The sequence below is a fragment of the Trachurus japonicus genome, chromosome 18 (assembly GCF_045865225.1).
Source record: "Trachurus japonicus isolate A0001 chromosome 18, Traja_1.0".
In the NCBI taxonomy this organism is placed as follows: domain Eukaryota; kingdom Metazoa; phylum Chordata; class Actinopteri; order Carangiformes; family Carangidae; genus Trachurus; species Trachurus japonicus.
In genome coordinates, this window is record NC_140924.1 from 1,065,757 (window position 1) to 1,135,110 (window position 69,354).

General features: G+C 43.8%; 2 protein-coding genes across 2 annotated transcripts; one reads left to right on the forward strand and one right to left on the reverse strand.

The window, feature by feature from the left end:
• Positions 1-14,306: 14,306 nt before the first annotated feature.
• On the reverse strand, positions 14,307-22,855 carry trappc1 (trafficking protein particle complex subunit 1). Its single transcript, XM_085759935.1, has 5 exons — positions 22,707-22,855; positions 20,837-20,935; positions 19,811-19,881; positions 19,061-19,199; positions 14,307-14,574 (listed from the first exon to the last, which is right to left on the reverse strand). The coding sequence occupies exons 2-5, from the start codon at positions 20,933-20,935 to the stop codon at positions 14,446-14,448; spliced, it is 438 nt and encodes a 145-aa protein (XP_085616061.1). The 5' UTR covers positions 22,707-22,855; the 3' UTR covers positions 14,307-14,445.
• A 612-nt stretch (positions 22,856-23,467) lies between these two features.
• On the forward strand, positions 23,468-58,851 carry psmb6 (proteasome 20S subunit beta 6). The gene is made up of 7 exons (XM_085806296.1): positions 23,468-23,595; positions 25,095-25,162; positions 27,219-27,284; positions 35,885-35,950; positions 36,672-36,801; positions 55,107-55,251; positions 58,651-58,851. Exons 1-7 carry the CDS (start codon positions 23,497-23,499, stop codon positions 58,776-58,778), a joined length of 702 nt encoding a protein of 233 aa, XP_085662422.1. The 5' UTR covers positions 23,468-23,496; the 3' UTR covers positions 58,779-58,851.
• The last annotated feature ends 10,503 nt before the right edge of the window (positions 58,852-69,354 follow it).

Below are 69,354 nucleotides of genomic sequence, written 5' to 3' on the forward strand. Positions count from 1 at the left end.
TCGAATCGGGACCCATAAAATAATCGTTAAGAGAATCGAATCGGCACAAAAGCGTATCGGCCCAGCTCTAGTCGTTTTATTTAACCCAAACATAAAACTACATGAACACAGTCACATACAGAGCAACGCAAGACTGGAGCTCTGTAACAAGTTATATTAAACAACTAAAGAGTTTTAAAACAGCTCTAAAACAACATTACTTTAAAAAGAACTTCCATTAATAAGGATGTTGTTCGATTCCTCTTCTCTGACTGGAACTGTTATTCTTTTACTCTGATAAAGTGAATTGATCCGGTCTCGTCCATCACTCTGATCAGTTATCAGTTTCAGATCGATCGGTCCAGCTGTTAATTAACCAGACACACAGCTGACGGTCGTTTTATTTAACCAAACATAAAACCACATGAACACAGTCACATACAGAGAAATACAAGACTGGAGCTCTGTAACAAGTAGGGATGTCACGATAATAGATTTTTTTGGTACGATTATTGTCAGAGAAATAATCACGGTATTACGATTATCACGATTATTATGCATTAATTAATTTCACAACACTATTAATGTGTAAAATCAAATACTATAGTTGAAATACACATTACTAATTATAAAATATTTTAAATATCTATTAAAATATGAACAATTATTCATCCGCCAGGGGAAGTGTCATCGATACCAAATGTTTAAGTTAATTTTAATCTTTTTTTTTTAATTACAAATGACACTCTAGCATTTAAATTCCCACCAATTCAAAGTTACTTTTATAGGTAAATGGACCAGTATCTGAGCATTCACCTTTACTTTGGAGCAACATCTGCCGACACGGTTCATACATGATCTTTTTTTTTGGAAAGTGACGGTATTTAGGAATCTTTACGATCAATTAATTGTGGACGTTTAATACCACGATTAATTGTGAAAACAAGTAATCGTGACATCCCTAGTAACAAGTTATAAAAACAACTACATAGATTTAAAACAGCTCTAAAAGAACATTATGTTAAAAAGAACTTCCATTGATCAGGATGTTGTAGTTGATATGTAAGGACATGGGTTATAGTGTAGTTTATTATCATTACTTCAAACAAGCCGACATGTTTGTAAAACTAGATGTTAGAGCCATTTTGTAAATTACACATTAGGTGATAAATAATTTAGGTTTGTTGGATTTATTCTGATTTTGTATATTGAGGTTATAAGAAGAGTGCGTATTAGTTAATAACAGCTGCTCTCTTCTTATTGGCTGAGACGTGCGTAACGTCATGTGTGCGTACTTAGGTTCAGTTATGATTATGGAGGCGAGGAGAGCGCACTAGTTTCTGACCGTGCTAATCCGCTAATGATTATTGCCTGATTCTGGATTGCTACACAGTTTTTTATTCTTGTTGTAAAGAGAAGAAAGGTTTCAATAAATAAACCCTCGTGAGAAAGAAGTTTAGTTTAGTTTAGTTTGTTAATATAGGACAGTGTACAATACCATTAATCACTTTTAGAGCAGAGAAGAGATGGTTGTACCAGATTTAGCCACTAGGGCTAAAGAACTGTGGAGTTTTTATGGCCTAAGACAGGCGTCAACTACACGCTCACACTCCATAATTTTAGTGTGTGTTTAAAAAGTAAAAAGAGACAGAGCCACACTTACACTAGATCTAATTCAAAGTCTGGAGGAGTCGAGACCCAAGTTGACGCTCGGTGTGTTCAGGTGCAGTGGGAAGCTCCCGTTTGTGTCATAAACACAGCAAAAACTCTAAATCTTACCAAGAATATTTGTCTTATTTCTAGTCAAAACAATCTCATTCTACTTAAAATAAGACTCATCACATTAAAAAGCAGCTTGTTTTTAGACACTTTTTACTTCTTTCAAGCAGATTTTCACTTGAAATAAGTAGAAAAATCTGATAGTGGAGCAAGTTTTTCTTTCTTATTACAAACACAAAACACTCGCTTTCAGATTCTTGTACTTATTTTAAGTAAAAATGAGTTTGAAACAAGTGAAAATGATCTAAAAACAAGTTCATTTTAGGTGATGAGTCTCATTTTAAGTGGAAAGAGTTTAGTTTTGACTAGAAATGAGACATTTTGACAAGAAATATTCTTGGAAAAATGTTGAGGTTTTGCAGTGAACTCATCAACTCTGGACTTGCTTGAAGTAAATAAACTTCTGGTGCATGTTTGAGTCTCCATCTGACGCTGTCTGTGGCTTTGAGGGATGGAAACAGCCTAAGCAGCAGAACTTCAATCCGCTCCCATTCATCGTTGCCGTGGCGACGCGGGGACAGACACAACTACCACAAAACAGGAGACATTAAACTGAAAACCTTCAGATTCATTCTGTTAGACCTGAAATGTTAGGAACATACAGCCTGAGCTGAATTTGCCCGGGATTGTCCTTTAACTGTAGTTCCACCAGGTATCAGTCTCTGTTCTGGAGTCTCTTTTAACTCTTTTTTTTCTATCTCTATTCCTAAATAAAGATGTCTATGTCTATATGCTCTATATTGTCTATATGTACAGTATCTGTTTGTATTGTTTAATGTCTATGTCTGAATGTGTCCTATTCTTTTCCATAGGCTATAATATATTTTTGACCTCAGGAAGAAGAACAGATGCTAAAGTGGAACTGAACGGTCTCCACTGACCCGTTCTTAGCTCTTTAACGCATAAAAGAACCACATTAATGTGTTTATTACATCAAGGCCTTTTGGACGTTGTCAGGAACGTATGGTTACATTGTAACCTTGGTTCTCTGAGTGAAGAGACTATCTCTCCACTCAGTTACATATTCCATATGTACGGGATATGACCCCCGCTGCCTGTCAGGGCACGTGGATATTTCTTTAAGACACACCGGCTTGCCCGGCCACGCCCTATTGCGTAGCTATAAAGCGCCTGCGCTGGCGTGTAATCACTGATAGTTTGATCGAAACGTGTCTCCGAGCGGCCTAAGGACTGGAGAGATAGTCTCTTCACTCAGAGAACCAAGGTTACAATGTAACCATACGTTCTCTATCGTCTTGAGACTATCTCTCCACTCAGTTACATATTCCATATGTACGGGATAGATCTTTAAGACACCCCGTGAGGAGACGGTGCAGCCACAATCCCACACCACAACGTGCAACACACGAACTATGTACAAATATACAATATATACAATTCACAGGAGAAGGCCCCGCAAGGCGCTAGGGCCAACCCTGAGAGGGAAAGGGCTGCCATGGAAGCCCGCAAGACGCAGGACTAACCCAAGGAGACTGACAATGGCCCCGCAAGACGCAGGGGCCAGCCTGGCCACAGAGCAGCCGCACACTCAGCCCGCAAGACGCAAGGCTGAGGGGAGACACATAGATTACCGTCGGGCCACGCCCAGCACCCGCTCCCCGAAGGAGGGGCTGGTGGCCACATTCAAGCGGTAAAATCTGGTAAAAGTGGACTGGGACGACCATGTGGCGGCAGAGCATATGGAGGCAAGAGAGGCCCCCCGCCAAAGGGCCCACGAGGCGGCTACACCCCGAGTGGAGTGAGCCCGGACCCCTGGTGGAGCAGGCACCCCCGACTGCACATAGGCCTGCTGAATCGCGTCCACAACCCAGTGAGATAGCCTAGCCTTCGACAGAGGCCTACCTAGACGCCCTCTGTCATAACAGACGAACAGCTGGTCAGACCTCCGGACAGCCCGTGTCCGCCGCATGTATTCGGTCAAGGCCCTGACCGGGCACAGGGCAGACTGGCCCCGCTCTGGCTCCTCGCCAGAGACTGGAGAGGAGAGAGACCGGAGTTCGATCGACTGGGACAGGTGGAACTCGGTGAGGACCTTCGGCAGGAAGGCCGGGTTGGGGCGGAGAACCACAACCGAACCGGCCTGGGAGAACCGGCAACAGTCACTATGCACTGACAAGGCCTGGAGCTCACTCACCCTCCTGGCCGAGGTGACGGCGAGCAGGAAGGCGGTCTTCACAGAAAGCCACTTCAAATCAGTATCCCCAAGGGGTTCAAAGGGGGGACGTTGAAGGGCCCCAAGGACAATGTCCAAGTCCCAAGGAGGAACCGCAGGACCGGTGGAGCGCACAGTAAGCCTCTGGGCCCCCCGGAGAAACCGGGAAATGAGGCTGCAGTCCTCCGCACTCAGGGCAAATTCACGGATACGCACTGCTTTGATTGCTGCCACCAATCCTCGCAGTGTTACCGCAGCCTTCTGTGCCTCCAGCTGGGACTGCAGAAACTGCAGTATCTCCTGCGCTGAGGCCAAGTGGGGGTCTACCTGGCGAGACCCACACCACGTGGCAAACATCCGCCACCGGTAGGCATAGGCAGCCCTCGTGGACGGAGCCCGGGCATGCTGGATGGTTGCCACCACAGGTTCCGGCAACCCTAAGGCCAGGAGCCTGTCCCTCTCAGGGGCCAAGCCACCAGCCTGAGCCCTGCCGGGAAGGGGTGGAACAGGGCTCCGTTCGCCTGGGAGAGCAGGTCCCGCCGGTGCGGAAGCTCCCATGGCGCCCCGTCCAGCAGAGGTGGAATCGCCGAAAACCATGCCATGTGGGGCCACAGGGGGGCCACAAGTATAACCCGCACACGCTCCACCAGAACTCGTCGGAGAAGAGGCTGGAGAAGAGTGAAGGGAGGGAAAGCATAGAGCAGAACTCGGGGCCACGGATGAGCCAGAGCATCCCAACCCATCGGGGGCCTGTCGTTCCCCAGGGAGAAAAAGAGTGGGCAATGCGCCGACTCCCTGGACGCGAACAGGTCGACCTCTGCCCTGCCAAAGCGACGCCACAGCTCGGAGACCACCTCCGGATGAAGTCTCCACTCTCCCGGTCGGGGACCCCCCCTCGACATGATGTCTGCCGCGGAGTTCAACACTCCCGGCACATGCACGGCCCTGAGCGAGAGGAAGAGCGGGTGAGCCCACTGCCACAAAATGGTTGCCAGTTTGCACAGGGCGGGGGAGCCCAGCCCCCCCTGCCTGTTGATATAGGCGGCCGTCACTGTGCTGTCGGTCCGGACAATGACATGGTGACCTCTCAGCCTCGACGAGAAATGGCGCAGAGCGAGGAGAACCGCTCTTAGCTCCAGGATATTTATGTGTTGACCCAGCCAGCGGCCAGTCCAAACACCGTTGACCCCGTAGCCCTCGTGAACGGCGCCCCACCCTGACGTGGACGCGTCTGTGTACACCAGCTGGCGATAGATCACTGGACCCAGAGCCCAGCCCCTCATGATGTTCTCGGGGACCCTCCACCACTGGAGGGCTCTGTGAAGCCTCCGAGAGACCAACACTTTGGTCTTGTGAGACTTCTGAGGGCACAGCCCCAAACACAGCAGACACCTCTGCACAGGCCGCATGTGTAAGAGGGCGAGAGGGACCACCTGCACCATGGCTGCCATTAGGCCCATGAGGCGCAGACAGAGGCCCCAGTCGACCTGAGCGCGCAGCTGGAACAGGGCAAGGCAGGTCCTGAAAGCCTGCTGCCTCTCCGGAGTCAGAGCAGCTGTGCTGCTCATAGAGTCCAGGACCATGCCCAAAAAGGTCGTCACCTGGGACGGCTCGAGCCAGCTCTTTTTGTAATTCAGGCGCAGACCTAAGCCCTGAACATGGTCCAGCAGCAGGGACACATGGTGGCGGCACTGCTCCTGGGAGGCCGCGCAAATCAGCCAGTCGTCGATGTAGTTCAGGATCCTGATACCTCTCCGCCTCAGGGGGGAGAGAACAGCATCCATGCAACGAGTAAAAGTTCGCGGTGCCAGAGAAATACCGAACGGCAGCACCTGAAACTCGTACACCACACCTGCGAAGCCGAACCGCAGGAACCGCCAGTGACCTCTCCAGATGGGTATCTGGAAATACGCATCTTTGAGATCTATGGTGGCAAACCAGTCTCCTGCAGTGATTGCCTGCCTCACCCTGGGGACTGTCAGCATCCGACATCGCAGGGGACGGAGATACTGGTTGAGCCCCCTGAGGTCCAGAATTGGACGAAGCCCCCCGTCTCTTTTTGGGGTCAGGAAGTAGCGGGAGAAAAACCCGGCCTGGCAATCTCCAAGGGCCACCTCCCTTATTGCTCCCTTCTCCAGCAGAGTAGACAGCTCCGCCTGCAGAACTGTTCTCTGGTGAGGATCGGCCACTGTTGTAAAGGTAGGTATCCGTGTTACTGGTGGCCGGCGCAAAAACTGAATACGGTATCCCTGGATCATGGTAGAGACCACCCATGGGTCGGCCTCCAGGGCCAACCAGGCCGTCTTGCGAGAGGCAGACGGGGAAAGCTGGTTGGCCAGGGCCTGATAACCGTCAGGAGGGCCGAGGGCGCTTAGAGGACCCCCTAGCCGGTGGTCCTCTCCCCCTGGTCTGACGGCGGTGTCTACGCTGCCGGGAGGCGTCCAACTGGAGTCTGAGGTCCCCGCGACCCCATGTCGGGGCCTCAGGATTCGGTGCCTGATGAGACCGAGACGGGCCAGACCTTCTTGGGCCTGTAGCGCGCCTGGCAAGGCCCACCGAAACCTCCTTAGCGCAGCGACGGCTCTCCTGTGCCTGCTGCAACAAAGCAGTGGCATGGGGCCCGAACATAGCGATAGGTTCCATCGGTACTTTAAGCAGACAGTCTCTATCCCCTTGCTGCAGCTGGGATTGAGAGAGCCACAAGTGGCGCCTAACCACCCAGAAGGAAGCCAAAGCACAGCCCGCTGCCTCAGCCTGCTCCTTCATCACGGAGGAGAGGCATGAGGAGGCCGTCTGTAGCTCCTCCCCCACACTGGTGTCATCCTGAGCCTGCCGAGACAAGTCCCGGAGGTAAAGGGACAAAATAGCCCCCGTGTTGGCCAACCGGGTCTGCACCGCCATAGCTTTATGTAGCTTAGCGAGCAAGCTATCCATGACCCTGCAGTTCTTGCTGGAGCAGGTGGCGTTGCCAAGGATGGAGCTGGAGGGGGAAACCAGTGGGGTGAGGGCTCGGTCCACTGGGGGAAGCGTCCCACAAGCAACCTGGTCCTTGTCGTGCATGTTAGAAAACCTGCGACATGCTGCAGACCACTTGTGGGTAGAAGCTGGAGAATGGAACTGCTGACACAGCAGTTCCTTAAAATCAGGTAGGAGGGGCACCTGGGTTGATGCAGGGCGCACCTCCGCATCCTCCTCAAACCTAGAGGATGAGGTAGGGTTTACAGGGAGGGAAACACCCAGAGCCCTGGAGGCCCTGTTCATTATCGCCTCAAAGCGGTAGGCTAACTCCCCCCTCGTGGCTTCGCCCACTGTTTGTTGTGCACAAGAGAGGTCGTTATCGTCGGAGGAGGCAACTGTTTCTATGTCCACGTCCTCCTCCGCCTCTCCCTCCCTGTCCAACCCCGAAGACGGGGGCAGGAAAGAACTGAGTGGAGGCCGGATCACCATGGGTTGAAGGGGAAGCAACGGAGTCTGCCAGACACCTGAAGACTCCCCCCTTCCCTCCGAGGCTGAAGCCGTTCTGCCAGTTTTCTGCCGGGGCCCCTCAGAAACCTGAGAGCCTGGCCGTTTCGGGGCAAAAAACCGACACCGAGCCTCCCTCGTACGTGCAGGCAAAATAAAGCAGTCCATGCATGACTGAGGCTTTTCCCTTGAAACCAGAGCATGCTCATGTCCTAAACACAGCACGCAATTATCATGCCCATCCTCTAGGGGCATTGCCACCCCACAACCCACACAACAATGACCCTCCTGGCGTGCCATATTACCAGGGACCGGAAACCGGAAGTACCACACTTCCTGTTTACAGGTAGCCTGTAGCACCGCAGCTAACTGGGATTTATTTTTGCTCTGTGAGTGTACTCTGCGTGCCGGCCGCTGTGGGAGCCGTACGCTTATGATGGGGAATGGTGAGAGTGCTTGAACTTTTGGAGAGAGGGGAGACAGACGTTCGCCGCCGGGCGCGTCAGCCCGCGAGCCGCGAGCAATACGCCGGTGAGGGAACACTGCCGAGACCGGGAGCGAAGAGCTCCGGCTCAGCCACACAGACGATGTTCGCCGTGAATCCACCCGGCGCGTCAGCCCGCGAGCCGCGAGCAATACGCCGATGGGAGACACTGCCGACCCAGTCAGTACTCAACCACCAAGCGCGTCAGCTCACGAACCGCGAGCAATACGCTGGGGAGAGAGCACAGTGCCGGACGCAGTCCGTGTGTATCCACCGAGCGCGTTAGCTCACGAGCCGCGAGCGATACGCCGGGAGAACACAGCCACCGCTGGGAGCCAGAGGACCTCCGGCCTGACCAGACAGGCTATGGTTTTCTTTCTTTCTTTTTTTTTGAAAAGGACAGACAGAAAGAGCTTCGGATACAGCAATCCAGGGAGGCTGCCAGTGACAGACGCCCCGACTCACACAGGTAAGCGGATTCACTGCTGTATCTGTTGCTTCTCTTTCAATAGTAATTTCTCGGATTGTGAGACACAGCACCCTGACGTACAACGTGGAGATCAAACAATCAGTGATTACACGCCAGCGCAGGCGCTTTATAGCTACGCAATAGGGCGTGGCCGGGCAAGCCGGTGTGTCTTAAAGAAATATCCACGTGCCCTGACAGGCAGCGGGGGTCATATCCCGTAGGGGAGACCGGGGTTGGTTGGCACACTTTTCACTCTTTGCCATAGCACTCTGGCATCATTTATGTGAGAATATTCAAACCAGCATTAAATGAAAGGTTAAGGTGTCAGCTTTAACTAAACACATTTCCATGTCCACAGTTATATTCTAAAATCAATTTATTTATGAATAAAATCATACTGCGCACTTGTGCCAACCAGCCCCGACACGGGGTTGGATGGCACACTTCATGGGGTTGGTTGGCACAATGTAAAAATGAATGGATGAAGCAACCAATATAATAATAAATTGGAAATTTAATTATAATATATTCAAATTTAAGAAGATAGCATGTATATGCATGCATATATTTGCATGTATAACACTAAAACATTTAGGCGTTTAAGCATTTAAGGCGACGAACAAGATAACACATACACAGAACATCAAACAGTAAATGATTTGAGCTTTTTTTTTTTTTTAAAGAGAAAATATTCAATGAACATAGAATTTATTCTTAAATATAGCATATCACCTCTTTGTATTTTTATTTATTTATATCTCACTGTGTTTTAGATTTGCTGTGTGGGGTGGATGCAGATTATTTACATTAAGGCCTATATAGAATCACTGGAATTACAGTATTGGCATATACAGGCTTTGTGGCCCATTTCACTGCATAAGTCATGTGCCCATTTCTTGCACTCAGTGCCCTGAATTGTATGAAATTATGTTTAATCACATTTAATATATGTATACTGCATGTTGGAGTTGGTTTGTGTGTGCCAACCAACCCCGACATGAGTGTGCCAACCAACCCCGACCAAAACAAACCCACTTTTGTGAATATATGATGTTGCCCAGGTAACATCACTCATCAAAGCCTTTCAAGTTTCATATCAAATTGAAGCTGACTCCTATCTCTACAAACTGGAAGTAACACATTTCCAATATCTTTATCCAAAGCAATTTTATGACACTTTAAGTGCGGGAGGCAATTTTTTACTTTTGGTACTAAAAAACAGATATTTTGCCCTCAGCAAAAAAGTGAGTCATTTTCAGATGTTTTAACAAACTAGATAAATGCAGCTCAAAAAGATGATCATTTTGATGTCACATTTGTGAGTCTGTGACCAACAGGAGGCCAGAAAACAGGGGTGTGCCAACCAACCCCTGTAGCCAACCAACCCCGGTCTCCCCTACATATGGAATATGTAACTGAGTGGAGAGATAGTCTCAAGACGATAGAGAACCTCTGTTTAAACTAAATAAAACAGAAATATTTGTTTTTACAGACTTCTAAAACGCTCTGGTCGAAATCATGACATTTGTGTTGTTAGGTAAGAACGATGAGTTAACACTGAAATCCTAAGTTCTAAACCAACCATTTCATGGATAAGGAGCCCAATACGTAACCAAGAGATGATAAATAATAGTTTTTAGTGTTTTCGAGGTGATTTAAAGGGATAGTTCAACATTTTGTCAAACTGGCCCATTGCCATAATCCCTATAGTCATAGCAGTAGGTTCGTTGCCTTTAATTGTCGGTGCAAGCTATTTTTAGAACGGCGGAGCAGAGCCGTGAGCTGCTCAGAGCTACGCTACGGAGGCTCATTATGGGATTTCTTGGTTTCCCTCATCATCAAACTCATCAAATACACAATCCAACAACTCCACAACGCTCTGGTGGACAAGTTGTGAGCTGCACATTCACCACGCTATGAGATAATAACACAACGTTACCACACAGAGTTGTTTTAGAGGGAAATACAGAGACTGTTGATGAAAAACTGTCCCTGAAGGCAACGTGCATCAGTGGTTTTGCATGAATTTCCCTCTAAAACAACTCTGTTTGGTAACGTAGTGTTATTATCTCATAGCGTGGTGAATGTGCAGCTCACAACTTGTCCACCAGAGCGTTGTGGAGTTGTTGGATTGTGTATTTGATGAGTTTGATGAATTTGAAACCAAGAAATCCAATGGCAATGGGCCAGTTTGCCAAAATGTTGAACTATCCCTTTAAGACTCAGGTCAGAACCGACTCTAACACCAGAGATGAAGCAGAAAGATGAGACAACACGAAGGTTAATAAACATAAACTAAAGACAACACAGATGTGAGGAAGGTAGTGATGTCATTGTGAGGTCAGAGGTCAGAGGTCAGAGGAAGACTCTGCTGGTCATGTGACAGATGTTGGAGGCTCAGAGAGGAATTGTGGGTAAATGGAAACGTCTGCTGTTTGTCCTTTTCCTGTTTCTGACTAACTGTGTGTGTGTGTGTGTGTGTGTGTGTGTGTGTGTGTGTGTGTGTGTTGGCAGTGGGATTAGAGATTTAGAGCGACCACAGGGATTACACTGACTGAACACACACACACACACACGCTGCAGTTTTGTCTTTTTGTATATGGAGCACCGACCGACCTGAGTCTGGTTACATGTGTTCAGGTTTGAAACCTTCAGCTTCTGTATTGATATTATTACTTTACTCTGAGTGTTTAATGTCCTTTAGTTGTGTCTTTTTGTTGAGTTTTCCTCCTCATCTGCAGCTAAAACTCACTGGTTGTGTTGTTACGTAACCTGATGATCAACGTCTGTCTGTGACTTTACACCTCCTGCAGGGCCGGTGGCCCCTGGTATAAACCCTGTATGTGGTTGTTTAGGGCCACAGCCGTTAGGTGGGGGGCCACATGATCAGAAAGGTACCGGGGTTCATCAAGTCATTTAAACATCCTGAGGTCTGCACGTGCAGCTATGAGCTTTATATGTAATGTGAAGTCAATATTCAGCTTCTTTTATCTCACATTTGAGACATTTGGTGAAAATAGAACGGCAGAATGACAACATTTGTGCTCAAAAAACAATCTGACAAAATGTCATTTTAGACTTGTTTTCTACACGTATCTATTACTGTATTCATATCCTATTTCAAGCACCAAAACAGTTCATTCTCATGACTGAAGGAGTGTTTTCACAAGGGATTGGACATTTTTCAAAAAGCAGACCTCAGATTTCCAGCATTTGTCCTAAATTATTTCTTTCTACAGTGTTCTAGGACAAACTGGCCTCAGTGTGCTTACAGCGGAGGTTCTAATATTTAGACATAAAACACTTGAGTATTGTTACATCTGCAAGTATCTTAAAAAGATACATCTATCAGAGCATCTTTTTACATTATTTTTCCCCTTTTTTTGGTCATTTTTATTAATTAATATGACTCAAAGTGTATTAATGACTACTAATAGTTTTGTTTGGAATTTTTTTTTTGCCCCACCAGAATTTTTTTTAAATTATTATTATTAATTTTTTTTTTTTTTACACTTTATTATTTTATTTTACTGCAACTTTATTGCTATCATCATTGTTATTATTCTTCATTCAATTTTTGACATTTATTAATTTATCTTATTCTTTTATTCCTTTCTATCTTTATTTATTTTTATCTTGTTCTGTGTGCATCTGCTCTGGTTCTGTTCCCCTTTTTGTTTTTAATTTTAATTGTTGTCCTGTTTGTTAGTACTGTCTATCGTTTATCTATCACACTCCCTTGTGCCCTGTATTATTCACTATGTTTTTTATTTTTTTTCCTAATGTTTTGAGGAATTAAATCTAAACATGTCTGTATTCAGTTTTAACCAGTGATTTGGTGTTTGTGTTTAGAGTGCAGGGCCACAAACAAAAACCTTGTTTAGGGGGCCACCAACATCCTAGGGCCGGCCCTGACCTCGTGTCTTTCTCCCAACAGGAGAACTAAACTATAATGAACTTCACAGAGGAATAAAACACAGACAGAGCACTGATAAAATGTTACATGACTACAGATTGTGATTGACAGGAGGTCCCAGAGCCAATCAGATGAGTAGTTCTGATCGGCGAGTCCAATTAAACCCTGAACTAGAGCTGCAACTAATGACTATTCTTATTACCTGTTATTTAATAAAATGAAGTTGAAGCTATCACATGGTTTTTATTTCAGGTTTCTATCTGCTGCAGAGACTGAGAAATGCATTTTTTTTTATTAGCCGTTGCCAATTATTTTATTTATTTCAGAGGTTTATAGAATTCCCTAATTTTTCTTTATCACCATTAGGGCCAATGGATGTATTTATAGATGATAGCCAAGGGTGTAAGAGCTTTCAAATGGTTTTTATTTCATCTTTCTATCTGTTACAGACGCCATAGGTGTTTTTAATTTTTTATAACCAAATAGAAACTCCTCGTTGTCCCTTTAAACCATTAACTGATTAGTTGTTTGGTCGATAAAATGTCTAAAAACATCAGTCAGTGTTTCTCAAACCACCAGACGACATCGTCCTCTAATGTCTTGTTTTGTCCACAAAGACTCAGTTTATTGTCGTAAAGGAACAAAGAAACCAGAAATATTCACATTGAAGAAGCTGCAATCAGAGAAAACGACTCAAACTGATTATTAGATTATCAGAATAGTTGACCATTAATTTAATAATCGGTGAATTGTTGCAGCTCTACCCTGAAGGCCTGAGTGAACAACATCCACATGACTTCCATGTCGTTCCTCTTGTGTCTTCCAACCAGGACACGTCTGTCTTCCTGCGCTTAACGTACTTTACAGTCTAAAGCATCGCCACTACAGCACTTTATTCTTCCTTAAAAAGAGAAAAGAGACGATGTTGTTAAAGCAGAAGTAAGCGATCCGGTGGTTTTGGCTAATGCTGCGTTCCAGGCAGGCTTTTGAAACCGTAAATTACAGCTTCAAGTCACAACTTACGACTTTGTAGCGTTCCAGGCAACCCACTCGTGTTTCTCCGACCTGTTTTACCTGTGAAAGTCACTATAACGGCCACTCGTAACTTCTGACCCGTGAACTCGTACCAGATCGAACTGGTACCACTTCACAGGTCGGAAAAATACGAGTTTCCTTGAACGCACCATAACAGTCCTCGTCCCTACGTCGCCACATTCAGGCGCATCCCTTGGCTGCACACACAGAGAGGACTGCCCCTTTATGCCGTTCTCTCTCCTCATTGGATAAAGGTTGTAGGATACAAGGAAAGTTTTCTCCTGGGCTCAGAGCAGAGCAGAGTGACTGACAGACCCGTGTTTCAGACCAAACACTCTATGTAAGTGATTGCTGTCGGAAGATACAACTATTTAAGACTTAGATTAACACAAAAATATCACTTACTTCTGCTTTAATGTAGCTACATCGTCCTTTTTAAATAAATAAAATCATCATTGTGTTGTTGTTTCAACCTCATTGAGAAGTGTCTTTAATAAAGTATGAACCGACTTGAACACTGCATGTGCTGATTCACTCACTAGGTGGCAGCACAACACAACACTACACTAATACACTAACACACACACACACTAACAGACACACACCAGAACCAGAACCAACACCAAATTACAATGCACTATGGTAACAGCTGTTCATTTATGGAACAAATTGGAGAATGACTTAAAAACATGCAATACCATAATCTTATTTTAAAAAGTACTTAAAAACAGGATGGTTAATTTATATAAGATAGAGTAATGAGTGGTGACACGTGCTATGCTGCTGCTGTTTTTGTTCTGTTTTCTGTATGTTTGATTGTCTTTTTTTCCTCTTTTTTTTGAGGAGGAAGGAAGTAGGGGAGGAAGAAGGGAAAGGAAAAGAAGAAGGACGGGAAATCAAATCAAGCAGCTTCTCTCTTTTGTATTGACCGAAATAAACGAAACGAAACAAAACTAAACTAAACTAAACACACAGCTGTGATGTGACCACAGAGACTCAGAGAGACGAGTGACGGCTCCAAACACTTTAATGATGTCAGAGAGTACAAAACAATAAATACAACAACACTGTGCTACTGTGTGTGTGTATATGTGTTACTGTGTGTTAGTGTGTGTATATATGTGTGTATACGTGTATGTTAGTGTGTGTTAAGCGGCGCGGGGGCTGTAGAAGGGCAGAGCTCTGATGAAGGCGTCCAGGCGGCTGCTGAACAGTTCACTGTCCAGACTGTCCCCCAACACACACACCGGGTTCTTCACGATGTACTCCACGTACAGCTGACACACACAACAACACAACAGACACACACACAACACAACACAAACACACAACACAATACACACAGAGAGAGAGAGAGAGAGGTGAGCTTTCAATGATGGTATAAATACATATAAACATGTATACAGCGTTCCTACACATTTGAAATTTCTGAATTCCAGACTTTTTCCAGACCCTAATTTCTAGACTTCTCGGTAAAAAAAAATTCAAATTATTTGTGATATTTGCGTAAATAGATGTGCATAATATAAAAAAAGTATGCAATTTATCATTTGTTTTCATGTGTATGCCATTATGTAACCAAATCACTTCCTGGAGATTGTAGCTATAGGTATAATAGCACATACAAAATAATTAAAGCAGAAGTAAGTGGTCCGGTGGTTTTGGCTAATGCTGCGTTCCAGGCAGGCTTTTGAAATCGGAAATTACAGCTTCAAGTCACAACTTACGACTTAGTAGCGTTCCAGGCAACCCACTCGTGTTTCTCCGACCTGTTTTACCTGTGAAAGTCACTATAACGGCCACTCGTAACTTCTGACCCGTGAACTCGTACCAGATCGAACTGGTACCACTTCACAGGTCGGAAAAATACGAGTTTCCTTGAACGCACCATAACAGTCCTCGTCCCTACGTCGCCACATTCACGGCGTTCCTTGGCTGCACACACAGCCCTGCATGCCGTTCTCTCTCCTCATTGGATAAAGGTTGTAGGATACAAGGAAAGTTTTCTCCTGGGCTCAGAGCAGAGCAGAGTGACTGACAGACCCGTGTTTCAGACCAAACACTCTATAGAAGTGATTGCTGTCGGAAGATACAACTATTTAAGACTTAGATTAACACAAATATATCACTTACTTCTGCTTTAACCCAAATAACTTAAAGGGATAGTTCACCCTAGAATGATATTTCGCTCATTATCTACTCACCCTCATGTTGACTAAGGGCTGGGAGAAGTTTCAGAGTCCACCGTCCCTTCTCTGAGTTACAGGGGGTCTTGGCGTAGCAGTGCATGTCCATATAACGGTTGCAAAGGGACACCGGAGCTCTTCGTAAAAAAACACACACTCGCATGATTTGCGCCGGCGTCAGTGCGGTTACTGCGAATCACGCGAGATTTGGACGGACCAGGAAGAGAAGCTTCGAGAAGCTTCCGCTACAAACAAGCTTAAAATATAGACTTATTTAATTTTTTTCGGGACAATTACGCAATTTGGGGCTTCAGCACAAGACGGACATTACATACGAGCAGCATGGAGGTATTTGGATGTTTTTTTGTGTGTGTTTTTTTACGAAGAGCTCCGGTGTCGCTTTGCAACCGTTATATGGACATGCACTGCTACGCCGAGACCCCCTGTAACTCAGAGAAGGGACGGTGGACTCTGAAACTTCTTCCAGCCCTTAGTCAACATGAGGGGGAGGAGATAATGAGCGAAATATCATTCTAGGGTGAACTATCCCTTTAAGATGAGACCAAACCCAGATAAGTATTAAGATAAATATATTTCCATACAATAGTTTCCATTTTCCATTCATCTCCGGACCTGGAAATGTAGAAAATGTAATTCCATACTTTCCATACTTGCGTAGGAACCCTGTGTATATCAGAGTGGTCCAACATCTGGTGTGTTTCATTTACTGGGTTTAGTCAAATCAAAGTCCAGTTTCTGTTTCTATTGGAAGTTGTTTTGTGAATGAGCCGTAACTCTGGGAAAAAGTCTAGTCTCGCCATCGATATCCCATAATACTCATTATAATAATCATATATTATGTATTATATAGGCTAATACAGTATGTTTAGTCTCTTTTCAAAAGCCAGGACTTAGGGATGTCACAATTACTTGTTTTCACAATTAATCGCGGTATTAAACGTCACAATTAATTAATCGTAAAGATTCTTAAATACCGTCACTTTCCAAAACAAGATGATGTCTGAACCGTATTGGTAGATGTGGCGCCAAAATAAAGGTAAATGCTCAGATACTGGTCCATACGTATTATTGAATTGGTAGGAATTTAAATGCTAGAGTCAGTGTCATTTGTAATAATAATAAAAAGATTAAAATTAACTTAAAAATTTGGTATAGATGACAATTAATGACTTATATATTTCAAACACTTTAATAATTGGTCATATTTTAATATATACTTTGTGGAAATAATTATTAGTAATGTAATAATATTTTGACTATATTTGATTTCACACATTAATAGTGTTTGAAATGTATTAATGCATAATAATCGTGATTATCGTAACACCATGATTATTTCTCTGACAATAATCGTACCAAGAAAATCTATAATCGTGACATCACTAACCTGGACTGCATAAAAGAGGCAAAATAAAAGAGTCTAGAAGAAACCTTTCTGACAGAATGAGATCTAGACTGATGCATTTTAACATTTATCTGCACACAAACACTGCAGCAGCCTATAAATTAACATACTCCATTATAAAGTGAGTTTATGGAGGGAGGTTGAAGGGGAAGGGGTGGTGGTGGTGGTGGGGGGGGCAGACCGTTAAACCCTTTACAAAACCTGGACTCTCTGGATGTAAAAAAAAAAAAAAAAAGGCCAACAAATGCACATTGCACAATATTTATATATATAAAAAAAAGATTTTTGAAAAAATAAATTGATTTAAAAAAAATCGTCAAAAACAATATTGCAATACTTACAGCTCTGGAAAAAAAAAACTGATTTATAAACTCTTCCTGAGTTAAAATATTCTTGCTGTGTTGTTTAGGAATAAATATTATGAACATGTTTTCTTTGCATTATTATTATTATTCAAGGTCTGAAAAGACTTGATATTTCTGTTATTTAGACTAGTTTAGTCATTTTCAGCCAATAAAAGCTCTAAATGACAATATTTTTATTTCAGTTTTGGGAGAAATGTTGTCTGTTGTTAATGTTAATTTTACGTAATAAACAGTAAAAGCAGAGAAACTGATCATTCTGGGAGGGGTCTCTTAAGTTTTTCCAGAGCTGTATATATATTATAATGTTATATTTATATATCCACAAGTTTCCTAACGTTATCTATGGTAAAAAACCGTAAGGCGAAGTTTCGCATTTCCAGTGGAATTCTACATTTAGCCTACGTTTCCATGGTTTCAGTCGTTCAGTCGTTGTCATAGTTACGGTAAACGCATGGATCTATTAACGCTGGCTTTTAACACGGATGTCAATGTGTGTGATATCCATTGTTTCCTGGTTTTAGTCAAATCAAAGTCCAGTTTCTATTGGAAGTTGTTTTGTGAATGAGCCGTAACTCTGGGAAAAAGTCTATTCTCGCAATCGATATCCCATAATACTCATTATAATAATCATATATTATGTATAGGGATGTCACAATAGTAGATTTTCTTGGTACGATTATTATGCATTAATTAATTTCACACTACACTATAAATGTGTAAAATCACATAGTTAAAATATACATTAGCCTACTAATTATAAAATATTTTAAATAACTATTCAAATATGAACAATTATTAATCCTCCAGGGGAAGTGTTTGAAATATTCAAGTCATTAATTGTCATCAATACCAAATAGTTAATAAAAGTAAATTTTAATCCTTTTTTTTAAATTACAAAGACACTCTAGCATTTAAATTCCTACCAATTCAATGTTACATTAGTTAAATGGACCAGTATCTGAGCATTCACCTTTATTTTGGAGCACATCTGCCAATACGGTTCATACATGATCTTTTTTTGGAAAGTGACGGTATATAATAATCTTTACGATCAATTAATTGTGGCGTTTAATACCGAGATTAAGTATCTACTATTCATATATAACCAATTATTAATCCTCCAGGGGAAGTGTTTTAAATATTCAAATCATTAATTGTCATCTATACGAAATGTTTAAGTTTATTTTAATTGTTTGTTTTTTATCACAAATGAGACGCTAACATTTACATTTAAATTTCTACCATGTCACGTTAGGTAAATTGACCAATATTTCTTACATTTACCTTAACTTTTGTGCAAATCTGCCTCTGTGTTTCCAAAATAATCTTTTTTTTTCTTATTTCTAGTGAAAATGTAATTTCTAGTCAAAACAAATCTCATTATACTTAAAATAAGACTCATCACCTAAAAATTAACTTGTTTTTAGATCATTTTCACTTGCTCCACTGGCAGATTTTTCTACTTATTTCAAGTGAAAATTAGTTTGAAACAAGTGAAAATGATCTAAAAACAAGTTAATTTTTAGGTGATGAGTCTTATTTAAGTGGAAAGAGATTAGTTTTGACTAGAAATGAGACATTTTGACAAGAAATAAGACAAATATTCTTGGAAAGATGTAGAGTTTTTGCAGTGTATTTCAGACAGACAACTCATGCTGCACCAATCCTGATCAGCTGAAAGTGACGGTATTTAAGAATCTTTACGACAAGTAATTGTGGCATCCCTAGTGACTGTGTGGTGTTGTCCGATGTCCGACTGAAAACAGGCGTTGCCATGGCGACTCACGTTGCTGTAGATGTGCTGCAGCGTCTCCCGGGCGTTGGGGACAGACAGGTCGGTGTTGAGGACGAACTTCAGGCCGCTGGGCGTCTCGAAGTAGTGGAGGCGGTACTTACTGGTCTGGAAGGTCAGGAAGCCCTCCTTCCTGAGGACAGACGGGTCAAGGACCACAGACAGGTGGGTAGGTAGGTAGGTAGACAGGTAGAGAGACAGACAGGTAGGTAGAGAGAGAGACAGGTAGGTAGGTAGAGAGAGAGACAGGTAGGTAGGTAGAGAGAGAGACAGGTGGAGACAGGAAGGACAAGAAGCCCTCCTTCCTGAGGACACACGGGTCAAGGACCACAGACAGACAGGTAGAGAGAGACAGGTAGGTAGGTAGGTAGACAGAGAGAGACAGGTAGAGACAGACAGGTGGGTGGAGAGACAGGTAGACAGACAGACAGGTAGAGACAGACAGGTAGGTGGAGACAGACAGGTAGAGACAGACAGGTAGGTGGAGACAGACAGGTAGAGACAGACAGGTGGGTGGAGAGACAGGTAGACAGACAGACAGGTAGAGACAGACAGGTAGAGACAGACAGGTAGGTGGAGACAGACAGGTAGAGACAGGAAGGACAAGAAGCCGTCCTTCCTGAGGACACACGGGTCAAGGACCACAGACAGACAGGTAGGTAGGTAGAGAGACAGACAGGTAGAGAGAGACAGGTAGAGACAGACAGGTGAAGACAGGTCACATGATAACAACCAGAAGGATACATGTCCAGAGGAGACATCTTACTGACGAAGGAGCGGATGGAGAACAACATCCCATACATCAGCTTGAACTCCTGGAGAGACAGACAGGTCAGAGGTCAGAGGTCAGAGAGACAGACAGGTCAAAAAGAGGAGTAAAGCAATATATTAAGCGGTAATATATATATATATATATATTTAAGCATCAAAGATGTTCAACCAAACCCACATAGTTTGAAACAACGTTCACAACACACACAGCCAGTATCACAACTAAGCATTTAAAGTCCGCTAGCTTAATGCTAACGTATAATGTAAAAAGCCATAGACAGGCTAACAAAAAATTAGCATCGCTATCGCCATTTCGCGGCAACCGAGCCACAGCAGTAAAGCTGCTAAAAACTGTTTCAATTCTGGCTTTAGCGTTGGTAACAAGTCTTAAATAGTTGTATCTTCCGACAGCAATCACTTCTATAGAGTGTTTGGTCTGAAACACGGGTCTGTCAGTCACTCTGCTCTGCTCTGAGCCCAGGAGAAAACTTTCCTTGTATCCTACAACCTTTATCCAATGAGGAGAGAGAACGGCATAAAGGGGCAGTCCTCTCTGTGTGTGCAGCCAAGGGATGCGCCTGAATGTGGTGACGTAGGGACGAGGGCGGGGACTGCTAACTCCATCATGGTTACTGTACATGGCAAAGATTATTACCACTTTATGACTTCAAATTGGTCGGTATTTCTATGGGAGTCCTATCGCCACTCTATTATATCAATCACTCTGGTCGGCAGTAGTCGGGGCGATGTGTTTCACTGTTTCCTTTCTCCTGACTGTGGCCGACGAGAGGCAACAGACTCGTCGGATAACAGGCCGTCGGGGTCGGGTCACATCGGGGCGATGTGTGGGGGCTTAATGGACTTCACCAGGACTCAGACTGTTTTACACTGTTGTTGTACATTTATATAAATATGAATAAATCAAAGCGTTGTCCTCTGACCTCGTCCTTGTATATATATACATATTTATATAAATAAATGACAGTATTGTCCTCTGACCTCGTCCTTGGAGATCCCCGCCTGCTTCTTCCTGTTCCACTCGTTGTAGTAGAGACAGCTGCCGTTACGGTCAAAGATGTACAGGTTGTGGACCGTCATCTGGAGGACAGACAGGTAGAGATAGACAGGTGAGACAGACAGGTGGTGACTCATACACACACATCAGAACACAGACATACACTAACATCACACTAACAACACACAACTTTCTTTTTTTTGTATAGTTCTACTGTTTTATTACTTTTATTATTTCACTCTTGATCATATAATTCTTTTTTACATGCAATGTGGCACTCTAGTTTATTTATGTATTGTTGGTTTTATTCCATTGGTTTAGTTTTTCTCTGTTGAACCACAGCGCACATAGCACTTTAACTTAAAGAGCTGCCGATCTGATCAGTTCTACAGACTGTTTTTACTGACCTATTTGTAATAGAGTGGAAGCACCCTTCACTGTTTTGAATGCGTGTTAAAGGTGTGAAAGTATTTTGTATGAATGTCTTGTATGTATTGTCTTGTGTATGCAGTGGCTCCAAGCCCAAAACAAATTTCCCTTCGGGACAATAAAGTACAATCCAATCCAATCCAACTTCACCCAACTCTCAGACCAGGACAGATTCTGTCATCTGTTAGGAGAACAAAGAGCCACTGCTCTAGAAGCAGCTAAATATGTTTGTTCCTGTCACAGAAAGAGAGAAGAGCTGCTCAACATGAGCTCCTCTATATGAGCAGTTTTACCTGCTAAATATCTACACTGTTTGTTACACATTAGTATCATCTCTATTATTATATTTATGTTGTATGTGTTATTATTCCATTTTTGTAACGCTTTGGCAATATTGTACTGACAGTCATGCTCATGCCAATAAAGCTTGTTAAATTGACAGGTAGAGAGACAGACAGGTAGACAGACAGACAGACAGAGCGACAGCCGCCTCGTTACGTCACTGATACAGTAAATCGCTGTTCGATCATCAGGCCTATTATTGATCATTATAAAACGGAAAGGTGAAATCCGGCGATCTATTCTAAAGCCTTATCACAGCGTAGGCTATCACTCCGCGTCAGGCACGTATGACTGGTATCAAAGATATTCAATAAACCGTCTTTGCTGGTATGAATGGAAGTTGTTGTCATGTATCCATGACAACGGACTGTTGCAGTCCGTAGCCAAAGACAGTTGATGTTTTTACGATGTTAAAAAACGGACTAAAGTAGTTGAATCCACATGTTTAAGGTGAACTTTCACCTCCAGAGGGTTAACAATGGTAGAGGGGACTGAGCAGTGACTTTCATCTGAAAAAAGCGGAGGAAAAGACGAGCTGCAGAGCTACTAGGAGCTAACGTCTGGAGAGGTGGGACTATTTTTTTCACAGTGAGGCTATTTTATTGGATAATATGTATTTCTGGTTGAATAAAACTACATGAAATTGATTGCGTATCCCTCTTTCATATTGTCATTATTGGTAACCGTTTTATAAAAGCTATATATCACGACAGGCCGTGGTATATGCTCATTATACCACTCGAAGGGGGAACAACGCCCCTTAGAGTGGTAGAATGAGCATAGACCACGGACTGGAGTGATATATTGCTTAAATAACCTCTGGATGTCTGACGTGACGTCCAGTCTCAGGTGAGTGGTGCTATCCTCTCTCACCTGTGTAACGTCATACTTCCTGACTGTTGTCTAACAACCGGAGCTCGGTGTCTATCTACCTGTCTGTCTGTCTGTCTCTACCTACCTGTCTGTCTGTCTGTCTGTCTGTCTGTCTGTTAACTTGTCCCGCAGCCCCTGAAGCCTCTTTTCAAATCCAATTTCAAATTCAAAACAACTTTATTAATCCCACAGGGGGCAATTCATTCTTACCGCCAGGTGTGGTCCTGCTCCAGCTCCAGGTGAGATGACGTAGCAGCAGGTAAAACAGGTAGAAACGAGACTTTAAACCATTTAACTGTGACGGAGGAGAGAGCAGAGCACAGCAGCAGCGGTGTTTACCTTCACTTCCGGGTTCCTCGCTCCGCAGGACCCCGCTGGCGGCTGACCGCAGCGCGCCTGAAGGAAAACATCTAATAAAATACAGAGCCTGAAGTTCTCTGTAAAATATGTGTTTATGCACTTTTTTAATATTTAATAATATTTTTCTGTAATATTATTTAATTTATACATGTATTATTTTGTTCGGTTTGTCTCTACAGTTGTTTGATTTGTCTGTAAATGTTATTTCTTTTTTTTTTTTTTACTGTCTTCTGCCTCTCCTTTTTTGACTGTTGCTGTTTCAGACACCTGCATCTTCCTACGGCGATTACTATTATTATTTTCTATTTTTATTGTAAGAAAAGCAATAAAGAAGAATGCAAAAGTTCCCTGTTTGAGAATGTATGTACATTTTGAACACAATAAAGTTTGAAAAAAAAAAATCTTCCCACGGCGATAAACAAACAGGTTTCAACCAATCAATTTTTTTAAAGAAAAGAAAGAAAGAAAGAAAGAAAGAAAGAAAGAAAGAAAGAAAGAAAGAAAGAAAGAAAGAAAGAAAGAAAGAAAGAAAGAAAGAAAGAAAAATAACTTGTTCGCCCAAAAAAAAATCTTCCCATGTGATCTCGCGAGATGCATAAATCTCGCGCTGTCACCGGCGGCTCAGTTTGATTGAGACAAGATGGCGGCAGCAGCAACAATGATGCCGAACTTCGGCCAGAGAGTTTCTTCTAGCAGCGACCTGGTTCCGGAGTGGACCAGCCAGGAAGTCAGCACCGGGGTGAGTAGACCGGGTCAGAGCGGGGCCGAACCGAGCCGAACCGGGCCAGAGAGTGTCCCGGAGGAGGGTTTATATAGAGAAAACAGCGGCTGAATGAGACAGCAGTTCTGTAGCTAGCAGCTAGCGGTGGCTAACGCTAACAACGGTCCATAGATATATGTCAGTATATGTATCTATGACAACGGTCCATCCACTGGTCCGAACTGAACCGAACCGAACCGGGCCAGAGAGTGTCCCGGAGGAGGGTTTAAACAGAGAAAACAGCGGCTGAATGAGACAGCAGTTTTGTAGCTAGCAGCTAGCGGTGGCTAACGCTAACAACGGTCCTAACAACATCCACTGGTCCGGTTCGGACGGGAACAGAACCGAACCAAACCGGACTGGATAGGACCCAGTTTCCTCAGTAGAATCTGAATCTGAAGCCGTTAAAGTGAACGTTAAGCCGCTAAAAGCCAGAGTTGTAGCTAGTTACAGTGGTGGAGCGGAGGAGCTAAGTGTTGCTAATGCTAGCAGCTCCATCCTCAGACAGTGAGCCGCCGAATACAAACACTGCAAAGTGCACTAAATCAAAAGTGTAAAGACATGTTCTCTTCAATCTGCTAGATGATTGATATTGGTACTGCTAAAAATTTCCGGAGTTATTGGGCTTTTTATTTTGCTGTGCATCCAAAAAAGCGCTGTGAAACCAAGACAAAAGTGCAGCCAGTAGCCTATCTGTAGCTAATACCGAGGCAAAGTGCAGTATCTGTAGTTATATCTGCACCAAAACCAGGGGAAAAGTGCAGTATCTGTAGCTAATATCAAGGCAAAAGTGCAGTATCTGCCATAAAACGGTAGCATGACAAGCCAGACTATATCATTAAAATGTATATGCACTTTATGGCCTTTGGTTTGCACTTGATCTGCTTTTTAAACTTGGATGTTTTTATACTGAGATCTGCATTTTAAACTTGGATGTTTTTATACTGAAATGCCTACTTGCTGCTGTTGTTGTTATATTATCGAATGTTATTTATATTTACAATTATATGAGGGACAGCACAGTCTGGGGGGTGTAGTCAGGACTTCATTTCACTGCTTGTTGTAAGTGTACACTTTAACTTTGCATGTGACAAATAAAGAATCTTGATCTTAAAAAAAAAAAAAAGTATATATCCACCTACGGAGCAAATATTTGCTGCCGCTAGGGTGCGTCTAGATTTCTAGGCTAATAAGATGGTCATAAAGACAAACTACAAACTACATTTAATCCAGTCCACCTTTATCTAATCAGTTATAGACTTGGTGGTTATTCATCATTTGATGCTTCAACCTGACAATGAGAAACAGCAGTTTTTCTCAGCAGTGTGGCAGCAGTTTACCTCTGTAGGGCAGAGAGACGGAGAGGTACCGGTGCCGGTACCAGAGAGGGTCCAGTAGGATGTAGAACATGGCAGGTTCATCTGCTCTGTGTGTGTGTGTATATTTACATTTATATATATATGTGTGTGTGTGTGTAGACGACCATCATGGCGGTGGAGTACGATGGAGGAGTGGTGATCGGAGCAGACTCTCGCACCACCACAGGGTGAGAAACTACTACACTACACACTGATTACTTTCTCTCTTCTCTCTCCCTCCATCTTTATCTCTTCTCTCCCTCCCTCCTTACATCTTTCTCTCTCCTCCCCCTCCCTCCTTCTCTCTTCCTCTCTCCCTCCTTCCATCTTTCTCTCTTCTCTCCCTCCCCCTTCTCTCCCTCCTTCCATCTTTCTCTCTTCTCTCCCTCCCCCTTCTCTCCCTCCTTCCATCTTTCTCTCTTCTCTCCCTCCCTCAATCTTTCTCTCTTCTCTCCCTCCTTCCATCTTTCTCTCTTCTCTCCCTCCTTCCATCTTTCTCTCTTCTCTCCCTCCTTCCATCTTTCTCTCTTCCCTCCCTCCTTCCATCATTCTCTCTTCTCTCCCTACTTCCATCTTTCTCTCTTCAGCCTCCCTCCTTCTCTCCCTCCTTCCATCTTTCTCTCCTCTCCCTCCCTCCCTCCTTCCTTCTCTCTTCTCTCCCTCCCTCTTCCTGTCTCCCTCCTCCCATCTTTCTCTCTTCTTCCCTCCTTCACTCTTCTCTCCCCCTCTCCCTCCCTCCTTCACTCTTCCTCTCTCTCTCCCTCCCTCCACCCTTCTCTTTTCCTCCCTCCTTCTCTCCCTCCAGCTTTCTCTCTTCTCTCCCTCCCTCCTTCTCTCCCTCCGTCCGTCTTTCTCTCCTCTCCCTCCTTCCATCTTTCTCTCTCCCTCCCTCCTTCTCTCCCTCCTTCCATCTTTCTCTCTTCCCTCCCTCCTTCCATCTTTCTCTCTTCCCTCCCTCCCTCCTTCTCTCTTCTCCCCCTCACTCCCTCCACCTTTCTCTCTTCTCTCCCTCCTTCCATCTTTCTCTCTTCTCTCCCTCCTTCCATCTTTCTCTCTTCTCTCCCTCCTTCCATCTTTCTCTCTTCCCTCCCTCCTTCCATCATTCTCTCTTCTCTCCCCACTTCCATCTTTCTCTCTTCAGCCTCCCTCCTTCTCTCCCTCCTTCCATCTTTCTCTCCTCTCCCTCCCTCCTTCCTTCTCTCTTCTCTCCCTCCCTCTTCCTGTCTCCCTCCTCCCATCTTTCTCTCTTCTTCCCTCCTTCACTCTTCTCTCCCCCTCTCCCTCCCTCCTTCACTCTTCCTCTCTCTCTCCCTCCCTCCACCCTTCTCTTTTCCTCCCTCCTTCTCTCCCTCCAGCTTTCTCTCTTCTCTCCCTCCCTCCTTCTCTCCCTCCTTCCGTCTTTCTCTCCTCTCCCTCCTTCCATCTTTCTCTCTCCCTCCCTCCTTCTCTCCCTCCTTCCATCTTTCTCTCTTCCCTCCCTCCTTCCATATTTCTCTCTTCTCTCCCTCCTTCCATCTTTCTTTCTTCCCTCACTCCTTCCATCTTTCTCTCTTCCCTCCCTCCCTCCTTCTCTCTTCTCCCCCTCACTCCCTCCACCTTTCTCTCTTCTCTCCCTCCTTCCATCATTCTCCCTTCTCTCCCTCCTTCCATCTTTCTCTCTTCTCTCCCTCCTTCCACCATTCTCTCTTCTCTCCCTCCCTCCTTCCATCTTTCTCTCTTCCCTCCCTCCCTCCTTCTCTCCCTCCTTCCATCTTTCTCTCTTCTCTCCCTCCCTCCTTCTCTCTTCTCCCCCTCACTCCCTCCATCTTTCTCTCTTCTCTCCCTCCTTCTCTCCCTCCCTCCCTCCTGCTCTCTTCTCTCCCTCCATCATTCTCTCCTTCTCCCTCCTTCTCTCCCTCCTTCCATCTTTCTCTCTTCCCTCCCTTCTTCTCTCCCTCCTCCCTCCATCTTTCTCTCTTCCCTCCTTCCTTCTCTCCCTCCTCCCTCCCTCTTTCTCTATTCCCTCCCTCCACCTTTCTCTCTTCCCTCCCTCCATCTTTCTCTCTCCCTCCTTCTCTCTCAATTTAAAAACATTCAATGTCAATTCACCAAGCTTTATTGACAGGACAGTGTTGTACATTATTACCAAAGCATTAGGACAACAGAACCAGAATACATAGATTATTAATTAATAATAATAGTAACAACAGAACGATAACCCTAACCTCTGTCTTTCTCTCTCTCCGTCTTCTCTCCGTCCATCAGTGCGTACATCGCCAACAGAGTCACAGACAAACTGACTCCCATCCACGACAAGATCTTCTGCTGCAGGTCAGTGCTTCATCATCATCCTCATCCTCAGTAGCTGGTTCCCATGGAGACAGACAGATTGATTGATTGATTGATTGATTGATTTGGATCTCCATTAGCTACAGCAGTGCCAAAGCTATTCTTCCTGGGGTCCATACAACATATTTACAGTGTATTAATGCAATTCACGTCCCATACAATACAATCCATGTTCAAATCAGCTTCCTATAGGTCAGCAGTGGTACGTAGTATTTACATATCATGATGTCAATACATGTCTACATATATAAGTATATTGGTCACACAATAAGTTTCAATAGCCCATTGACCAGGGTATCCGCGGGGTCTTGAAAAGTATTAAAAGGTGATAAATCAATTTTGGGAAAATGAAGACCCTTAACCAGTTAACGCACGCTGTACCGCCCACGGTACGGCTCCAGAAGGTGGCGCTAGCATCAATTACTCCCGAACATTTTTAACAGCAGCCCTTAAGCATATATATTCATGTTATACATTGTTAGAAAGCTTAGATCGCCCCGATCAATTCAAGACCACCCATGATTTTTTTGGTTGCTCACAGCCCTAACAGGATTAGCAGTTAGGTCGGCTAGCCGCTAAGCTAACGTATGATGCGTACATACCTTTCAAGTCTTCCCTTTATCCACAGCTGATCTACAGCGACCATCTTATGACACAAGACCGTTTGTACAGCTCGCCAAGTACCCATGCTTGTGAAATATGAAATCTGTTTCCTTCTAACCAAAGTATTTTCCTCAATATGTCCATGTGTTTAGTCCAATGTGTAACGTAATACACGCGGATCAAAACAAAAACCAGCCCCGTTACCGCATTTTACGAGTTGCACGGCGATCTGTGACTACTAGGGCTGCCACGATTAGTCAACTAGTCACGACTACGTCGACTATTAAAATCGTCGACAACTAATTTAATAGTCGATGCGTCGTTTCTTTTCTTTTTTTTAAACTTTGTTTTTCTCTCAAAACTGCTGGGGCACCTTCCACACACGCACCCACCGCCGCAGCCGCCCACCACACACACATGCACTCACTCACTCAAGGTGAGTTTACAGGTGTTCTCTCTCTTTTCTCTCTCTACCTGTCTCGTCCCTCATCAAGCGGCACCGGTGTAACCCGCCGCCGCCGCCGCCACCGCCGCTACCGCCGCTCCTCTCCCTCTCTCTCTCTCTCTCTCCCTCTCTCTGTGTCATTTTAAATGAGAAGCGCTACTAGGAGCGGTACCGCCGCTCCATCGTTTTAAATCACGGACTGAAAAACAGCCGTTCGTCATTTAAAAATAAAATCGCGGACTTTGAGAGTCGGTGTTGGAGAACTAGAACGTTACCGCGTCCGGTCACAGCGTCCTGGTCACGTAATGAGCGCTCATCTTAACGAGCAAGTCTTCTCTCCCGGCGTAAATCTACGTCAATATTTTCCGGTAGCTTCTCATCACAGTCCACACCTTGCAGAGTTTGAGCTGCACCTCAGTTTCACTTGTTTTCATTTGACAGTTTCACACAGAACTTTCTGTTGAGTCTTTCCATGTTTCTCCTTCTGTGACAGTAAAAAGGGAGCATTTACATTTTTTCAGATTGTCTTATAAACTATTTGATTTTTTTTTAACAGAACGACTCCTATTATTTACAATGAGCACAAGTTATATTTGAATATAGGCCTACCAAAACTTTATTATTGTGAACAATTCCTTAGTTTCAGGTGTCCACCTCATTTTATTTAAATGTAGCTATGTTTAATGCCAGAGACAAATGAAGGAAAGACAAAAAACCTTTAAGTATTTATTTTGGTGTTGTTTAGGCCAGTGCCTTATCCTTATTTTACTCAGCTGTTTGCACTTTATGCTACAGTTAAAGCTGCATATTTCATTAAAAGTTTAATGAACTATCATCTTAATTGTCTTTATTTTTAGTTAGCATATACCTTAAACACTTCAAGCTGAAAGCTAATGATGGTATATAAGAGCAGCTGCATGCTGGTGCGATAAGCTGTATGTTTTACATTCAATTTACGTATGATCCGATTAGTCGACTAATCGAAAAAAATAGTCGGTGACTAGTCGACTATCAAAATAATCGTTTGTGGCAGCCCTAGTGACTACATGTGACTGAATGTTTACATCCGTGAGGTCTTCCTGCTTCAAACGACACCACGCAGTAGCCAATCGGTGGCGAGGATGGGCCGGGACATGTCTCGAAAGCCAATGAGGACACGTGACGATGAGACTGACAACGTGACTTTGATTGACAGCTGCTTGAGCCAATAGAAATTGTCCGTGAAATGAAGCAGATAACCTTTTAGCCAATAGTCTGAGGTTTTCAACGGTGTATGACACTACGCCATCACGTTTGGTTGCTGATAAACAAACCCTCGTGTATCCGACGTGCGCTCCACCCGCTCCGCGGCATAGAAATACACAATGCAGATAGGCGTATAGTTCTATAATCCACTGCTTTTAGGGGTGCGCCCTCTACTGCGCGCCAGGAGTTTAGCGGTTGTATTTTTTTTGTTTCTTTTGGTCTTTTGACTTGAAATTTGGACTGCAGGAAGCCAAGACCTGTGGCTGTGGCCTAATTGTGTCTATAGCCTGCTGAGAGGTCCCTGAATGTCTGTACCCATGTCATTCTATAGGCAAACCTATGGGCGGGGAAACAATTTAATCATTCTAACCTTTGCCATTTTTGTAAGTAAAGTCACAGAATCAAAAAAAACACCTTAACAGTAATCCTGAGAGTGTTACCTTTACAATGATACCAGGCACATCTCTGAATCTTAAACTATGTGGGATCTGTGCTGCTCACAACTTGGGCATGGCGTTATGGCAAAAAACATGAAAAATAGGTGCGTGCATTAAGAGGTTAAAAAGTATTAAAAAGTCTTTTCACGACTTTATAAAGTCTTAAATTTTGAAGGAATCCGAGTAGTGTAATGGCACTCGGATTCCGCCCAAGTCGAGCGAGTACTCGAGTGCTCGGATATCGGCTGCAGCTCTACTACTAGAAACAAAATCAAATGAGCTGAGGCACATGTCATGACTGTCGTGATTGTAGTTTTTGGGGAGTTGAGCAATATTTCTTTTTTGATAAACTTTTCCTTTTGTTTATTATCCTAGCCTATTTTGAATTCTGTTGTAAGTGGTCTACAGCAGTGGTTCTCAACGTGGGGTCCGGGGACCCCCAGGGGTCCTTGAGAGGGTTGAAGAGGGTCCCCAACTTTTTCTTGAAATTGTTAAACTTTTTTTTCCTTTGAGAATATATATATATATATATAGCCTATATTAGATTTCTTTAAACTTATTTTTTGGAGAATTTTACCACTTTTTCTAGATTTTTTTTAAAACTTTTTTTTTTTTTTAGAAATTTTACCACTCTTTTCTAGAAAATTTTAAACTTTTTTTGTTTGTTTGTTTTTTGGGAGAATTTTACCACTTCTTCCTAGAAAATGTTTGAAGGTTTTTGGAGAAATTGTACCACTTTTTTCCAGAAATTTCTCTAATTTGAATGCAGAAAACTTTATTCAGTCTCGGAACAAATGGTGTTTGCTTCAAAATTTTGTCCAATGGGGGTCCGTGGTCTAATTTGTGTCAATTTAGGGGTCCTTAATGTGAAAAAGTTTGTGAACCACTGGTCTACAGTCTTAGGGGCCGTGTCCACCAGACGCGTTTTCAGCGCTCTGGGCGTCTACTTTCCATTCAAACCCTATTGAGTTGGGCGCTCACAGCCACGAGCCCGGAAACTGCTTTTCCACTAGCCCTAGTACCTGGTACCATTTTTAGTACAGTGCAGTGCCGAGCCGTGCCGCGCCATGCAGAGCCGAGCCGCGCCGCGCCATGCGGAGCCGAGCAGTGCCGAGCCGCGCCGCGCCACGCAGAGCCGAGCAGTGCTGAGCCATGCGGAGCAGTGACGAGCCACGCCGCGCCATGTAGAGCCGAGCAGTGCCGAGCAGTGCCGAGCCGTGCCGCACCATGCAGAGCCGAGCAGTGCCGAGCCGTGCCGCGCCACGCAGAGCCGAGCTGTCCCGAGCCTTGCCGCGCCATGCAGTGCCGAGCCGAGCCATGTAGAGCCGAGCCACGCCGAGCAGTGCCGAGCCATGCCGAGCCGCGCCATGCAGTGCCGAGCAGTGCCGCGCCATGCTGAGCCGCGCCATGCAGTGCCGAGCAGTGCCGAGCCACGCCGAGCCATGTAGTGCCGAGCAGTGCCGAGCCGCGCCGCGCCATGCAGAGCCGAGCAGTGCTGAGCCGTGCCGTTAAAGTGTAGTTTCTCCTCAGAGTGACGTCCAGGGCGCTGTGAAGATAAAAGTTACTGACAGATGATCTGAGGAGATAGACTGACCAGCTGGTCAAATAAGAGAAACATCCTCCAGACTCTGGATGACAGAGGTTTAACTAGACTGTAGGGATGACCCTCCAAAAATCAAAGCTTCATTCGTTGCCATGGTAATCGATCATGAAGTCCGTGATCGATAGTTTTGTTTTTTTCTTCCTTTTTTCCTCTTTGACACCGATTCTCATCAGCAGTTGTTACATTAAAATGGACAGGCTGCTTGGCATCCTGCAAACCTGCCTGATTTTGGAGACATGCAGTGTTTGTTATTAGCTACTTTCATTATTTCCGCTTCGATTATCAAAATATGGTAATCGGGTCAGCCCTACTAGACTGTAGAGGAGTTCATGTTCATGGTCAACCTCCCACTGTTAAACAGCCGGCTACACTCAGGCCGTAGAGCCGGTCGTCCAATAACCAGAGGGTTGGCGGTTCGAATCCCGCTCTCTCCCAGTCTCTGTCGTAGTGTCCTTGGGCAAGAAACCTTACCCACTTAACCTTGTGTTAGGGGTGGGCGATATGACGATATTAGATCGTGAAGTGATTAGAGCGTGTAGACGATCTGCCAAAGTGCAGAGATCGTAGGATTGTCAGGGGCTCATTCTATAAACTGCAGTTCTATGCTGACGCACCAGACGTATTACATCATCAACCTGAATGACCAATCATAGCGAATTATACCCGCCTCCTTGTTCGTGTGTGTAGCGGTAGTCGCATGGAGAACCATGGCTGAAAGCCAAAGCAGGAGTTGGTCGCTTTTTTTTTTTTTTTTTTTTTTTTAAACAGCGTTTCACCATCTCTCATCTCTGCCAGTCAGCCCCTCCACCTGCCGCCTGCACACACAGACACACACACGGACCTATGACACAGACGCATGGATAGTCCGACTAACGACCCCTCTAACCGCCCTCCTAAATAAAAGCTACCTTTTGTGCATTTTACTTGCACATGTTGGCAAAACATGTGCAAGTAATGTTTTGCCATTACTTGCACATGTTTTGCAAGTAATGCAAAACATTACTTGCCCCGCGGGAGGGTTCAGAAGGGGCCGGTGCCGTGTGATTTGGGTGGCAGCCGTGGGCGGGGGCCCCGGCGACCCAATCCTCGGACAACGACTCTGGCTTTAGGGACATGGAATGTCACCTCGCTGGGGGGGGAAGAGCCCGAGCTCGTGCGGGAGGCTGAGAGGTTTCGGCTAGAGATAGTCGGGCTCACCTCCACGCACAGTCTGGGCTCTGGAACCCAACTCCTGGAGAGAGGCTGGACTCTCTTCCACTCTGGAGTTGCCCACGGTGAGAGGCGGCGAGCTGGTGTGGGCTTGCTCATAGCCCCCCAGCTCAGCCGCCATGTGTTGGAGTTCTCCCCACTTAACGAGAGGGTCGCTTCCCTGCGCCTTCGGGTCGGGGATAGGTCTCTCACTGTTGCCTACGGGCCGAACAGCAGTGCAGAGTACCCGGCCTTCCTGGAGGCCCTGGGAGGGGTGCTGGAAAGTGCCCCAACTGGGGACTCCATCGTTCTGTTGGGGGACTTCAACGCTCACTAGGCAGTGACAGTGTTACCTGGAGAGGTGTGATTGGGAGGAACCTCCCCGATCTGAACCCAAGCGGTGTTTGGTTATTGGACTTCTGTGCTAGCCACAGTCTGTCCATAACGAACACCATGTTCAGGCATAAGGGTGTCCATCAGTGCACGTGGCACCAGGACACCCTAGGCCGGAGGTCAGTGATCGACTTTGTAGCCGTGTCATCTGATCTCCGTCCGTATGTCTTGGACACTCGGGTGAAGAGAGGGGCTGAGCTGTCAACTGATCACCACCTGGTGGTGAGTTGGATCCGCTGGCAGGGGAGGAAGCTGGTCAGACCTGGAAGACCCAAGCGCATCGTGAGGGTCTGCTGGGAACGTCTGGCAGAATCCCCTGTCAGGGAGGTCTTCAACTCCCACCTCCGGGAGAGCTTTGACCGGATCCCGAGGGAGGCCGGAGACATTGAGTCTGAATGGACCATGTTCTCCACTTCCATTGTTGACGCGGCTGTACGAAGCTGTGGTCGTAAGGTCTCCGGCGCCTGTCGCGGTGGCAATCCCCGAACCCGGTGGTGGACACCAGAAGTAAGGGATTCCGTCAAGCTGAAGAAGGATTGGAAAAGTCTGGGAAAAGTCTGGGAAAAGTTCGGGGAGGCCATGGAGGAGGACTACCGGTCGCCCTCGAGGAAATTCTGGCAAACCATCCGACGCCTCAGGAGGGGGAAGCAGTGCTCCACCAACACTGTTTACAGTGGAGGAGGGGAGCTGTTGACCTCGACTGGGGATATCGTCGGACGGTGGAAGGAATACTTCGAGGATCTCCTCAATCCCACTGACACGCCTTCCGTCGAGGAAGCAGAGGCTGAGGACTCAGAGGTCGATTCATTCATCACCCAAGCTGAAGTCACTGAGGTAGTTCAGAAGCTCCTCAGTGGCAAGGCACCGGGGGTGGATGAGATCTGCCCTGAGTACCTCAAGTCTCTGGATGTTGCGGGGCTGTCGTGGCTGACACGCCTCTGCAGCATCGCGTGGCAGTCGGGGACAGTGCCTCTGGACTGGCAGACCGGGGTGGTGGTCCCTCTCTTCAAAAAGGGGGACCGGAGGGTGTGTTCCAACTACCGGGGGATCACACTCCTCCTCAGCCTCCCGGGGAAAGTCTATTCCAGGGTGCTGGAGAGGAGAATTCGGCCGATAGTCGAACCTCGGATTCAGGAGGAACAATGCGGTTTTCGTCCTGGCCGTGGAACACTGGACCAGCTCTACACCCTCCGCAGGGTGCTCGAGGGTGCATGGGAGTTTGCCCAACCAGTCCACATGTGTTTTGTGGACTTGGAGAAGGCTTTCGACCGTGTCCCACGTGGCATCCTGTGGGAGGTGCTCCGGGAGTATGGGGTCGGAGGCCCTCTGCTGAGGGCTGTACGGTCCCTGTATGACCGGAGCAGGAGCTTGGTTCGCATTGTCGGCAGTAAGTCAGACCTGTTCCCGGTGCGTGTTGGACTCCGGCAGGGCTGCCCTTTGTCACCGGTTCTGTTCATTATTTTTATGGACAGAATTTCTAGGCGCAGCCAAGTGCCGGAGGGGGTACGGTTCAGGAGCCACTTGATTTCATCTCTGCTTTTTGCAGATGATGTGGTCTTGTTGGCTCCCTCGGGCCAGGACCTTCAGCATGCACTGGGGCGGTTTGCAGCCGAGTGTGAAGCAGCTGGGATGAGAATCAGCACCTCTAAGTCCGAGGCCATGGAAAAAGGTGGTTTGCCCCCTCCAGGTCGGGGGAGAGTTCCTGCCTCAGGTGGAGGAGTTTAAGTATCTTGGGGTCTTGTTCACGAGTGAGGGGAGAACGGAGCGCGAGATCGACAGGCGGATCGGTGCGGCGGCCGCAGTAATGCGGTCGTTGTACCGGTCCGTCGTGGTGAAGAAGGAGCTGAGCCGAAAGGCAAAGCTCTCGATTTACCGGTCGATCTACGTTCCCACCCTCACCTATGGTCATGAACTCTGGGTCATGACCGAAAGAACTGGATCCCGGATACAAGCGGCCGAAATGAGTTTCCTCCGCAGGGTGGCGGGGCGCTCCCTTAGAGATAGGGTGAGGAGCTCTGTCACCCGGGAGGAGCTCGGAGTAGAGCCGCTGCTCCTCCCTCGGGAGGTGTTCATGTCCCACCGGGAGGAGGCCCCGGGGAAGACCCAGGACACGCTGGAGTGACTACGTCACTCTGCTGGCCTGGGAACGCCTTGGGGTCCCCCCGGAAGAGCTGGAGGAAGTGTCCGGGGAGAGGGAAGTCTGGGGATCCCTGCTCCGACTGCTGCCCCCACGACCCGACTCCGGATAAGCGGATGAAAATGGATGGATGGATGGATGAAAATTATGTCTAAAAAATTATCGTATTTATCCAATAGGCCCTAAAAAGGAAGAAAAACTTTAAAACCACTTTCGGTATTATTCGGTTATTCGGCCAAACGCTTTGATATTATTCGGCTTCGGCCAAAGATTTGCTATTCGGTGCACCCGTAGTGATCGTGAACGTCACTCTCCATCCATCACTAGCACATCTAACGACCAATCAGAGGTTAGAACAGGATGAGTCGTCCCTAGCAACGGGGTTGACGCTCTCTCTGCTGTTAAAGTGGTTTAAATGGACATGTTAGTTAGTCTCTGAAGTCATGGATACAGAGACACCTGACAACCGTCTCCATGGAAACACACCACCACCATGGACATCCCATCATCTCTCTCTGTCTCTCTGTGTAGGTCTGGATCGGCTGCCGACACTCAGGCCATCGCCGACGTGGTCACCTACCAGCTGGGCTTCCACAGGTAACCATGGCAACCTGACATATATACATACAACTGTTGATGTTAGTTTTTATTAGTTTCAGTCTCATTGATGCTCTTTTCTCTGGTTTAGTTTCAGTTTAAGACTTTCAGTTTTGTTTCAGTCCTAGTGAGCCCTGACTATTATGGTCTGGCTGTAGTCCGTGGTGTTAATCTCTAGGGCTGGGACGATATGCTTTTCTCCCAATTTGATTCTTCTATGATTTTTTTTGGGATGGCGATTCTACGATATTGCAGATTCTCTCTATGATTTTTAGTCTTTAGCATTTTTAACATTTATCTGCACACAAATACTGTAGGAGCCTATAAATGAACATACTCCATTATAAAGTGAACTTAAACCCTTTTCAAAACCTGGACTCTCTGTAAAAAAGGCGAACAAATGCACATTGCACAATATTTTTAAAAATTCACACAAAAAATTTGATTTTTGATGAAAAAAAAAGATTTTGGAAAAAAAAAAAGCTTTAAAAATCGTCAAAAAAGATATATAGATATTTATGTGGATGGATTTTTTTCTCCCACCCCTAGTAATCTCTCTACTAGTGATGTCACGGTCACAGTGATATGTAGTGATGGTTGTCGTTGAGTAGCTGCTCCAGTGGTTCAGTCTGGTTCTGGTTGTGTTTCTGACCCCTGTGTGTGTGTGTGTGTGTGTCTGTGTGTGTGTCTGACTATTATGGTCTGGTTCTCCCCTCTGCAGCATAGAGCTGGACGAGCCCCCCCTGGTGGAGACAGCAGCCAACCTGTTCAAGGCCAGCTGCTACCGCTACAGAGAGGAGCTGACTGCTGGCATCCTGGTGGCCGGCTGGGACCGGCGGAGGGGGGGTCAGGTAACACTACATCCCATAATATACCATAAGATACTATAACATACCATAATATACTATAATATACTATAATATACCATAATATAATATACACTAAAGAGGAGCTGACTGCTGGCATCCTGGTGGCCGGCTGGGACCGACGGAGGGGGGGTCAGGTAACACTACATCCCATAATATACCATAAGATACTATAACATACCATAATATACCATAATATACTATAATATACACTAAAGAGGAGCTGACTGCTGGCATCCTCGTGGCCGGCTGGGACCGTCAGAGGGGGGGGCAGGTAACAATACATCCCATAATATACCATAAGATACTATAAAATACTATAATATACCATAATATACTATAATATACACTAAAGAGGAGCTGACTGCTGGCATCCTGGTGGCCGGCTGGGACCGGCAGAGGGGAGGGCAGGTAACACTACATCCCATAATATACCATAAGATACTATAACATACCATAATATACCATAACATACCACAATATACCACAATATACCATAATATACCACAATATACCACAATATACCATAATATACTATAATATACTATAATATACCACAATATACCACAATATACTATAATATACTATAATATACTATAATATACACTAAAGAGGAGCTGACTGCTGGCATCCTGGTGGCCGGCTGGGACCGTCAGAGGGGGGGGCAGGTAACAATACATCCCATAATATACCATAATAAACCATAATATACCATAACATACCATAACATACCATAATATACCATAACATACCATAATATACCATAACATACCATAATATACCAGTGTTTCCCCTACCGTTCTATTGGCGGCCCGCCCCGCCTGCACGGGCCCCCGCCCCCCCTGAAAAACGGGACATCTAGGAGCCAGTCGCGGTCAAAGCGGACCTGTTGGTCTGATCAAACTGTAGAGCGCTCCACCTGAAGCACCCAAGCTGCCCAAGCAACCAAACGGCGCTATTCTCCCTCTGCCATCTGATTTTTAAATACCAGCGCTCACGCCGGGTACACACCGGGCGAGGAAGCGCCGCGAATCAGATTCACCGCGGCGTGCACCTCCGCCAAAACTGGCGATAAAAGCACCGCTGTTTCACTATTTTAACTCATTTACAGCTGCGTCACCTTTACTTTGAAAGTCCAGTGGAGCTGGATCAGAACGGAGCGTTTGTACGGAGGGAGAGATCAGCTGATCGCTGCTGCTGACTTTCTCTCTGAGCGTCTCCGCTGAGTCTCCGCCTCCTCACCCGTTGAGCTGAGCGTCAGGAGCTCATTATATATTAGACTATAGCCTATATCTTATTTTGTATACAGTCAGTCACCACTGAAAGAAGTTGTCCACTCACAGCAGGACAGATGGATAATCGGTAAAGTTAATAATTTCACTTAATGTGGCCATGAATAAATCAATTTCGATGTTTTGCCTGTTATATTTCAGTGTTGCCCAAACGCAAATCTTGAATAAGTCTTTGTTGCCTTTGTACAGAGACAATATGAGATTTGCTTGTAGCCACAGCACCTAAAAAACCCACTATTTTCATACGCACACTCAATAAAACACACACTCGTAGGCCTATGCTATAATTTCGATCAGTGAAATATATTAACAATTATTAATTAATTATTATTATTATTAATTATTAATTTAACAACAATATAAAATAACAAATACTAGAGGCCAATGTGTGTAGCCTATTTGTGTTTATTTAATCCAAACAGAGCGCGCGAGAGATGAACACACACACCTTCACATACCCCCCCCCCCCGGACTCATCGACCCCCACCCCCCAGGACAAAACGGCTAGGGAAAACACTGATATACTATAATATACACTAAAGAGGAGCTGACTGCTGGCATCCTGGTGGCCGGCTGGGACCGGCGGAGGGGGGGCAGGTAACACTACATCCCATAATATACCATAATATACTATAATATACCATAATATACTATAATACACACTGAGGAGTGGGGGGGCAGCTGTGTATTCATGGGTTGCAGTGACGTCACGTCGAAGGGACCGCCTCCATATTTGTGTCCGATGTGACAGGTCTCCTCATGACAGCATCAAACCGCAGGATGGAAATGACAGTTTCTTGACAAAAGGACAGAGTTTCATACATCCTGTCTGGGTTTATATCTCTATAACAACAGACTAACTATATATTATCACACTTATTACACAGTTTATGAATTAACTAATTAATTAATTAGAGACGTAATGTTCAGGGATGCAAACAGCGCGCCGAAAAGCGAAACTCGCTTTTTTTCATGACCAATTAGGTGACTTGTGTGAATAGTTCAGATCCGAAGAGTTTTTGTTTTGAGGGAGGGGGGGGGGTCTCAGCGTCTCAGCGTCTCAGCTGGGGTCAGTAAATGTTTTTCTAACAGGCTGACAGTGACAATCACCTGAAACTGAGGCGAACTCATTCATGGTCTCTGATTACACTGATAACAGCCGTCCTCCAATGTAGACGTACGACATGTGCGCTCGTTACCCAAAGCGGTGCGTATCCGCGTGCAGTCGGTGCGACGGCGACGCCGTTTCCCCCCCCGTGCATGTGGAGCTGTGGCCGCGGACATGCATGGTTCCCTACGTTGCTGTGTCAGGCAGGTGTTTCCACGGAGCTCTGCCCCGTTTCAGAGGTGAAGGAAGCCCTGAGTGGAAAGACGTCGCCTCCGCCATGTAGAACGTGTTCAATTCATAAAAGTGAAACTAACACACTATATATATGTCCATGACACACTGAATGAAACATCCCACATCTTTATTTCTTCAGTTTATTTTAATAGTAATAATTATGACTAACATTCAGTGAAGACCTAAAAATCAGTTTCTCCATAATTGAAATATTGCAAAGGATTTTTTTTTTTTTTTAAAGCATTTTTAATATAGAAATGTTGGCCTACTGAAAACTATGTCCATCTATATGCACTCAATAGGTTGAACTACTGGAAATGGACTTTTCCTTGATATTGTAATGTACTTATTTGTTAATGGTGAACCAACCCCCCCCCCGGGAAATTCCTCTCTTTTTTGGTCCTGACCCGTTTGCATCGCTGAATGTTGATCAAAGTCCTTAGTCCGGTCACTTCTCCGCTGTTTGCTCCTCACCCTCCTCCTGTCGACTCGTGTGTAGTTGTTTTCAACGAGCTTTTGATAATCAATCAGTAGATTGATGAATTATCATGTAAATGTTACGATGTGAACATTCATGTCGTCCTGTCTATCATAAGAGACTACGATACGGGACACGTTCGTGTCGCGGACTCGCGGTGGCACAGACACAGCTGGTCACTCTGTGACACGCGCTGGCCCGTCCGGTCTGTCCGCTCTGATCGCAGGTTTGGTTCCAGCAGCGGTGAGGGAGGCAGAGAGCCTCCACTCTCCCTCTAACCAGCTACAAGTCATGTTTCTAACATCACAATTAGTCTGAAGCTGGTAAAAATGAAACACAAGGTAAAAATCCTTGATAGTTCTTCTGCCCTGCTCCGCTGATCAGAGCGGCGTCCCTAGCAACGGCCCGTTTTACTTAGCAACGGCCTGTTATACAGAAATAAAAGACCCTAAATGCAGAATCAGTGAGTAATTAATAAGAAAAGGCGTGTTTCCACTGCAGGAACTTGGGGGTAATTTTACGGGGCCAGCCCCATTGGTGCGTGTTTCCACTGCAGGAACCTCCCCCACAGGGCCATTTACAGGAACTTTTACGGGGGCCAACGGAGTACCTACTCCAGGGTAGGTACTCCGTTGGCCCTGAAAAGCTCCTGGGTGGGGCTCGAGGTTAACCCGGCACTGATTGGCTAAAGCTAGAGCAGCTCTGACGCTACCAGAAAGCACCAAAACAACCGGCATTTTTAAAAGGGGGAGCAGAAGGGGAGCATTAGCCTAGCAGACACCGCTGTAAACAACAAGAAAACAGCAGGAAGATGTACACAAATGGACCGACGGTGAGGTGCAGACATTGATGCAGTCTACAGCACCGAGGAGATTCAGAGGGTTTGAGTCATCGTGGCGAAATGAAAATATCAGCGCACCTCGACACACTGGGGATCCATCACGCCGCAAAACAATGCCTTGAAAAGTAAAAAAAAAAAAAAAAAAAAACTCTAGCAGGATTACAATCAGCGGCCATGTGCACAAACACACAGACCAGAAACGCGGCTACCGCCTCAGCTCCTTCCATCCTTCTCCGTTGTTGTTATGATTTTTGTGCATGTGCTTGTGACCCGCCTGGGTGACGTCACGGTCGAAACTGTCGCACAGCGATTAAGCAGCGATGGAAACTCATGACGTCACCGCGGGGTGACCGGGGTCCGACTCTGCAGTGGAAACACGGCCACTGAGAGGCCGAGTGAGAGGACGGTTCCTGTAGAAGTTCCTACCCCCTCCCTTTACCAGGAACTCCTGCAGTGGAAACACGGCTAAAGTAATCAAAATGCAGAATTCAATATATCTATGTTATTAAAAACAAAAGTGAATCCCCTCTTTTTGTGAGACTTGTCACAGCCCATGCTGCCACTGACAGACTGCCTGCAGTCAACCATTTATTCCGCCTATCCACAAGTTTCCGAACGTCATCTATGGTCAAAACTGGCTTCCGGTTTGCCGGTTTGGTGGAATTTTACGTTTACGTTTCCATGGTTTTCAGGCGTTGTCATAGTTGCGGTAAACGCATGGATCTATTAACGCTGGCTTTTACAGGATATCCGCGGGGTCTTAAAAAGTCTAAAAAAGTCTAAAATTTGAAAATCTAAATTTTAGGCCTTAAAATGTCTTAAATTTGTTGAATTATTGTGTTCAAGTCTTAAATAATTTTAGACAGGTCTTAAATTTTCTTATGCCCAGCATGGGCGAGCATTTTTAAATAAAAAGATGTAGCCTACCGTATTTTCCGGACTATAAGTCGCGTTTTTTTTCTAGTTTGGCTGGCCATGCGACCTATATTCAGAAGCGACTTATATATTTAAAAAAAAAAACCTATGCTATGACCACAAGAGGGAAGCACGGCTTTTATTTCTAAATCCCTCCTCATTCAGTGGCTCATCTTCATCTTCCTCATGTGCTGTTCTCCTCGCTGTGCTGTCTGACCTGTCTCCGTTGCGCCGTAGCGCTTCACTCCGTCAATTCAGAGTATTTTCACAGTGTGTTCTGCGGTCAGTCTTCGGTCTCTGCTCCGGTCCCGACTGGGCTCCGACACGGAGCAGAGAGCCAGGTCCGACTGGGCTCCGGACACGGAGCAGAGAGCCAGGTCCGACTGGGCTCCGGACACGGAGCAGAGAGCCAGGTCCGACTGGGCTCCGGACACGGAGCAGAGAGCCAGGTCCGACAGTGCAGGGCTGTCCCTCTCTGAAGCAGAGGAGAGGTCGGTTTCACTCCCGTCCGTCTTCACAGAGTCCACAAAGGGTTTCTGATCACAGGGTTTCCAGCGCTGCCGCCTAAACTAACGTGTTAAAAAAAAAAAAAGGAGCGATATTCACCGCCGCCGCCGCCGCCGCCGCCCCCCCCTCCCCCTTGGGACGATCGCCTTCATTCATCTCCGCATCCTCACACACACATAGGCTACACACCACAGAGAAACGCGCATGCATAACAGCAGCGCGCGCTATAGGTGTCGGCCTTTAAACAAAGCCTGGTCATTATATGACACCCGGCTATTAATTAAATGTTTGAAAAATAAATGCGACTTATAAACCGGTGCGACTTATATATGTTTTTTTCCTCTTCATGACGTATTTTTAGGCAGATGCGACTAATACTCAGGTGCGACATATAGTCCGGAAAATACGGTAGTACACATTTATTCAAGCATTATTTAATACCATAATATATAGGGGTGACCAAAAGCCAATTTATTTACTTCATGTGTCAAATATTGTGCTGGTCATAATACAGAACAGGTTGTGGCTCGTGTCTGTTGATCAAAGAAGTTGAAATATTTCCATGTTTGTCTATTCTGGGTGACATTTAGAAGTCATCACATTTCAGGCCAAAGGGGAAGTGTTGGTGTTTTTACTGTTCTCCAATGTAAAAATGGGTCACGTGTGACCCTTAACATTATTCAAGGTTTAAAGTCATCAGCCTGTTGGTTGCCACAGTGAATTAAATAAATAATGTGTTACATAAACATTTTTAATTTCACTCCCCAATTTCTTTTTGTGCCCCCAAATAGTTTACTTTAGATGCTCCTGCGACACTTCATTGTGCTTTATTGAATGTATTTTCAACTACAAACAAGCCTAACACGCAACTTATATATTGCAATCAATTTCTAGTTTTGTGACTCCGCATTTCTTTTGTACGTTTTTTATTTGTCATGATAGGTCTTAAATTTCATCCATAATGGTCTTAAAAAGGTCTTAAAAAGTCTTAAATTTGAGCTGGTGAAACCTGCAGAGACCCTGTTTTAACACAGATGTCAATTTGTGTTAAATAATATCCAATATCCACTGTTAAAAGCTGCTGTGATGATCCATGCGTTTTACAGATTTTCATTGGGGAAAAAAAAAAAAAAATCCATGCATTTACCGCGGCTACTGAAACCATGGAAACGTAAACATAACATTCCAAAACCGGCAAAACAGGCTACGTTTTTGACGTTCGGAAAAAGGTGGATAACTTTACGTCTTTTGGGATGGAATAAAACTGCAGTCCGGGGTTTCTATGGCGACTGCTATCACAGTCAACAGCACAATATAACCCTGGCATCTTTCAAATAACATAAATTTTGGGTCTCTTGGTGATTTCCTCCTACTGCTCCACTTGTTCAGTAACGTGACGCTGTGATCTGTGCCCAGATCGCCCTGATTCGGACACAGAAACACAGTGACGTCGTGTGAATCTAATGAACAGGAGGGATGATGTAGTGAGCTGGTTATATGAATGGACCCTGGACTCGAGGCTGAGGGCTTCTGTCCGTCCTGTTGGGGTTTATTTCACTAGAATATACAACAGCCTGCTGACTATATATGAGGAGCTCTTTTCCAAAATGCTATAAATCCATTTTAATAGTTTTCCAGAAAATGACTTTTTTTTTACCTAGACCCACCTATTTTGTTAATGGCCGCGTTTCCCAGATTTGTTAAGAAGCTCTTAGCGCTAAGATCTTCTTTGGAGCGCTCTTAAGAGCGCTGTGAAAGAAGAACGTGTTTCCCAGAGTCGCTCTTAGCTTAAGAAGATCTTTCACTAAGAAGGAAATGTAAGATCGAGCTGACCCACTCTTTCGAGTCTTCTTAGCGACTTTTTAGCACTTTTTCAAGGCAAATCAATATCACACTAAGTAGGGATGGGTACCGAAATTCTGTACTTTTTTGGTACCGACCGAATTCCCACCAAAGTATCGATTCACATAAAGTCAATCGGTACTAGGGCTGCCACGATTAGTCGACTAGTCACGACTACGTCGACTATTAAAATCGTCGACAACTAATCGTTTTTTGTTTTTTTTTTAACTTTGTTTTTCTCTCAAAACTGCTGGGGCACCGCACCCGCCGCTGCAGCCGCCCACCACACACACACACGTGCACTCACTCACTCAAGGTGAGTTTACAGGTGGTCTCTCTCTTCTCTCTCTACCTGTCTTGTCCCTCATCAAGCGGCACCAGTGTAACCCCGGTGTAACCCCGCCGCCGCTCCTCTCCCTCTCTCTCTCTCTCTCTCTCTCTCTCTCTCTCTCTCTCTCTCTCGTCTGTCGTTTTAAATGAGAAGCGCTACTAGGAGCGGTACCGCCGCTCCATCGTTTTAAATCACGGACTGAAAAACAGCCGTTCGTCATTTAAAAATAAAACCGCGGACTTTGAGAGTCGGTGTTGGAGAACTAGAACGTTACCGCGTCTGGTCACAGCGTCCTGGTCACGTAATGAGCGCTCATCTTAACGAGTAAGTCTTCTCTCCCGGCGTAAATCTACGTCAATATTTTCCGGTAGCTTCTCATCACAGTCCACACCTTGCAGAGTTTGAGCTGCACCTCAGTTTCACTTGTTTTCATTTGACAGTTTAACACAGAACTTTCTGTTGAGTCTTTCTATGTTTCTCCTTCTGTGACAGTAAAAAGGGAACAAATCCTACATTTTTTCAGACAAGACGATAGTCTTATAAACTATTCGATTTTTTTTAACAGAACGACTCCTATTATTTACAATGAGCACAAGTTATATTTGAATATAGGCCTACCAAAACTTTATTATTGTGAACAATTCCTTAGTTTCAGGTGTCTACCTCATTTTATTTAAATGTATGTTTAATGCCAGAGACAAATGAAGGAAAGACAAAAAACCTTTAAGTATTTATTTTGGTGTTGTTTAGGCCAGTGCCTTATCTTTATTTTACTCAGCTTTATGCTACAGTTAAAGCTGCATATTTCATTAAAAGTTTAATGAACTATCATCTTAATTGTCTCTATTTTTAGTTAGCATATACCTTAAACACTTCAAGCTGAAAGCTAATGATGGTATATAAGAGCAGCTGCTGGTGCGATAAGCTGTATGTTTTACATTCAATTTACGTATGATCCCATTAGTCGACTAATCGAAAAAAATAGTCGGTGACTAGTCGACTATCAAAATAATCGTTTGTGGCAGCCCTAATCGGTACCACATTTCGGTACCTGAACGCACCTTCGCCGTGCGTCAGCGAGAGTGCAGTCTGCATGAGCCCCGCACACTCACGCCCGCCCCCCTCCTCTCTCTCTCTCTCTCTCTCTCTCTCTGAAATGAGACGTGGAGAAGCTGTAGCACCAGCCCGTGTTTTAAATCACTACGTGAAAAACAGCCGTCCGTCATTTAACAATGACGAACGGACTGTGACAATCCGTACCGAAGCGGTCCGTCAAGTCCTCGTCACGTAATGAGAGCATCTAAACATCTAAACATGTAAACGAGGATGAAGTCTCCCCCTCTCCTCTCGTCAAAACGTCAAGTTCACATGTTGCAGAGTTTGCACTGCAGTTTCAGTTTTTTTTTTTTTTTTCCACAAAGTTTCACACAGAGCTTTCTGAGGCTGTAGGAATCTCTCCATGTTTCTCCTTTTCCCACAGTAAAAACGGACATTTTTCAGACAAGACTATAGTCTCACAAACTTTTTTTTTTCATTTTTTTTTTTTAATTGAATGACTATTCCATTATTATATTAAAATCATTGCCCATCCCTAAAACATAAAATACTCTTAACCTCTTAAACCCTGGCCACATTTTCAGAAAAAATGCCTAAAAAGACATACCCAAAGTAAATGAAGAATTACTCCACTATAAAAACGTTCATATGCATGTTCTTGGTGTCCTTGGACATCTATGGACTTCAGAGAATGTATTCCCAGTCTAAAAAAAATTGTGTCTGTCACTATGCCTGAGTAAATTGGAATCAACCAGTGCAATAATGTGAAATTTCTATCCTCGCCTGAATTTTCCCCCTATTTGACAGAGGATAAAACAATGCCAACAATGATTCCATGTAGACAGATGCCATTGATTACCTTCAGCAAATCCTTGACTACATATTTATCAAATTTGATAGAATTTGAGCAAAGGGAAAAGCCTCTACAAAGGTTTTAGTAAGGATACAACCAGGCGGACACTCATTTTGGCACAATTTGGCACACTTTGTGCCAAAATGTGCCAAATGGATTATTTTCCACTTCCCATGGAAACTGGCTGGAAAACACAACTTATGTCCATTAGGCTAGTGTAATGCCATCTACTGGAGCTTTTGGATATAACATTTACCATGTGCTTCATCAGTTTGTACCATTGTGCATAATATATGTATAATTAAAATCAATGAAAACAACAATAAAATGTATCGTTTTGTCTCCACATGGAGTAGTTTTATGAAAACAGTGCAGATATCAACAATAATATGATAAAAACAACAACAATTAGAACAAGAGCAGGGTAAGTGCAAAAAATGCAACTATTCACATGGCCAAAAATGTCAATGTGCAAGAACTTTTATGTGCAAGTAAAGAAAACATCAAACAACAATCACAATTAGAGAAAAATAATGTTCTCTTGAAAACAACAATTGTAACAACAATTATAACAAACAGCAAGCAACAAACAGAGTGAAAAAGTGCAACAAATGTAACTATTTACAATGGGGTGGGAGGGATGGCATGCCAGCAGCGGGCTTATTTTTGAAGTCCCATGCCATGGTACTCCAGGAAGCAGTTTCTGTCAGGAACAAGGCAAAGTGACACATTGCACCTGGAACAGTACATGGGTGTCTTCATGTCCCTGACTTTGTAGCCCGGCATCTGCTTGGCCTTCACTTTCTCCTTGGCTGCACAGACCACACACTTCCTGCGGTCCTGAGTGCCAGTGCTCCCTCTGAACACAGGCATGCAGGTGTTGGTGAGGCTTGGGCGGGGGGTGGCTTCAGCAACCAAAGCTTTAGCCTGCTCAACCATCTCCCTCATCAGAACTTCTCTGAATTGTTTGTGGGACATGGGGGTCTGGTTGTGACCGCTGGCCACAGCTTTGTGCAGGATGAAGCTGTTGACGACAGCAATGTCGATGAAATGGTAAAAAAACGTCTTGTACCACCGCATTGTCTTGCCATGCACCGAGTAGTAGTGGATGAGGGCGTCTGAGAGATCCACCCCACCCATGTTGATGTTGTAGTCCCTGCACGCATCAGGCACATCCACTGGAGCCCTGTGCCAGTGTCCATCTGGCCTCTTCACCCTCCTCAGTACAGTGGCTCCGCTGTACGCCTTGTGAAAGGTGCTGCAGATACTGACCACTTTTGTGTCCATCCACCGTGCAAAGAGGAGGTTGCCCTTACGGATCCACCTCATGTCTCCCCTCTCAGGCTTCTTTGGAAGGTCGTTGTTTGTCGTCCTTGGAAATCCCTCTCTATTTGTCCTGATGGTGCCACAAGCTGCCGTATGATTTTTTAAAAGCTTGTTGAAAAGGAGCGGACTGGTGTAAAAGTTATCAACATAAAGATGATATCCTCTTCCAAGGAGGTCAAACCTCATCAGGTCCATGACAGATGTGACACTGAGGCCATCATCTTTCTGTCCCCTCAGTTTGACCTGACTATTATCTTTACCCTGATAAACAAAAAAATTGGAGGTGTAGCCAGTTTTAGAATCTGCCAAAACGAATAATTTGTAGCCGAATTTTGTTGGTTTGTCTTTCATATACTGCCTGAATCCAATGCGGGCCTTGCTTGCCACCATCCTTTCGTCAATTGTGATGTTCTGGTATGGTTGAAAAAGAGAATTGCAGGCAGTAACTATCTCGCCGTAGAGTGGTTTAATTTTGAAGAGTTTGTCAAACTGTGGTGTTCCTCTCTTTTTTTCGTTTTCCTCATCTTCGGTGACATCAGAGAGATGCAGAGACCAAAAGATGGCCTCGAACCGGTCCCTAGACATGCTGCTCTTGGGGAATGCGAATTGATATGGCCAGTCCCTCCTCCAGAAGTCAGCCCTTGAGTGCACATGTACCAAGCCAAAGAAGATGATGATGGAAAGGAAGACATAGAAGGAGTCGACAGAGAGGGGAGACCATTTGTATTTTGAGCCTCGTGCCAGTCGTCGCACAGCATTCTCATTTGTGTTGTTAATAATGCTGTGTAGACTGCTGCTGCTGAAGAACAACTTGAAGAGGCTGAGGGGAGACCAGTTGACACTGGTGTCTATCCTGGGGCCAGGTGGGTTTTTTGGCTCAAACCGTGGTGTTGGGGGTTCGGCATCTGGCTCCTCCTTTGTCCTCCATCTCTCCTGCTGCAAGTCTCCAGCAGCCAGTTTTGGCCGCTTGCTGGCTTGCCCTCTCTGGCCAGGACCACGGCCACGACCTCAACCTCTTTTCAGGGGTGCAAACTTGTCACCTTTCGGCGAAATTCGCCGTTTTGGATCCCAAATTGGTCATTTGTGTGATTCGTGTAAATCCGCAATAAAAAAAAATTGAGAGAGGGGGGGGGTCCGGCGAGGCGAGGCGAGGCGAGGCGAGGCGAGGCGAGGCAAGGCAAGCCGAGCCAATGCACCTGTCTCTTTAAGGGCGCATGCACCTTCTCTGGATGACAACGAGTGGTGGCAGCGCTCCTCTTCTGTCCAGCAATACACACCTGAAGCTTCACTTTTAATACAGACTAACTAACGCGACTTTGTGAGCATGGCGAGTGAAAGAGTCAGAGCAAGAAGATGCGCCAGCAGCATTGTATAGGTGCTGTATGGGACCGCGTGTGTGATGATCGCGATCGCGGCCAATTAGCGATTAGCGCGTTTAGCTTTTATTAGCGCTGCAGCGCGACCTGTGCAGCAGCAGCAGCAGGAGGAGGAGCAGCAGGAGGAGGAGGAGGTTGACTGACTGTGGCAGGACACCTCTGCCTCTGTTTCACTTTATGTTGCTGGTAAATAATGTGGTTGTAAAAGTAGTAGGCTAAAGTTAAATTATTTAGTATGCACGAATTAAAGGGGCAGAGCTTTAAGAGACATTTTAACTTTTATATTTTATAAGATATATTTTTTGTAAGAACCCCAATTAATAAATATAGGTTATATATTTCAGTGAATATCTAATTGTTCTTAGCATTTGTTAGATAACTTTCTTTGCCCAATAAATTAAAACATGTTGGAACTATCAATGTCTCCTCTCTTGCCACCGAAATCTCACTTTTAACCTCAGACTGTCACAATGATGTATCAGATGTCAGACTGCCTCATTCTTTTAGTTTTAACCTGAATATACAAGGCACGATTGATTTTCCCAACGATCAAAGTAAACCAAACCGAACCGAAAACCATGACCACAAAACCGTGAACCGAACCGTTTGCTTGAACATCATAATAATACATATTGCCGCTTAATATGTTTTACGTAGCCTATGGCATTTTTAAGCTTCATGTGTGTTATTGGACAGAAAGAGCAGCGCTGCCTCGGAGCATAGCCTACGTACAGAAAACACATTTACATCAATAAATAAATGTTTCACAATGAACCAATCAGTCTGTATTAAATTTTATTTAGTTTGAAGGTAAGGTTTGCTTACCTGCAATAGGCTAAACCTGCATAGGCTGAAGACCCTCTACACATGTTTCAAAACCAAACACAGAGAGACAGATTGTGCAGGTTTAACAGGAGCAAAAGTTGTGCAAACCTGAGTAAATCTGGACCCAAGTCTCATGCTAAAATTGACTGTAAATTCACCTTTAAAGTTGTTGTTTTTTTTAAATTTCCCCGGGGGAGCATGCCCCCGGACCCCCCTAGGGGGTCAGTATCTTGTCACCTTTTTTACCCCTGATGAGTTTGCACCCCTGTCTTTTAATTGGCTTGTCGGGGGAAGAGGACCCGGGACTGGAGGATGAAGGTTGGAGACTGGAGAAACTGCGTGGTGGGGGGACATAATCCAGATCCTCATCTCCCTCATGATCACTGTTGCATGAAAACAGAGCAATAGATGTTGAAAGAAATATATTCAAAAGACTGGCAAATCACATAAATTTCTAAGAGCAGAAAAGCATATAAATGTATCATTGAAGCAGTAAGAGACAAAATGTACACTAATCAGTACACAAACCTTGATAGGAGAGGTGACGCCTCAGATGGAGAGGGTGGCTGAGTGTCTGGAGTTGGGGGGGGCTGAGGAGATGATGGGCCTGAAGCCTCACTCTCCTCTTCTTGTTGGCTGTGAAAATGATGATAATAATTAGTATTTGGGACAAAATATGTAATGATGTACGTACATTTGACCAAAGGAGACAAAGGTAGGTCAATATAATTGGGTAGCCCTGACCTATAGGCTACTGTATTGTGTTTGCACTTGTATGTACTTTACATAAAAATATATATCTACAAAAAAATAGTATTGAATTGAATTGCCCTGCTTTATACTGGACTGTGTTTACACCTCTTCAGCCTATTCTGTACAGTACAGAGCACAGCCTGTCAGAAATTACTCCCTCACACACTATATATATATTTTTTGTCATTCACAAAATGCCGACAATATGAGTATGATGAACATAAACAAACGGGACTGACTCAGGGGTCATTTCAGTGCAGTGCGCAGTCATGCCGGGCAGAAGCAGTAATCCCAAAGATCGTATAATAGCAGAGGACACACTTCACTTTTTTTTTTTTTTTTTTTTTTTTATTTTTTTTTTAGACCTCTTGGTTTGTAAACACTGAACAGCCCCCACAATGCATGACAAAAATAACTAGCTTACAAACTATCAGCGGTTTTTCGAGCTGGAATAGGCCTATAACTTTTGACCACAAAACAGCAAAGGTAAGATGCATTTTACGATTTTGTGATGTTTATTTTCGCTACTCTTTGGCTGCTAGTTCGCCGAGTTTACGTCGCACAGTGAAGGGGGAGACATCTTTGTATTCAGCAGAGCCTCTGCTTTCATATGACATGTCGTTTGTTTGGGTAGCATCTGCTAGCATGACATGGTGAATCCCGTTTGTTTGGTTAGCGTCTGTTAGCGTCTGTTAGCATGATGAGGTGAAATGAGAAGTGACAGAGAAGTGCACCTGCGCTGTTTTCATGTTTTTGTTACAGTACATGCCAATATACGTTTGCTTGGGGTTTGAAGTGTGTTTCGTTTGGTTGGCAGGGCTTAGGGTGGGCTTTCACCACAAAAATGAGCCATTAGAAAGAAAGACAAATACTTACAGGTGAACGCGATCCACACGTAACGAAGCTGCTTCTTCCTCCGAGCCGCCACTCTCTGAGTCAGATGAGTCGTCAAAATCAATGTCCGACCCTCTCTGTATCTCAGCCAAAATTTCAGCCATGTACTTGTATCTCTTCGCCATCGTGACAAGAAACACTAAATAGCCTACTCAAAAAACAAACAAAAAAACAATACTTCCATGCAAAAAACCCACTTAGACCGTAAAAAGACCGACTACAACAGGTGATGACGCTGGTGACAAAGAGTTGGCGCCACCACTGTTCGCAATGGCGCACTGCAACGCATTTTCGCTGTTACCTTTACGCGGGGTTTCAATCTCTACTGGGTATTGTAGTCCATAGACGGCTTGGTCTCATTCAATTCAGCTGCTCCTCCCCTTTCAAAGGACTACAAACATGGTCGCACCACATTGTGTTCTGCGATGATTCAAGGCATTTATTTCCTCGAATCACACTTTTTAAATGTCACGAATTTCACACCAACAAGGTTTAAAATCATATCTAAACACTAACGTTTTCACTAAAATGCACATCCAACCTTCTTTTATGAACATTAGAGTATAAGGATTGATCAACAATTGAAAGTAAACACCTTTGTACTGTCTTACTACTTTTTTTTACTGTGTTAATTACTGCCGGGTTTTTTCGGCCCGCCCACGGGCCGAACGGGCTTAACAGGTTAAAGGCTGAGGAGTTGTGATGTTGTTAGGAGGTAAATATTAAAATTTTAGACATTTTTATTTTTAAATTTTTTTAATTACCACACACACAAAAAGTACCGAAAACAGGTACCGACTGGTACCGGTATCGGTTCCCAGGTACCGAGTATCGATACCGTATCGATTCAAATGCAAAAGGTACCCATCCCTAACACTAAGCAAGTTATTTAAACAGTGCACATCGTATGTTTAAAACATATTAAATATGTGCCGAAATACAAAATAAAAATAAAAAATAAGAACAATAAATAACCTAAATATGAGGAATAACATGTGCTCTGCACATCAGGCACACAAATAAAATTAATCATCATGACTATCATTTATCATATTTTTTACGCACACATCCACGTCCCATATCTGCATGAACATCAAAAACACAACCGTTCTTAAATCAACCCCTAGTGTCGCTGTTGCATCGTGTTCTTACGCAGTGGGCAGCTTCTTGGTGTGGTGGGGGCATCGCAAGCAAGGGTCAGTGTCACGGAGTGTGGCAGCCGTGACACTGATCCTCCCGTGCCATTTTATACTGGCACTAAAAAGACTGTCACGCATTAACACTCCACTGCCTAAATAGCCTATATATGTAGCCTATATACATACTGTATGTATAGCATTGATCATTCAGTGATGATGAGAAAAGAAAAACGTGTTGACCACCAAAATAATTTTCTATTGGATGGATTTGAACCCAGACCACAGCAATGCTTCAACTTGCAGTGGGGATACTCTATGAAGTGAGCTATTTGCTACCTTATGTTTTCATCCTTTCCAGAGTTGTCTGGCTGTAAACCAGCCAGCCCCTGCGCACATTTTTATTTTCACACACATCAATCACATGGTCACGCAGCCGTCTGGCCGCATCTTTACGCGGCTGTGCCGTGTCACCTACGGCCAGTCCGTCACTGCCCGTGACCAACGCGGCAACAACAGCAGAGAAGTTTCTAATCAGGCCCGCCGACACCTGTGTTAACACCATGTTTGACAAGTGGAAATCCCGTTTTCGGTTTATTCATCGCCCGTCGGTGCAGCTGCGCTTGTCACTGTGTGTGATTTATGCGCGTAATAGGTGGCGTGTGATATAATAATCGATTTGCCTGGCATCGATTGATTCAGTTTCAGTACTGTGGTGGTGGACAGCTCCTGTTAAGAGTAGGCCTGGGACGATAATAAATTTTGCTGGACGATATATTGTCCCACAAATTATTGACGATAAACGATATTATTGACACATTTTTTTGAAAACAAATTAACCACTAATATAATAATAATAATATTTCATAATAATGCAAGTAGACCCTTTTAAATGCGATAAACTTTTATTTCTCATGAGTATTTTTTTTTAACCATTGTAATTGGAATGACAAGAACTTATATAGCTACTATCCTAAATAAATAAAATAAACAAAAAAATAATAAACAGTGCAGTGCAGCTCTTCTGTCCAATAACGTTACACACCTGAAGCTCCACTTTTCATTCAAACAAACTAATGTGACAGATGTCTGATTTCATCAGTGAGACCAGCATTTATCTCCTATAAAGTATTAAACCAGCCGGCGGTAAACCTCTAAAAACCTGCTGATAAGTTTTCTTAGTCGTTTTCTCCCCCAATGACGGAGGTTGACCGGCCCGTGAGCTGCTGCAGGCGGCTGCAGACTGTGGGAAGCCCCGCTCCTCCTGCTCGCTGCTACCACATTAGCTCCAAAAACGTCGGAGGAAATCTCCTAACAGGCGATATGTGGATAAACTGATCACAGACTGGGGATCTAAACTGTGACTTTCTCACATGAAAAAATATTAAAACTTTAAAAAGTTACGTGTTAACAGCGCACATGGCGATTTATCGAGGCCGGAAAAATTATTGAGTTCATTTTCATTTATCGTGCGATTAATTGATTTATTGATTATCGTCCCAGGCCTAGTTAAGAGCTTCTTAAGAAGCTTCTTTGGCGTGATCTTAAGAAGGCAGTTAAGAACGCATCTGGGAAACACCCGTATCTTAGCGCTCCTTCTTAGCCGAACCCTTCTTAAGAGCCTTCTTAAGTCCTTAAGAAAGATCGAATCTGGGAAACGCGGCCAATAATATTCAATTTATCCTGTTAAAATGATTGTTGGCTCAGTCTGAACATGTTGAATGTTGGGCGTCGACGGTAATGATGTACTAGTCTGTGCATGGCTACTTACTACTCGCAGGGAAGAAAAAAAAACAAACATTTGGAGCCGTGTCTTTTCAAAATTAAGTCAAAATTAATATGACTGAACTGTATATGAAAGGCTATAGGGCTTTTATTTTGAAGGGCCAGACACCAGGAAGTCATGACACGCACTCCCTGTCAGTTTTTTTTTTTTTTTTTTTTACAAGACACGGCAGGTCCGGTCCCTTTTTTTTTTTTTTTCTTGTCAAGAGCGACTTTTTCCGATGTTGTTCCAGACGTTTCTGGTTTGGAGACGTATCACTGCTGTTTTCAACTATTAGCGGGACCCGTCCGGCCGTCTGTCTCACAGGCTCACCGGCCAGGGGGAGGGGGGGGTGTAAAAGTCAGCTAAAACATATTAAACTAACTGAAAATTCAACCACACATAAGTGCTACTGGTCATCTAATCAATTTTAGACATTAAATTACTTTTATTTAATATTTAATCCTTATCTCCTGTATAAGTGCATTGCATTTTTTCATGACGGTATTGAAACTGATACCGTTGCTATTTTTAAATACCTGCAGTATACGGTATTACGGTAATACCGCCCAGGCCTACCACACGCAGCACTGAAGCCTGGCATCTTCCCCCTTTGTTTAGTCAGAAGCTCGTCTGCTGATAGCGTTCAGTAGAATCTGTGTCTTGGGAGTAAAACCAGCTTTTTACAGTAAAATATGCCTCTAAGCCTCCTGGTGTATCACAGCTACATGTCTGACCCCCCCCCCTCTCCTCTCCAGGTGTACTGCGTTCCTATTGGAGGGATGCTGGTGAGGCAGCCGGTGTCGGTGGGGGGCAGCGGCTCCACCTACATCTACGGCTTCATGGACTCCAACTACAAACCAGGACTCACCAAGGACCAGTGTCTGGAGCTCACCGCCACAGGTGGGTAGACTGATGGACGGATGGATGGATGGATGGATGGATGGATGGACGGATAGATAGATAGATAGATAGATAGATAGAAGACTCACCAAGGACCAGTGTCTGGAGCTCACGCCACAGGTGGGTGGGTGCAGGGTTTCCCCCAGAAAACTGGTTAAGCCCGGTGGTATGGTAGCACCGGCGGACCACCGGCGGCCCATCCGCAGCCCATCGCCGAGCCACCGGTGCCCAAGCGTATTTTTTTGTGACAGGGGGCCTGACCCTGACCGATGGCAGGGCCCTGTAGGTAACAGATTCATTAATGGAGCAGTAGCATTTATAAGGTGTGATTCCATAAGGCCTCATGATCAATGTTAAAAGTTGACTGGAAATTTTAAAATATTATCATAAACATCTGTTATTATAAGACATTTATGTAACATATTAAACACCAGCTATAGCAGAGTCTTACAGAAAGGCACTCTTGAAATGCTGTTCAATAACCACAAAAATAAATAAATAATAATAATTATAAAATAATATTTAAATAAATAGCATCAACTGTTTGCATTAAAAACTAAAAAGAACAACTGCCTGGTGTCTCCTTTAGCTTTATTTCTCAGATTTTATTTTTTTTTATTCTCCGAGATTTTTTACATCTGGAGCATAGACTGTAAAAGATTTGGAGTCACGTAATGACGTACCACGCTTTTCCAGTCAGTCGTCATGGAAACGTGACACTCGCGGATTTACTGTTTGGACCAGAGAAAACAAACGTGTGTGATCGCGAACTTTACGAGCTGAAAAATGAAACAATGGATCATTTTCACATCAGGTCAAAGCCCCGCGGCTCACAGGAGTCCGGAGCTCTGACGCTGCAGGGGACGACGTGCTAACAGCTACCAGCTGCAGCAGCTGATTGAGCCTCTTGGAGCCGCGGCTCGGCTCACGTTAACGTGGACTCGGTGCGTTCCTCTCGGTCAGCTGGTGAAGCAGCGGTCTGATCATAGATGCGGTCTGAGGAGCAGGATGTCCGTGACGTGTCCCGTTATGCGCGACGAAGTTGTGACGTTGTCAGGTGATGAAAAAGACACCTGATCACGTGTTTATGGAGTATCAAAACTGATTTAAAAAAAATAATAAACGATGCTTAGCCTGGCGGGGGGGCAAGTAAGGCATGGCGGCCCGCCAGGCTTATAATACATTGGGGGAAACCCTGGTGGGTGGATGGATAGATAGAGATATAGAGAGATAGAGAAATAGATAGATAGAAGACTAGATGACTCACCAAGGACCAGTGTCTGGAGCTCACCGCTACAGTTGGGTCGACTCATAGATGGATAGATGGATGGATAGATAGATAGATAGATAGATAGATAGATAGATAGATAGATAGATAGATGCCACAGGTGGGTGGACAAGGCTGCAAGGCACAGGCCCGGCCCCTGGTATAAACCCTCTATGTGGTTGTTTAGGGCCACAGCCGTTAGGTGGGGGGCCACATGATCAGAAAGGTACCGGGGTTCATCAAGTCATTTAAACATCCTGAGGTCTGCACGTGCAGCTATGAGCTTTATATGTAATGTGAAGTCAATATTCAGCTTCTTTTATCTCACATTTGAGACATTTGGTGAAAATAGAACGGCAGAATGACAACATTTGTGCTCAAAAAACAATCTTACAAAATGTCATTTTAGATTTGTTTTCTACACGTATCTATTACTGTATTCATATCCTATTTCAAGCACCAAAACAGTTCATTCTCATGACTGAAGGAGTGTTTTCACAAGGGATTGGAAATGTTTCAAAAAGACATAAAACACTTGAGTATTGTTACATCTGCAAGTATCTTAAAAAGATCAATTTAAGAAAATATGTAAAAGTCTAGAAAATGGCCTCAGACCTCAGAGGGATAAACACGTCTGTATTCAGTTTTAACCAGTGATTTGGTGTTTGCGCTTAGAGTGCAGGGCCACAAACAAAAATCTTGTTTAGGGGGCCACCAACATCCTAGGGTGGTGAAAACAAACTGCTGGTTTTGACTGGCGCTAAATACAAATCCTGCCGTAGTCCGTCTAATCTAACGTTAACCGGCCTGGAAACCTCCTGCAGTAGCTACCGTCTGTCAGGCAGACAGCTACATCACCTCGTTTTACCGAAAAAAATAAAGATTTAGGGAATGTACAGTACAGGCCAAAGGTTTGGACACACCTTCTCATTCAATGTGTTTCCTTTATTCTCACTGAAGGCACCAAAACTATGAATGAACACATGTGGAATTAACAAAAAAGTGTGAAATAACTGAAAACACGTCTTTTCTTCTTCCTCTCCTTCTTCCTCCTCCTCCTCCTCCTCTATCTCTGCCCCCACCAGTTCTAGTTTCTTCAGAGTAGCCCCCCCCCCCCTTTGCTCTGATCACTGCTTTACACACTCTGGGCTTCTCTTGATGAGCTTCAAGAGGTGAACCTGACCTGAACATGGTTTTCACTTCACAGGTGTCAGTGTGCCTTGTCAGGTTCATTAGTGGAATTTCACTGAGAATCTACAATGTAAATAGTCATGAAAATAAAGGAAATGCATCGAGTGTGTCCAGACTTTTGACCTGTAATGTATTATGTCCATAAATCCTACTGGAGAATGAGCCCAGTCAGCAGCGAGAGGCGCTGTATATAACGCTGAGTGAAACATGTCAATCAACTGTCACCGTAGAGCAGCGGTTAGATCAGTTACCTCGGGTGCAGGCGGTCAGGGATCAAAACTTATAACACTTGAATTTTTTTTTTTACTTGTATATTAGCCCACACATTATGTACAATTTTAGAACGGACCTTCGGAAAGTTTCGGAATAATGTTAGTGGACCTTAGGAATGGTTTACCACACAAGCACATGTGGACTAGCCAGGTCCATTCTTCGTACAACCTGAAGCCATAAATCTCTTCTCTTCCTGTCCCACTCTCTGAAGGGGAGGAGGGAACATCTGATGTTAGGTTTTTTAAAGGTGTTAAACGAATAATAAACCACACAACAACTCTTTGGCATTGTGGTTTTTTGTATTAGCGCCTATGGAACACACCGAGGACTTGTCCTTTGTTTTCAGCGGCGAGGGGGCGTGGCCTTTTACGTGACGTAGGGTTACTGTCTTCTATGATCTGATCCCATCTCAGAATCTGGTTTTTAGTTTTGAAACAACTCGTTTTCAAGATTTGATCCGATCTATTATCTAAAATCTAAAATCTCTGCTGCTGCTGCAAGGCATGCTGGGAGCTGTAGTCTGCTGCAAGGCATGCTGGGAGCTGTAGTCTGCTGCAAGGCATGCTGGGAGCTGTAGTCTGCTGCAAGGCATGCTGGGAGCTGTAGTCTGCTGCAAGGCATGCTGGGAGCTGTAGTCTAACCTGTCCTTGTCTCTCTCTGTCCCTCAGCTCTCTCTCTGGCCATGGAGCGTGACGGCTCGAGCGGCGGCGTGGTCCGACTGGCGTCCATCTCCGAGGACGGAGTGGAGCGCCGAGTCATCCTGGGCAACCAGCTGCCCAAGCTCTCTACACACTAAACACACACACACACACTCTGTGGAGTTAACTGTTAACCTTCTGTTGTCAATAAATAAAGCTTTGAGTCTTTCATCCACTGCTTCTTTTTTTATTTTATTTTTATTGACAACAAAAGTATAGACCCCTTCACAGATTGTAAACATCCGGGTGGGCGGGGCTTAGCTGGAGGCAAAACATCTGAAACGCCGTAGCTTGTAAACGCTGTTTTTTTCAAGAATGGACCAGTGTTGTTTTTGGCAGGCATTTTAGATTTAGTCTTAGTCTTAGTCTTTTTGACGAAAATACTTATTAGTTTTAGTCAATTTTAGTCATTTCTATATGTGATAGTTTTAGTCTAGTTTTAGTCGACGAAAACTCAACAAGGTTTTCGTCTAGTTTTAGTCAGTTTGAGTAAAAAAAATAAATAAATAAAAAGTCTTTTAACAAATTAATTCAATAAAGGAATGGTTTTACACGTAATGTTTCCACCCAATGGCAAATACTTTATGGTCTAAGGATTATGCATTAGCCTACACACAGATAAAGTGGTAACAGTGGTGCATTCAGTTTGTTTTCTGATGGAGTGACGGCAGGTGTGTTGAGCAGAATGCGCTGCATGTCAGGTGGTGGGCGTAACCACACAAGGATGCAGCAGCGTTGCAGACACTTGTTGATTTTTAATTGACAGGTTATACGCACAATAAGCAGAAATGTCGTGCATTTTGAACGTCTGACCACCCGTCAGCGCCGCGGTCACCGGAGCAGCTGATCACTGCCTGCTGCTCTCCGCCGCTCTGATCACAAGCACCGGGCGGCGGCGCACCGCGGCTCGTCTCAGCAGCGTTGCTCTGTTGTTGACGGAGCCGTTGCTAAATCGTGTGCAGCTTAGAGTCTAATGACAATCCATAATATGGAATTTAGAGGCGATCGCAGCCCGACCACTAACATCTACGTCCGTTCTCGTCTCGTCAACGAAAACTCACACACGTCTCGTCATGTTTTCGTCATCAGAGAGCCATGTTTATCTCCTCACCGTCTCGTTATCGTCATGAAAAAAAGGGGCGTCAACGAATATATTTCGTCATCGTTAACGAAAACAACACTGGAATGGAGGAGGAAAAGTGATATTTTAGTGAAGATGTTAGTACACCCACCCTCAGAGACCGTGAGTGTTGTTTTAAAGTATATATTTTTTGGCTTTTCATGCCTTTATTTGATAGGACAGTTGAGAGTGTGACAGGAAATGGGAGGCAGAGATGGGGGGAATGACATGCAGGATAGGGCCGTCCGACGCGGGACTCGAACCGGGGCCGCCTGCAGTGAGGACTATAGCCTCAACACATGGGGCGGGTGCTCTACCAACTGAGCTAAACTCCGCCCCCTGAGTGTTATTTTAAACAGTTGACTCCAGACCATCATGCACGGTAAATTCTCAAATAAAAGCTGAGTCTCAAACAGACGCCGGCCGGGTCTATCTCTATGTTCTGCTACAGTTACAGCAGTTCTTGTAAATGTAGTAAGTTGAACCTCTGAAAGCCCACGATCGCCTGTTTGAGCCGTTTCTAAGCTGCTTCAGTCCTGCTACAGATCTCAAAGACCCGACCTGGTCAGATCCGCAGGTGTTGAAGCCTGGACCTGATGCGGCCCCGGACTCACGTCACCAGCATTAACTCTAGACCGGACCGCAGCAAAAAAAGAAAGAAAAAAGAAGCCGGTGGTCCGCCGATCTGAGCTATTAAATGTTTTCAACCTGAACCCGGTAGGTCCGGTCGTGTTGTTGGGTCCGGCCCGTTGAGACCTCGGACTGACCCAAGTACATTTGTTTATTTAGTTTATTTACAAGAAGTTTAATCGGTGCTGGTAAATGAATGCTGCGCTGGATCAGACTTTTCCTTCTATTCTTACTCTTTTAAACAGAACCTGTTATATATTTCCATGTTTTCTGAGCAGAACATTAGTTCTAAATGAATTTAAAACCTGTCCCGTGCACAGTAGACGCCTGTCTAAACAGATGCTGGGTCAGTTGTTTTGCCTCCAGTGAACGTCTTGACGTCACAGTGACGTCGGCCGCGAAGGGGGCTATGCCAGGGTATCCGCGGGGTCTTGAAAAGTATAAAAAGGTGATAAATCAATTTGGGGATAATTAAGACCCTTTAAAAGTATTGAAAAGTCTTTTCACGACTTTATAAAGTCTTAAACTCTTGGACAGCTAATTCAGAAAAAATACCTTCAAAATTTGAGTCCTAAAAAACATTGTGAAAGTGTGTGAATTTATTCATTTTATTAAAAAACAAAGATGAACCGGTACATAAAAAAGAAAAGAAGATTGTTGTTTTGGTTTTTTGAGAGTGGAGCAATGTTTTTTTGGTTTTTGTTATTATAAACTTTGCCTTTGATTTATTATCCCAGCCTATTTTGAATTCTGTTGTATCATAGTGGTCTATAGTCTTTATCACAAACTGAAACTGTTCAGTCAAAAGTGTCACTGATGTAAATGGTTACAGTTTGAAGTGGCGGTGAGGTGTTGAAAAATGTTGAGAAGGTCTTGAAAAAGTCTTAAAAAGGTTTTAGAATTAACTTCAAGATTCCTGTATAAACCCTGTATACACAGGACTGAATACAGTTAGATGAAATGAGTGTATACAACATTAATACACAACCAAACCATCATAAATACGTCATAGGGGGATGACAGCAAGACAGAAGAAACATAAACTTAAATAAATATTTAGTAAATCTTACAAAGATCAGATGTTTAACATCTTTTTTATTCTCACCATCACAGAGGGAGGAGTTGTATTAACAGATATACAGTTGTATTAACAGTTCCAACAAGTCTGGCTTCTTACCAGAACATTTAGACTCATGAATATACAATTTGTATAAAATAATGAACAAATGAATCGTATAAAACTGTCGGCTGCTTCTTATTGGTCAGTGGCTCTGCTCTGATGATGATGATGATGAGGATGAGCCCCGAGGTGGTTTCCATGGCGTCGTCGGGCAGCAGCAGCTCCTTCCTTCCTGCTGCCCTGCTGACCGACCTTTATTGTCCCGGGGTTGCCGTGCCGACCGTGCTTCCTGTCCAGCGCCAGACCAGAGGACGCTGACACGAGACAGGAAGCTGAGCGAGACACACCGCCACAATAAAACACACCGCCACAATAAGACACACCGCCACAATAAAAGCCTCTCTGTGTGTCTGTAGCAGTGGTGTAGTTCCCTCAGCGTCCAGCAGGGGGAGACACTGATGCTGCTTTCTACTACTCATATTTACATACAGTATTACAATATTAATGAATTAATGAATGGATTTTTAATTTTGAACATGTATTAAAAAAAATATATGTAACTATTTGTACATACAAAAGAAAGAAAAAAAAAATAGAGCCAAGACTTAACAAAACACCGCACATTGTTCGAAAAAGGAGTAGGAAGAAGTAAAAAACTTTAATTTACTTTAATTTCACAGCCCTTTTTAACTATTCTTCAGTTTGTAACCTATATAAATATATACCATATATATACACACACATAATTATCTCAATCATAAATATTATAATACACCTATATAAATATATACCCTGAATACACATCATAAATATCTATAAATATATAATTCCAAAAGTTAGATATGAATCCATGTATTATGGGATGTTCTAGTGAGTCCCTCAGAGCCGCTGTCCCTTCACCTTTCTCCTCTTGGGTTCAATATATCATTTTCTTCTCTCAGGAATTTGATTTTATACATTTCCAGGTCTGGAAAAGTATGGAAAATGAAAAACTATTGTATGGAATTATATTTATCTTAAAACTTATCTGGGTTATTTGGTCTTATGTGAAGTTATTTTGGGTTAATTATTTAGTATGTGCTGTTAGCTACAATCTCCTGGAAACTATTATTTGGTGACATAATGGCACATTCAGAATAATGAAAACAAACAATTCATTTCATAATTTATTTACATGATACACATGTAATAACTCAAATGTCACAAATTATTTGAATTTTTTAAACCGAGAAGTCTGGAAAAAGTGTGGAATTTTGAAATTTCAAATGTGTAGGAACCCTGTTCTCTATTTTCCCAAAGTGAGAGTTTGTTATTGGGGAATAATCCCAGTAGAGGAGGAAGAAGATAGATAGATAGATAGATAGACAGATAGACAGATAGACAGACAGATTATACTTTATTTATCCCTGAGGGGAAATGAGTTTGTGACAGCAGCTGTAAAAGAGGAAAAAGCAGCACATTGAATACTAAATAAATATATACACTAGGCCTACATAGCTATGGAGGAAATTATACAAAGAATAAAATACACAATTCATAAAAATCCTCTAAAAGAAGCTGCTGCTCTCTGTGTCTGGGCTAAACAACACTGATAATGAGGAGTTTTACTGTGTGTGTTAGCCTGGTTACTTATACCGTAGCTTCACCAGCAGCTGTTTGTAGTGTTTTTAATGGTTGTGTGTCTGTTAGACCTGTATATCTAGATAGTTGTTTTGTGTGTGTTAATGTTGAGCAGTAATGGCACCGTCCCAGTTCTGCTGGGGAGGCGTTATATCTGGGCTTTTCCTCTCTCTCTCTCTCTCTCTCTCTCTCTCTCTCTCTCTCTCTCTCTCTCTCACTCCGTTTCCTCCCCCCCTCCTCCTCCTCCTCCTCTCTGTCTCTATTCAACTCAGATTGTCTTTATTGTCGTGTCGACCATGTACAGTATCACCCTCACATTCCTGCAGCCATTGTGTTATATCAGCTCCTGGGACAGTACTGGAGACACGAGACATGGATATACCAGTAGTATTAATAGTAGTCTATGTACAGCTTGTATAGAGCAGTATCAATTCAATTCAAAAAACTTTATTGTCTATCGCAAAGACAGAAAATTGTCATTAGTTTGGGCTCCAAACAGTTAGACATCCAAACACCAACGTAAAAACTCACATTAAAAAATCTCACATAAAAGCTATAAAATTCTATAAAATTCACATTCACGGACCCATTGGACAACATGTTGAAGCAAACACCTGAAATACACAAACATTTGATCTGAGACTGAAGAATGTTACTTCTTTTATGTACAAATTAGGGCCAATGGTGTGAATATGTGGAAATATTGTAGAGACATTTCTGGAAAAAAGTGGTAAAAATTCTCAAAAACAAAAGTTTTTACAAAAATTCTAGAAAAAATTGGAAAGATTTCTACAGAAAAAAATAAGGTTAAAAATTTTCAAGAAGCGGCGGTGTTTAGCTCAGTTGGTGGAGCACCCGCCCCATGTGTTGAGGCTGTAGTCCTCACTGCAGGCGGCCCCGGTTTGAATCCCGTGTCGAGCGGCCCTATCCTGCGTGTCATTCCCCCCCTCTCTGCCTCCCCATTTCCTGTCTCTCTGAACTGTCCTATCAAATAAAGGCATGAAAAGCCAAAAAATAGTGCAAAAAAAAAAAGTGGTAAAAATTTCTCCCAAAAAAAAAAGTTTTAAAAACTCTAGAAAAAAAGTAGTAAAATTTCAAGAAAAGGTTGTGGACCCACTTGAACCCTCTCAAGGACCCCTAGGGGTCCCTGGACCTCACTTTGAGAACCATTGGTCCAGTAGCTGCAGCACTAGTGAAACCTGGACATGACCTTTAAAGGTGTAGCTACAGAAATGGCCGTTTGTCCCGTTTGTCGCGCCGAGTTGTCACGAGCTGCAACACGAGTTTACCCGAGTAAGGAAAACGAATTTGATTGGTCGTTATCGAGCGGGCGGGATATTCAAAGCTTGGGGCGAGCCCGAGCTCCGTGTGTGTGTGTGTGTGTGTGTGTGTCTCAGACGTTTGAATGACGGATGACAGATCCAATATCAGTGGCTGGTGAATCGTGTGCAGGCTGACGTATAATCCGTGCGCCTGCATTATCCAATGCGAAAAGAAAAATACACACTTTCATCCCGGATTTACTCAAAAATAGAATTTTGCACAAAGTTTGGCCTCCATCGTCTGATAGATGAGTTATTACACTAATTTTATGATCCAGAGTGGGCTCAAATTCAATTTTCTTTTCTGTACACCTTTAAAGGGATAGTTCAACATTTTGGCAAATTGGCCCATTGCCATAATCGCTATAGTCATAGCAGTAGGTTCATTACCTTTAATTGTAGGTGTAAGCTATTTTTAGTACAGCGGAGCGCAGCAGCTGGCTGCTCAGAGCTACGCTATGGAGGCTAAGGGAATTTCTTGGTTTCCCTCATTAAACTCATCAAATACAAAATCCCAAAACTCCACAGCGCTTTTGTAGACAAGTTGTGAGCTGCACAACCACCACGCTATGAGATAATGACGGAACGATACGAAACGGAGCCGTTTTCGAGGTAAATTCATACAAAACCGCTGATGCGCGTTGCGTTCAGGGACAGTTTTTCAGCAAGTAGTCTCCGTATTTACCCTGTATTTACCTCGAAAACGGCTCCGTTTCGTATCGTTCCGTCATTATCTCATAGCGTGGTGGTTGTGCAGGTCACAACTTGTCTACAAAAGCGCTGTGGAGTTTTGGGATGTTGAATTTGATGAGTTTAATGAGGGAAACCAAGAAATTCCGTTAGCCTCCATAGCGTAGCTCTGAGCAGCCAGCTGCTGCGCTCCGCCGTACTAAAAATAGCTTACACCTACAATTAAAGGTAACGAACCTACTGCTATGACTATAGCGATTATGGCAATGGGCCAATTTGCCAAAATGTTGAACTATCCCTTTAACATGCAGAGCCCCGGTCCGGTCCCTCATCATGTCTCTGTCTGTTTGACCGGACCGGACCGGACTGAACCGGACCGGACCAGCCTCTGAGTTCCTGTAGAGCTGTAGAGCTCCTACACTGCTCTCATCCTGGCTCCTCAGATTTAAAGGAAGAACCCGAGGTTTTCTCCAACAGGACTGACCCATCCAGACAGAATAAACATCTCTGACAAGTTTCACTGTTTCACTCTTTATCTCATCTGGTCATTATTTTACACACACACACACACACACACACACACACAGGAGGAATGAAAGAATGGAATTCACTGCCGAAAAATATCAAACTCACCACCAACACAAAGAAATTCAAAATATGAATAAAACAGCATTTATCAAAGTAAGACAACATGGTATATTTATATATGGAGTATATTTCCATGGATATATGATATGTGTTATTATAATGTATATTCTGTAGAATGAATGTATATACAAGTATGATGTGTGATGTGTAATGATGTACAGTAGTAGACATATATGATATGTAGACATGTGGGTAATAGGATTAGTATGTGAACAATTAATATAACGAAGAATGAATGAAGCACAGTTAATAAATGTAAACACTCTGTTTTTGTTTTGTTAGGTGAAGCATATCGCTCACTTGTTTTTTTGTTTTTAATTTTTATAATGTTTATGTTTTGTGTTTTCAACGGTATATTTGATGATGTTGTTGGACCCCAGGAAGAAGAAGAAGAAGCTGTATATTTGCTGCAGCTAATGGGGATCTGTATAATAAACTAATAAACACACACCTGTCTGGTTTATTAAACCTGTGTGTGTGAGCGTGTTCTGTGTGAACTATCCCTTTAACTCACCAGTCGTCTTATATCAGAGGACACGTAAATAACCCCTCCACCCATCCTCACCAGAAGACAGAGGTCAAAGGTCACATGTCTGAGGCTCCTTCCTGTGTGTGTGTGTGTGTGTGTGTGTGTGTGTGTGTGTGTGTGTGTGTGTGTGTGTGTGTGTGTGTGTGTGTGTGTGTACAGAGCAGGGGTTCAGACAGGCGATCGATCGACACTCAGGTGTCGTCAGAATCAGAATCAGAATGAGAACAGTTTTTATTGGTCAGTTTACAGCTCAGGGAACTTGTCTTGGTGTCAGGTGTAAACATAAAGGTACCAAAAACAGTTGGAAGGGAGGGATAAAATATTATTAAAATAGGCTATTATATAAAATATTCTAGTGCAAAAGATACACATACTACACATACTATACTATAAATACACATATACAACAACAACAACAATTTTATTTATATAGCACATTTCATGCGACAAGCGCAAACTCAATGTGCTTTCACAAAAATAGAACAACATTACAGCTCGTAAAATACGTATAGAAAAAACACAATAAGAAGAAAGTGTTGCAGATTAAAAACAATTTAAAAACTAAGAAACTTGTTAGGAAAGAGGGAAATATTGCAAATTAAAGAAAAACAACAATTAAAAACTAAAAGCTTGTGAAAAAAGAAATGTTTTTAGTCTGCTTTTAAAAGAAGACACTGTTGTAGCAGACCTGAGTTCGTGAGGTAGGGAGTTCCAAAGAGTAGGACCATAATGACTGAAGGCACCATGAGCTGAGTTTGAGTGTATTCTTGGAATAGTGAGTATAGACCTTTACTTGATGATCTCAGGGATCTGTCTGGTGTGTACTCAGTGAGCATGTCAGAGATGTAGGGAGGAGCTGCACTGTTCAGAGCTTTAAAAACAATAAGTAGAATTTTAAAATCAATTCTCTGCTTCACTGGAAGCCAGTGAAGAGATGCTAAAATCGGAGTGATGTGTTCACATCTTTTGGTTCTTGTTCAAACTCTGGCTGCAGCATTCTGGATAAGCTGCAGTTTATAAAGTGCTTGTTTTGTTAGTCCAGGTAAAAGTGCGTTGCAGTAGTCTAACCTACTTGAAATAAAAGCGTGAACCAACTTTTCAGAATCAGATAAGGATAAAATGGGTCTAACTTTAGATATGTTCCTAAGATGGTAGAAAGCAGTCTTGGAAATGAAAGAGACATGCCTATTAAAGTTGAGATCAGCATCGAGAATCACACCTAGGTTTCTTACATGCTCACTAGGCTTCACAGGACATGGAATTAATAAGGAACAGATATGGTGCCTCAGAGTCTTCGGACCTACTACAAGAATTTCAGTTTTTTCATCGTTCAATTGTAGGAAGTTTTCAGCCATCCACTGTCTAACATCTTTAATACACTGAATGAGATCATTTACTGGGCTCAGGTGGTCAGCAGAAACAGATATGTATAGTTGTGTGTCGTAGGCTACTATATAAAAGAATAGAATAAAGATAAAAAATAGGCTACTACTTAATAAGTTATAATAAGTGAAGTGTCTCTGGGTTTCAGTCCTCTGGTGGTTTCATCACCTGTCTGTCACCTCCTCCTCTTCCTCCTCTTCCTGTCCTTCTCTCTCTTTGTCCCACATCAACCCCCCCCCCTGTTCCCTCCATCTATTCTCCTCTTCCTCTGTTCTCCCCCCCCCCCCCCTCCTCCCTCCTTTCCCCCCCCCCCCCCCCCCCTTCTGTTGTAAGAGAAAGACCCGGGTCAGGTATCACCACCTCCTCCTCCTCCTGTAGTGTTTTGTTCTCACCTCTGAGAAAAGACAGAAACACAGAGAGGAGGAGGGGAGGAGGGGGGGGGTTGAGGAGAAGAAAGGGGGGGGGGGGGGGGGGGTTCTTTCTTTCATCTGACAGACGTGTGACATCATTGTCTCTCTCTCTCTCTGTAGCAGCATAATGTCTCTCGCCCGTTCTCACCTGGTTGAATGGAGCTGCAGGTGTGAAACTCTAGAACTGCTCTTTAAAAAGGTTTTAACTGATGACTGCAGCCGCACGGCATGCTGGGAAACTCTGAGAAACTCTAACCTGCTCTTTAAAAAGGCTTTACTGATGACTGCTATTTGTTGTTTTCATCAGCTGGTATTTTTTACATTCGTCTTATTTTTCCTTTTATGGTCTTAGGGTTTATTCAGGTTTTATTAATTGTCTGATTGGGTTAACCCTGCAAAGAAGGAATAAAAAGTGATATAATACAGTATAACATGACATAATATAATATAATATAATATAATATAATATAATATAATATAATATAATATAATATAATATAATATAATACAGTATAACATGATATAATATAATATAAGAATCAGAATTAGAAACGTTTTATAACCAAGAGCAGTAAAGGTCAGTGGTGTCAGGTGTAAAGTACATAAAAGAACCAAAAATAGTTTAAGGTAGATAGGGATTAAATAGAAATGTGGATAAGAATAGCATAGGATAAATTAAAATGTTCTTGTGCAAAAAAAAAAAAGCATACTATATATAATTTAGGATTTATATGAAAAGAATAGAATAGAATAAAGATAAAGATATAAATATATACAGAATACAGAGAAAGTTATTATGCAAATTGTTGTAGTAGTGTAGACTGACTGTCCATAGGCTGGGGGTTATCTATATAATATAACATAACATAATATAATATAATATAATATAATATAATATAATATAATAATAAACATTTAGATAAGAATAGCATAGAATATTATTAATTAAAATGTTCTTGTGCAAAAGAATATGCATATATAACTTAGGATTTATATGAAAAGAATAGATAAAGATATAAATATATAATAATCTATCTATCTATCTATCTATCTATCTATCTATCTATCTATCTATCTATCTATCTATCTATCTATCTATCTATCTATCTATCTATCTATCTATCTATCTATCTATCTATCTACAGTGTAATATAATATAATATAATATAATATAATATAATATAATATAATAAGGTGTTTTG

What these genes read in the sequence shown, in the direction of transcription:
- trappc1 (XM_085759935.1), bottom strand. Translation starts at nt 20,935, where the DNA reads ATGACGGTCCACAACCTGTACATCTTTGACCGTAACGGCAGCTGTCTC. An exon ending in CGGGGATCTCCAAGGACGAG is followed by an intron (nt 19,882 to 20,836) that starts GTCAGAGGACAA and finishes CTGTCTCTCCAG; the next exon opens with GAGTTCAAGCTGATGTATGG. An exon ending in TGCAGCACATCTACAGCAAC is followed by an intron (nt 14,575 to 19,060) that starts GTGAGTCGCCAT and finishes TGTGTGTGTCAG; the next exon opens with CTGTACGTGGAGTACATCGT.
- psmb6 (XM_085806296.1), top strand. Translation starts at nt 23,497, where the DNA reads ATGGCGGCAGCAGCAACAATGATGCCGAACTTCGGCCAGAGAGTTTCT. An exon ending in TACCAGCTGGGCTTCCACAG is followed by an intron (nt 35,951 to 36,671) that starts GTAACCATGGCA and finishes TCCCCTCTGCAG; the next exon opens with CATAGAGCTGGACGAGCCCC. An exon ending in TCTGGAGCTCACCGCCACAG is followed by an intron (nt 55,252 to 58,650) that starts GTGGGTAGACTG and finishes TCTGTCCCTCAG; the next exon opens with CTCTCTCTCTGGCCATGGAG.